General features: G+C 40.8%; 2 protein-coding genes across 2 annotated transcripts; both read left to right on the plus strand.

Moving 5' to 3' along the window:
• Positions 1–1,509: 1,509 nt before the first annotated feature.
• mccc2 (methylcrotonyl-CoA carboxylase subunit 2) lies at positions 1,510–15,989 on the plus strand. The gene is made up of 17 exons (XM_084024576.1): positions 1,510–1,711; positions 2,296–2,362; positions 3,142–3,226; positions 3,337–3,438; positions 3,710–3,837; positions 4,281–4,393; positions 4,690–4,803; positions 5,056–5,120; positions 7,329–7,428; positions 7,511–7,606; positions 8,894–8,966; positions 9,066–9,142; positions 10,813–10,879; positions 11,148–11,304; positions 11,608–11,722; positions 13,939–14,024; positions 15,402–15,989. Exons 1-17 carry the CDS (start codon positions 1,580–1,582, stop codon positions 15,517–15,519), a joined length of 1,695 nt encoding a protein of 564 aa, XP_083880702.1. The 5' UTR covers positions 1,510–1,579; the 3' UTR covers positions 15,520–15,989.
• A 3,641-nt stretch (positions 15,990–19,630) lies between these two features.
• tmem8b (transmembrane protein 8B) lies at positions 19,631–53,684 on the plus strand. The gene is made up of 13 exons (XM_084024078.1): positions 19,631–19,790; positions 24,571–24,760; positions 25,317–25,524; positions 29,597–29,730; positions 30,555–30,823; positions 32,895–33,277; positions 39,428–39,524; positions 39,903–40,026; positions 43,283–43,425; positions 45,148–45,326; positions 45,801–45,947; positions 49,407–49,523; positions 52,554–53,684. Exons 1-13 carry the CDS (start codon positions 19,709–19,711, stop codon positions 52,887–52,889), a joined length of 2,409 nt encoding a protein of 802 aa, XP_083880204.1. The 5' UTR covers positions 19,631–19,708; the 3' UTR covers positions 52,890–53,684.
• The last annotated feature ends 18,405 nt before the right edge of the window (positions 53,685–72,089 follow it).

The raw sequence follows: 72,089 nt of genomic DNA on the forward strand, positions 1-72,089 counted from the left end.
TTGTTGATAGTCGCTGTGGTGAAAAAACGTGGGGATGTAAAATGTTGTCGCAGCTTGTCTGGAAGAGAGCGGACGTAGCTCGGGAGAAGGGCAGCTGGCTAGTTAGCTAACTAGCTCGTCCTCCTAGAGGTGGCGAGGACTGGAGCGGGGGACCATTTAGACTCATCTGACCCACTAGCAACTGGACTGCTGTTTGACTTTCTCTAACCCTCATAGAATTAAAGCATGGTGGAATTAGCAAAACAGCTAACCCCCCAACTGTCCGCTAGTTAGCTAGTTAGCTGAAGCATTAAGGTGCTAAACTTGACTAAGTTACTTTGGGTCTCTATGCCTCGTAACATTACGAGTTGTTACTGCAAAATCTCACTTTCCTATGACGTTTGCAATGTCAACAATAAAATAGTCACTGCTGCTACGATAATTTGAACTTGAACTATTCTATTTCTGTAATCCTGTAACGTGGCCATAGTGGCTTCGACTCATGACCCTTGATGTCCCTGAAATTTACAGCCTAAATGATACGGTTCTTACTTTCTTTCTGCTCCAACCCGTGTGTGCTTTTCAACCACTTACCTGCACTGCATTCCCAGTCATCAACATGTCTTTTTTTTCTACTTTTAAGAGGTGTTTCATGCCTCTATCTATTCTGTCACTTCGCCGTGCTGCGGCAGTGAGAAGGGTTCAAGGGTCACGGCAAAGTAGAGAGCGCTGGATGAGTGAGAGGGGTCAAGTCCACGCAGAGAGTGGAGGATTGTGTATTCCCTAAGAAAACAGGAGCAGCCATTTGAGTGGAGGTCACGGACATTTCTATGCATGCCAACAGAATAGGTGGACGCGTTGGAGGAGAAAGGCCTCTTAAAACTAAATGAACTAAAAGCTCTTGGTTTGAATGCTCTTCAGTCTATACTCTGCCAAAGGTACTCTAGCTCAAATAAAGCACTCGGGTCAGAAGGTGTGTTTTTTGAAGCTTTTAGGCTAACTCTGATTCCCACTTAAATCCAACTTTAGTTCCCATTTCTAAACGAGAGCTTTTTTCTTTCTGTCTGTTTCAGTGTTGCTGTATGTTAGAGTCAAATAGAAATGTTCTTTGATGCTTTTGGGAGACTTGTGATTGAAAATATATTTACTTTAAAAAAAAAAAAGTCACCTGTGGGCATAAAAAGTAAGAGGAATCTCTCTGTCTTATAGATAAAGGTAATATTTACTCGCGCGTATTATGTTGGGGGTGAATTGCTTGAAAAATCCGCATGATGGCAGTAGAGTGAAATGATCTCTCTCTTACATGGCATCTTGGTTTGTACTGCAATTTACAATTGAAAGAAACAATTAACAATTAATTGACTCATATTCAGAAAAGAGAGAAAAGCCATATCTTTGCATTATTAATGTACATTTTGGGTGTAGAGGATGTACAAAACGAAGTGTAATTGATTAGATTGTTGCATTACAGTTGGTGTAAACAGTAGGTGGCGATATGGAGGTTCTCTGCTTACATTAACCACAGAAGAAGATCGCTGCTCGGTTAGCTTGTGAGGTAGCAGTGACAAGTTGCAGGTTTAGATAGACGTGAGCATCAACAATGCTTCTACGGACGGTCAAGCCGTGGCTGCTTCGTTGCAGGAGTCTACCGTTGGCTGGCACAAGGTCTTACTACGCCGATAAAGTAGCTCGACTCGGGTCTCAGCAGGACAAACAGTCTCCTGAATATCAGGTGGGTTATCCTGCTGCTAAAGTCAGCTAGCCGAATTGTAACGTTGTTGTGACCCAACTTGCTGCTAGCTAATGTCAGCTGTCAAACTAACTTACACAACTGACAGACAGATGTAACACCACGCCAAGGTCAGCTACTTTTGATGACCATTACGCCTCTATGTACTGTATTAAACAATTATTGACCTTGTTTATTTAGTTCCTAAACCCTAATTCTAGCTAGTTTACTTGCTGTAAACGGTCAACATTTCGAGCTGGCGTCGCTCAGCAAAGGTTTTAGCATCATCGCACATCAAGTTGGCCCGACAGCTGGATTTTCTACTATTCACCATTCTCCCCGCCTTTCATCAGCATAACCTGATGCTTCATAGTTTTAGGTTGAAGTTATAATTGATTAATTTTAATCACAAGATGCATCGGTATAATTGTTTGTACATATTGTCCACATTCAACAATACATTCATTCTCACTGATGCAACGCCATAAACGTCTCACTGGATGGCAGCAGAGACACATTTGTCTTTATATTTCCAGCTTGGAAAAACATAAGTAATGTCTGTGAATGTACTCTTGTTGTGTTTTCAGGAGAATTATGAGCGAATGCAAGTTCTTGTCGATGAACTGAAAAGCCGGACAGAGAAGGTTAGATTTGGTAGGTGTGACGGATTACACACTACTACACACATTACAACTACACTAAACATAACTACACAACTACACTAAACATGAACTCATCACTTTGTGTTTTCATGCCAACAAATATTATTTTCCAACTTCAGGCCATCTGGGTGATGAAGGTTGTTTGGGTGTTCACAAAACGCCTTTTCGCTTCCTCTATGTTTCAGTAAAACTGCTCAGGGTCCTTCTGTAGATATCAAGGGTTTAAGGGCCTGCTCTCACATGTCAAGGTTTTTTTTTATTATTTTTTTTATACTTACTTTGATTAATAACGGGCAAAAAACCCCCCTCAAAGCTCTTACATAGTGCGTGAAGATTGCCTTTCACGTTTATTTACAGTAGATATTTCAGTGCTGATATGCCTTGAATAGATTACAGTGTATAACTACAGTGACTTTCATGACCGTTGACACAACAGACTCTAAAATGGTAAATGGTAAATGGCCTCATTTATATAGCGCTTTTATCCGAAGCGCTTTACAACAATGACTGACATTCACCCATTCACACACACACATTCACACACTGACGGCGGAGTCAACCACGCAGGGCGACAGCCAGCTCGTCAGGAGCAAATAGTCAAATAGTCTTGCGGTGGCTAAACCCCCCCAAAGTAGTGTGTTCAATGTGTAGGATATAGTTTTGTAGTTTGGGTTTAGGAGGTGCACTTTGACATGTTAAATCAACACGGGAGTCGGGACTGTCCAAAGTGTGCCAAATTGTTGAAAATTCTGGTCATTTCTGTTAATCCAGGTGGGGGAGAAAAAGCCAGAAGACTTCATACCTCTCGTGGGAAACTCTTGCCTAGAGAACGTATAGACAGACTGTTAGATCCGGGGTACAGTATCATCTTCTATCGTTGATTCAAAACATTGAACATCTCAAAAGGTTGAATTGATAGCATATATTTCTTGTTTGTTTGTTTTTTTAAATTTGGTTTTCTTGCAGGACCCCTTTCTTGGAATTCTCTCAGTTTGCAGCCTATGAATTGTATGGAAAAGAGGAAGTCCCAGCAGGCGGTATACTTACTGGGATTGGACGAGTTTCAGGGTAAGCACCATGAACGAGCAGATATTTTCGCTAAAAAACGAACTACAGAATAATGTTGGATTTTAAGACGCTCTCTATGCCTCTTTAAATTCAGATTAAACATTCTTAACCAGATGCAAAATATTAAAAGCTTAACGTCTATGATTATTTTATGTAATGTTAAATTCATCGCTGTGACTTGTAATTAGCTTTTTGGTTCATTTTCAATTAGATTTCTCTTGAGTACTCAAGGTGGCCCACAATTTTAATTGAATATTTTTGTTTCTCATAGGGTTGAGTGTGTTATTGTTGCAAATGATGCTACTGTCAAAGGGGGAACATACTTCCCAGTTACAGTGAAGAAACACCTTCGTGCACAAGAAATAGCCCAGCAGAACCACATGCCATGCATTTACCTGGGTGAGTTTTCAACCCTTTGTTAATAGCCAAAGTCCATCCCATTCTTGTGAACGCAATACCTCAGGAACGCCATGAGGTTATTTCCTCAAATTTGGCACAAAAGTGCACTTGCACTCAAGGTTAACTCAAGAAATTACAAATGACTGAAAAGATAAAATGATGATGAGTGATGACATTTTGGACAGATATGGATGAGAAGTGCAACATGAGTGTTTGGTGGCGGTTTCTGTATTTGAAAGATGCACTTACTTACAAAAGGGGGAAAAGACAGGGTTCTTCTTCCCTATGGGAAAATTATTTATTGTTGGTGTAATGTGGGAACATCCCAGAATACCTTGTTGAGACATTCAGGCTACAGTTTATCCTATTAGGAAGACTGGGTGCCAGAACCCATATGTTAATAATAATCACTGAGTTTACATTTTTCATGTTCTTTACTTTAGTGGACTCGGGAGGGGCCAATCTTCCCAGACAGGCTGATGTCTTTCCAGACAGAGATCACTTTGGACGTATTTTCTACAACCAGGCCAGGCTGTCTTCAGAGGGAATAGCACAGGTATGTTGGTAACACTGTCTTTCACATGGTGATCATAAAATACACACCAGCTAAGACTTGGAAGCATGGTTGACTGTTGTTGGCTTGAATGCTACACTTGGTGAATTTGAAATTTTAGAAGTAGACAGGGGTCGTCTGAAAATTGATATCATAAATAGTGGTGAAAGGTAAATTGAGATGAACTGCATCGCTGTAGGTTATAAGTGAAAAACCAGCCCTTCATTTGATAGCAGGTCTTTCATGTCTTGCTAATCTTGGATGTCCGTTGTTAATAGACTTTTACTTGACTCTTTCAGATTGCTGTCGTGATGGGCTCCTGCACTGCTGGAGGAGCTTATGTACCTGCTATGGCAGATGAGAGCATCATTGTGCGAAAGCAAGGAACCATTTTCCTGGGAGGACCTCCGCTGGTGGGACATACTTTTGTTGTTGGATTATAGAAGACTAGAATGAAAGTTAAAGCATTAGATCGGCTCCCAATCCGGTTAGGGAATTCATGCTTCATATACTGTATACAGGTTTTACCAACTTCACGAATTAAGCACAACAAAAAACTCACTATTGGCATGTTGTAATAATTTCATTTACGCTATACAGTCTAGGCAGCAGACTGCTTACAATACACTGATATTGCGTTTGTGTTTGTTGCTTTTTAATTATAGGTCAAAGCTGCTACCGGGGAAGAAGTTTCTGCTGAGGACCTTGGTGGTGCAGATCTTCACTGCAAGTATGAAATAACAGTATTTTTCATTAAATTGCATGTTGGTGTTTTTGATCTCATGTTTCCTCCTAAAAAAAAGCTGTTCATCAACTACAAACATCATGCTGCTAGGATGTGACTCATCCGTAAAAATAAACCAACATTCTTGGCAAAACATAACGAATGTGGTGCAAATATTTTCCAGCAAATTGTAATCTGGGTTTTGACCGAGAGTAGGTTGTTCTCTCCTTCAAATTGTGTAACGTCCTAAAGTGTAGTTGGGATTTGTTTTTTGTTACTTTAGAAGGAGTGTAATTTAATGCACATATAGATGAAAGGCTGAAAACCAACACTTATGAAAATAGTAATTATGGACCATTTAATTCTGCCGAGGGTTCCTCTTTTTGTTCTTAATCTTCTTTTTCTTTTTCGGAATTCTTCCTCAATTGTTCCTTGACAACCTTGTTCATTAGTTGGAATATTTATTCAGAGTTCTTACTCAGAATTTTTCTCCTGGAATTCTTCCTTAAAATCCTTCTTGGGTATCCTTGTTACTAAATTCTTCTTTGGAATAATTCGTAATTCTTCCTTGGGATAGTTCTTCAGAGTTTTTCTGTTCGATTGTATTGAATTTGGAATTTTACTTGAATTTGTTCCACGCAATCCTTCTTCTGAATTCTTCCTTTGGAATTCTTTTTCATTTTTTTGGAATGCAACTTCAAATACTTAATAATTAGGTCAATATATGCATATGTGTCATCACTGATGACTGATGTACTCCTGGATCTTGGTTGATTCATCCTGCAGAGGGACTCTGACGCTCACTAGTCCAATCTCAGAGTGCTGGACTTGGGGTGAAACCCTCCATGCATGGTGAGGAGCGTTCTTGTCTTGATGTCAATGACCTCTATCTCTATGCATACACAACATTTTGTGAGTGCCTTTAAACGAGAACTTCAAGTTGAAAATCTCTGAACTTTTCATAAAATCGCTGGTGACATCACTGTAGAAAATGGAGGCGAAGCATGTCTGTCAGACAGACACTTTCATAACAAAGACCAATAGCCCATTAGTTGGAGCAGATCAGCCGTGCGGACACTGAATGTTGCTGGTGCTTTTTTTTTAATCACTCAAACGTTTGTGTTTGTCTGTGAAGGATCACCCGGTTGGTGCTCACAGTGGGGAAAAAAACCCCCAATGCCAAACTAATGGATAGTAGTCCAAATAGATAATAAAAGCAAAAGGACTATGCTAATCTATCATACAACAATGGTAAGAATGGTCATATGTTGTCATAGAAACAAGCGCTCAGAGTTCTTTTGATGAAACGCTGGTATGAAACGCTCCTCAGCACCCTGCAGACATTTTTGTAGCAGAAAAGGCCACTATGTGGACAAAGGCCCTGAGATGTAGTGTAGTACGTTTCAGAATTGTATCTCAAAACTGAATTTAAATTAACAAATCATGTTTACTTTGTTGTATATTGACAATGAACCCAAGAGACAGGCTTTATTTTTGGATTTGATTGATAAGCATCACTTGTTTTTCGTTTCTTCCTTTTCAAAAAAGTAGTTTAAATTTTACACTCATGTCAACCATGCATTCAATAAATTAATAAATAGCAAAAAATGTTGTACTTCATGCAGAAAAAATGTTGTCTGCATGAAGTACACAAATTATTTTACTATCTTTAACTGAATTTCTGAATTTTGAAATGTGCTTTCACATGCAACCCTGTTGGTTGCCAGGGCTTTTGAAGCCATCTATGGGTTCTCACTCTGCAGATATCTCAACAAAATCATGACTTTCCTTTTGGTGTTGAAGTTTGTGAATTCAAGCCCCGGGTAAATTTGAATAAACATGCTCATACTCTGGATTTGAGATGCATAACTTCAAGCTTTAATGATGATTTGCATCTTCCTCCTGAAAATGCCCGGCTCAGATTCTCTTCAGGTGAAAATGTTGTTGACATGGGAATACCCGACTGGGATCGAAATGTTAATTTTTTAAATAAATAGTGGTTGGGAGTCAGTGTGCCGGTATTACTCTTTTCACTTTGTTTACCACTGTACATGGATCTCAGTATTTTTATAATGCAATAAAAAAGCCTTTGGAATCAAATTCATTTTTTAAATTTACATTGACGAAACACATCACACATTCTTATCAGTGACTTATGTGCTGTAATAATGTCACAGATTCATTTGTTGTTATTATTTATTACTTATTTTCCAGAAAATCGGGTGTGACGGACCACTATGCTTTAGATGATAACCATGCACTCCATTTAGCAAGAAAGGCAGTGAGAAACCTCAACTACAGGAAAAATATTGAGGTCAGTCCAATGATGCAACTTGCTTATATTCAAGCAAGTTACGTGCTTTCTGTTGACGAGAAGTTGTGTTTTGTTTTTTCAGGTCACCACAGAAGCTACAGAAGCGCCTCTCTTCCCTGCAGATGAACTCTATGGCATAGTTGGAGGGAACTTGAAACGCAACTTTGATGTCAGAGAGGTATTTGTCCAGTTTCCTGTACATTGTCTGAATTTGTAAACTATTTAATAAGCTTATAATGGTAAATTAAAAACATTAATTCCTTAACTTCACTCGGACAGCTTTAGATATTACTTTGCCATGATCCCCTTTGTTCAGTGGGAGCACTTTCATTGATTAAGTTGATTTGTGATAGATGCGCTGTAAACAATATTTTGCTGTCGGGTCTCTCAGTCGATAAGGGACAGCTAACGTCAATCACTTTGATTTTGCTCTCTGGCAGGGCTTGCTGGATGTCCTTATTTGGTTTAAAGCCCGAGCCTTTTGATGCTTGATGTAGACCCAGGAGCAAGAATTACTGCCAACTCTGGAGGTGTCAAACCGTTTGTAGTGTTGAATAGTATCGGCAGCCCATTTAGGATACAAGATCAAGTGGCCGCTCCCTTTTTACAAGTGTTTTTCAACGCGGCAGCCTTAAATCCTTTAAGTTAAATCATTCCGTTTTTACTTGAATGATTCCATCTGCTGAATTTATATATTTTTCTTGTTATTAACAATTGCTATGAAAAGATCCAAACCAACAATGAATTGATCCCACTAACATGTCTTGATATATCTTCTTCCTCTGTGCCACAGAGCTCCTTTGGTGTCCAAAAGCTATTAAAAACACATGAATAAGCCATACTGTTGCACTGGATGACGTGTTCCTACATCACCATAGGCCACAGACACAGGACTTGACAGGCATTGTGATTTATTTTGACTTGAGTGAGCGCACACTTAATAGGGCAGATTAATGCCATTCTGAGATAATAGGCATCAACAAATGCTTCTGCTCACAAAGCAGATTAACAAAACATGTCTGCAGACAAATCGGCAGGCAGCTGAGCCTCCTCAGTGTGGAACGAATTTGGCCAACTGCTGGGCCCTATACAACAAAGCGGGATGTGGGGTTAGCAAGGTAGCTTCAGGTCTAACCCTGGGTTTTCAGGCCTCTTATCGGGGTAGATCGCCATGGTAATTTATGCTGCACACCTAACCTGTTGCAGAGCATGTCATGTTTGAATTAAGAGATCAACTCGGAAAGAAGGGTTGGCCTTCCGACCAATCAAAGCTTGGTACGCGGATTGATAGATATTATTACACGAATACGAAGAAGTTAAAATGATAATCCAGGCGAAAAGCAACACAGTTCAAACTGCTCAATGCAGGACAGCTTGCATTGTACATTATAAGCTTGTTATACAAGTACTGTCTATTTTCTGTGGCCCGTCCTGTGTTTGCCCAACTCTTTTTCTTTGATTGCAGGTCATTGCCAGAGTCGTAGATGGCAGTAAATTTGATGAGTTCAAGGCTTTCTATGGAGACACACTTGTTACAGGTATGGGAAGTGATTTGTTTCCCCATTTCTACAACCAGATCTATTTTTGTTTTTTACTCATTAAAAGTATGAACCATAACATTTGATGTACCTGTTCAGGATTTTCAAGAATATTCGGTTACCCTGTCGGGATCATTGGCAACAATGGAGTCTTGTTTTCCGAGTCTGCGAAAAAGGTAAATATCCTTTTGTACCCAAAGATGACTGAAGCGGTAAAAGCGAGTGTTCTCTATAGAGCAAATATTGATTCCTTAATGCTGCTCACAGTATCTCCACAGTGTTGGTATAAATCCCCAAATTTGCCTCTGGCTTCACGCACCATTCACACTCGAGGCTTGGCTTCGATCCTTTAATATTGCGAACAAACGGTGAACACCTGTAAAGTGTAAAAAGCTAAGCCTTGTGATCGAGTTGAACGTTCAAAAGAGTAAATATTGTACAGGCAATGAGTTTCTGTAAATGTTTTCTCCACAGAGACTCGCTGCCCACAACACTGACTGCCAGTGTTTCTCTCTTGAAGGAGCTTTAGCTGTCGTAGAACTGACCAGTCACAGTGCCGTTTCTCAATAACAATATGCTCTCAATTTGCACTTTTCTGGGCCCCCTCAGGAGTAATCCAACAGATGGCATTGAAATAACAGCATTTAGAAACCACGGACAAGGGACAATCATCATTTTCATTCAATATAATTCACTTAATTAGCAAGGCAGTCTGCCGTGCAGAGCTGAACTTTACACAGGCTTAGGAAAGATGAGGAGGTGAATCCGCGATTATAGACTAATGCTTTTTTGACATTTTGAATTGGATTACAAGCTTGACCTTAAGAAAAAAAAAAATCATTCTTTGATTCCTTTTTTTTTTTTTGTGAGGTCTCAATATGACAGTGTGAGCATTGGTTATCTCATCAGTGTAATTGCTGAGGAAAGGGACTGACGGTGCTTACGAGACACACAGATGTGGAACAGACATGCTCGGAGCATATCCAAGAAAAATCAATACAGCACCTGCATTTCGAGATGCATTTCTGAGACTGTCATCACTTAAGACACGCCTGGGCTTCTGTTATGCTAACTGTTAAATTGTTAAAAGCGTTTCCCCAAGGTGTTCGTGAAAAGGAGCGGTAACGGAGAAAAGATGAGATTTCTGTTGTTGCGGGCACAATCGGGAGCAAACTGATGGATTATTTTTTCACCGAGTGACAGTTTCTAATAAGCGCCGGTCTTTCACGCCGTCTCCTACTTCTGTTTACACTTTGCAACGCGAGACAGGATGCTCCACTAGAAGAAAGCCAGCAGAGGTAACTGCCAAAAATAAAGCAAACACAGCCGGGTAATTCTGCAACACAGAGGAGATGGAAATCGGGTGTCTTTTGTGCTTGATTTCCTGTGCAATAGCTCCTGGCAGCTTTATATTGTCCGGTGAATTTTTCTGGCAAGCCTGAAGGCCATTCAGCTCCTTTTGTATTCATAGTAAAATCTAAAAATCTAGCAAAGTACAAAGTCTGTGTGTGAAGCCAGCTGACCCCCCACCCACTTCAGAATAATCACTTAATGAACAGTTTGATGAACATAAAGCAGTTACTTCAGATGTGATCCACACAGAATGGGGATATAGGCATAGCAACAGAAGCAGTACTGGTTGTTACTCAGGAAGTTCAGCAAGTACACTTCATGTTCATCTCTGTGACATTAGAAACGGCTCTTTCTCTTGGTGCAGTTTATACTGCTGTTAATATCTTAAGGTTTGAGAAAAACAAACGATACCAGGTTGTTGATAGTATACGTCTATGTTTTCTCCTGTGGGCAGAATATACTGGATATGCTGAATATTTGAATTATTTTTCAGGGAACGCATTTCATTGAATTGTGCTGCCAACGAAACATTCCACTCATTTTTCTCCAAAACATAACAGGTCAGTGGGAAATTCTTAATATCGGAGATTTTTGGAATATTGACAACTGGGATTTTGTTTAGCTGTGGTGTTTTTATTTTCTCTTTCTATTAGTGAAAAGGGTATTGATGTAAGCATCTGTATGTCATCATGTATGACATGCTCTTTTTTGCCTGTTGCCCAGTGATAATTAATAAAAAAAAAATGTAGATGCGGTCCCTTGAGATGAAAACGCACAAAGTCAACCCACTTTATATTTTTCCATCTCTCCTCTGCATCTTTATCTTAGGCTTCATGGTGGGTAGAGAGTATGAAGCCGGGGGAATTGCCAAGGATGGAGCAAAGATGGTAACTGCGGTTGCCTGTGCCAATGTACCCAAGATTACTGTTATCATCGGCGGCTCCTACGGTGCAGGAAACTATGGCATGTGCGGCAGAGCCTACAGGTATGAAGCAGTTAATGGAAAAATAGAAAAGACAGCACCGGTAGCATCACAGGATGTGCCCTTTTGTTATCGCAGAAAAGGAGGCTTTCAGATTTGAACCTGCTTAAAAATGCATTTTTTATAATAAAATCATCCATTTTAATTAGAATTTCTGACACTGACTGCTAGACCTTGCCTCATAACATCAGAGTATTTCTAGCGTATTGTATCTTCTTTGTTCTTAGTGAGCCGTCTGTGATTTAGCTGACTATTCTCCTCAGCAAGTGACAAACGAAATGATAATAACTTGTTTTTTTCTCACAGCCCTCGATTCCTGTATATGTGGCCAAATTCGCGAATCTCTGTAATGGGTGGTGAGCAGGCAGCCACCGTCCTAGCCACCATCACCAAGGATCAGAGGGCACGTGAAGGAAAGGAGGTAACAATTCACATTATCATCCCTCCCCTGTGCTTCACTGGAAAGGCTTGAATTGGCTTTTGTGGCTTTTCTGCCAAAAAAAAACACTTTATGTAGACACTTTTCTTTTAGTAATGGTTTGACGTGGCACTTGTACGAGGATAAAATTATATCAGTGTTAAGTGTTACAGTGATGGCTTACCCGGAATAGAACAGTTGTCAAATGGCTGTAATTAAATTGTGTCAGGTGTGCTTTTATGGGTGTATTAAGAGTGCATTAATGGCTTCCGAATGTGTCCTCACATCAATGCTGGATGGCAGGCATTTCAATCAGTGGTGTTTAAGATGGTTTAACATTGTATGGCGTTAAATAGACTGAAAAAGAAACATCACACATTTATTTTATAGATTTTTTTAGGAGTCTCCTTGTATTCACAGTTGATCCATAATAAACAAGCAGTAGGAGCTTTGAGGAGGTTGGCCATCCTTCAAAATAACCAAAATTCATCCCTTTTGTTGACCTGCCATCTGGATCTCCATCCCCCAGTTACAGCGCGAGTGCAGAAGCAGAGTTGAGTTGAATTTGTCAGTCTCGTCTGCCTCTTCCCTTTATCTGACTGAGGCGACGCTGCCTGTGTGAGCAGCGTCGTGTAACCTCTTGATTTTTAATTTGGCATCCATGTTAACAGATTACCTGTGTGAGCAGCGCGGCTCAGCTGCTGCTATGCTGCATCTCTTTTAGAGATTGGAGGCCATCTTTTCTCCCATGTGTCATTAGTGATTCACAGCATAAATGGACAGTGGCGCGAGGCTCCGAAACATCAGCATCCTCCACCTGTCGCAGCTGTGCTGCAACACGGCTGCCTGAGCTGCAGTCGGCACCCCGAGACATTGCTTTGTGATTCCACCGGACGCACCGTGGTGTCTCAGACCGTCTACCACCGTATTGATAAATCCACCGGACTGTCCGTAGTGCTGAAGTAGCAGACGGCTTTATAATCGTTTATAATCTCTGAGATCCAACCCCATGTTATGGAAATTAACAAGTTGCGTACTGAGAACATGTTTTTGTAGATATAGCCAACAGTACCATGAAAAAAAATCTTTCTCGGATTTAAAAAAAATGTAAATTATATGATCTTGTGCTCTCATGCCATAATTTGCCACACCACCTGGCCGGGAGTAGATCCTGAAGCAGTTACTAATTCAAAAATCTATTTTGAATTGTGAATCATTTTGAATCGAAAATCGTTTCTGAATTGAATCATGACCTCAAGAACCGGAATCGAATTGAATCTTGAGGCACCCAACGATTCCCACCCGTAATATATACATTATGTGTAAAGTGTAATACAACAACTACTGAGCCAATTTGGCTGCATAATGAGCACTTTTAATTCAAGACTTGAAAGTGTATTTCCTTGATTATATAATTTTTGCTTTTTAAAATATTCGGCTATCAGCTGCTTAATTTTTAGAACAGTGAAATGGATCCTTTTATATCGTTTTGACGGGGGCTGGAATGAGTCCTTGCAACCCGCTCAATATTTGCTGGTCAAGTTGACTTTTGAGTCTTTGGAGGCGGAGATGGAATAGACAGTGTGATTTGTATGAATACAACGACATGAAATTGTAACTCGCACCCACACAAAAATAGTCCCAGTAGAGCGCCGTGTAGACGACTAATGAAAAATATGGCAGGAAGTTACCGTCGGCCTCCGCCCACGCCTCCCTCATGTGAGATTGGGAGATGTGGACGAGGGAGTAATTCATAACTTAGACCTCAAACTCGCACAAAGGTTTTGGCAACTGCCATGAAACACCCTGACCCTTGATCTCACTCTTGTAGCTACCACGATCCACAAGGCTATTATATACGATTGTCTTTATACGATTTACAGTTGACGCCCCAAAGCTCATTTGATTGCATACATTTATGTGTACAACTTTATTTTACATTTTGTGACCTATGTTTGCCACGGAACAAGAAATACCTGAATGACACACGACTCGAACTTAAATCGGTTTATTTTTTTGATATTTCACAGTGTCTATAACCAACATAAAGTGTGCCAGTTTGTTCTGTCCTTCTGGCTGAAACCAACGCAGTCTGATCAGCAATGAATAAAAACGGATGAAAAGAAAAAGGATTATAGATGACTGTTAACTTTCTCTCCTGAAGTTATCTTTGCCAGACCTACAGAACCAATTATTTTGTTTTAATAATTCATTCACAGTTTACAGCAGAGCAAGAGGCTGCCATGAAGAAACCAATAGTGCAGCGGTTTGAAGAGGAAGGCAGTCCATACTACTCTAGTGCTAGGTGAGCTTTGGTGTGTGTGTGTGTGTGTGTGTGTGTGTGTGTGTGTCTAAATGTGTGAAGTCATAGCATTTAAATTACAAAGGGAATTGCTTTTTGTGCTATGACGAAATTCTGCAGAGGGGGCTACCAACAGTCCGTCAGCATGTGTTTGTAATTTTACTTAAAAATAATTTCAATTCATCATGTTACCCTGCTTTTCCATGTCACGAGAGAGACTGTTCATGCATGAGGAGTGATGCTGTGATGTGTTTAAATTGCATTTCTTCTCCATTAGATGCCCAGTAGTTCGGCTAATGTGAGCCATCTTTGCTTTTCATTTAATCCTGTAGGCTATTTTCACGGCGTATGTGAGCAGCGTACATATCAGATGGTGGCGGTCTTGCAAACAAAATATGCATCATATTGAGGAAATGTATGTGTGTCTATGTAGCAGTTCTGAGAGGCAGTTCAAGTATTAAAGATTAGGCAGATTTTAATATGTTTATTTCAATAAGAAAGAGACTCACTGAGATTCAGCGTTTCAAAACACAGCAAAACAAAGCACAGACTTACAGTGAAGTAAATCAAGATTAGCAAAACACACAGGATCAAATCAAATGGACAAAATGCTAAACTCGGGCATACAAACTTCTTGCCTTTCAGTTGCCAAATTGAATATAGCCGAGGTAACTTGTACTGAAGTAAAGTAACCTTTTCACCCTTGATGAGTTTGCATGTGTGTTAAGCTTTGTCTAATAAGAAACATCTCTGAATAGAGAACAGAATTTACAAAAAAGATAGGAGATACCTTAAGGTCACAGTTTAAAAGTGACCCAATGCATCACCTGGTGATTGAGACAGAAGACTATGGAATTAACTTTATTCCTACAAAGTAGGGGAGATGCATCCAGGCACATTTTGCAGCATGCAAGCTAGCATGCTTGTCTGACCCACAACCCTCTGCACAGTGGAAAATGCATCACAACAGCCTCCACAAGAGCGTAGCCAGAAAACCGCCTTTATAAGAGCAGCTGCAGTATGTGCTAAAAGTAAAAATGCCACTCCACATATTACATTTTCTGAGTCATTGGCAAACAACCCATTTCTGTCGTTCAGTCATGAGGACATGCGTGAGTAAAAAACTATAGGATTTGTGATATTTTTTTTCACAGGAGGTTGGGTTATCGTATACTCACTATTATGAATTTTCAGTACCTTTGACGATATATTTTTTTTCATTAAAGGCTGCGAAATATACTTGAGTGAAAGTGTGTAGCGATTAGTATATGCTAATTGTCACAATTATCATAACTGATGAGAGAGAAAAACATTTCTTACGCCTTGCAAAAAGCATCAGATAAGTGATCTAATACTGTTTTTACTTACTTTTTTTAACAGACTCTGGGATGATGGGATAATCGATCCCGCTGATACTCGTCTGGTTTTGGGACTGAGCCTCAGCGCCGCACTGAATGCACCAACAAAGAAGACACGCTTCGGAGTGTTCAGGATGTAATGCTCACACTTGTACAGGTGTAGACCTCAGACCTAGGTGGTAAAGAGTTGTACTGATGTACTGTATTTAAACTAGTCTTTGTAGTTATACTTGTGAGGTGTCACCAGATTTAAAGCAACAAACAAAAAAATGGCGAAAAATCACACAACCTCAGATCACTTGGGACGTGATTGGATGTTGTGCTGTTGTGGGATATTTCCACTAAAGCTGTGCCTTAACTGTTACTATTCCAGTGTAAATGCAAACTGTCCTTTTGTCCTGTTTCCTTCTCCTCTTTCCCCTCTAACTCCGATTGGACTTTTTATCAACTACTGTAAATGATGAGTTATAAAAATATGAGAACATACATCAACAACAACATCGTCTTTTTAAAAAAAAATGTTTTTATCCAGGACCATTTCTGCTGCTTGGTACCTGATTGAGGAATAACTGAAAAAAAAATCCATCTGCATAAGGGGGCGCTATTTAGCTATAAATATCTGATTGGTCACAGTCTAGAGGGATGGGAGAAGCACACCCTCGATGCCTTTTTAAAGAACACTGGTGTTGTATTGACAGACTGAGGAAAATGATAAAGTTTGGTGCAATTGTCTCTGTGTGAAAACTTGTAACTGAAAATATCGTGTCCAGAGGCGCTCGTGGGTTTATTATATTTTCTGAGCCAGCCTTATGTTTGCTTTAGAAAAGTGTATCATATGCGTCCATAGGATGTAGTCTATAGATCGCCGCCTAGAGTCCGCTGTGTCCCGAAGCTGAGCCACAGAGGAAGACTGCTTAACTTTAACAGCTGGCCACCCCGTCCTTCCCTCGCTTTCTCTCTTTAACTGAACAGCACACAGTTGGTGTGGTCACATATTGGTATACACCAGCTGAGTTTACTTTGGCAACAAGTGCCACATTTCCCCCCCATGGGACGTTTACTGGCCACGGATTAGACGCAGCATTTGGATTTGGAAGTGTCTTCCTGGGAAGCCGGCTGGTTAAAATGCCCATCTTGAAGCCCTCCGTGCTCCTCTTTGCATCGCTACGGCTGATACACTAAAAGCTGTGGAGAGGCTCACCTCGGGGAGAGCAGAAATAACTTGGCCCACGATGCGTGGGTGACATACATCCTCCTACCACCAATTTTTCAAACTGGTTTGCTGTTTACGCTTCATCCTCTTCCACCTAATGTCACTGTGGGATCATTACTAAACAGCATGAACCAGTTTGAAAAGTTTAGATGTTATCGAAGTTAGAAGGACTTGCCAGAATGTTGAGCTCTAATGATGAAAACTCATGTAGTGAAAAATAGTCCTGTAGTATGTAAAAGAAACCAAACATGGAAATGCAGTATGTTTATATTTATATTATATACATGTTTATATTTATGATTTATGACCTCACCTTTCCCTCTGAGCGTACCTGCTGTTAATGGTGGTAATAGTCACTCACTGGGTGGCTTCCAGGTCTCCTTTAACAGAAGGACGAGGTCATTTTCTCTTTGTCAGAATATCTGGCAAGCTTTCCTTTTGATGTTGAGTATTTTTGCCTTTAAAGATACGCGACACTTCACAAACTGGAGGATGACGGCCTTTTCCAGCCTAGTCTGGATTTAAAGGCAATCAGGACAGGTTGCCAGTCGTGCAGTCAGATGCTCTCATTAACAGCAATATGCAGCCGGTGTGTCCAGAATGTCTTAGGACCAACTACATAAATTCCACATTCAAAAGGGTTAAACATGGCACCAACCTTCAGAGGAACACAATATATTTCCCCTCTATTTCCGCAGCAGTGCTTCATGATTATAGGAATGAGTAATGTCTTCAGAGGACATGGTGCTGGTCGCAGTTGAGGTGATTATTGCAGCGTGTAATGGCGAGGCCAGGGTTGCTATGCGTGGGTCGTGGTATCCAGGGCATCTGGCAATCTTTCCACCTTTAGAAGAAACACTTCAGAGTAAACTTTGACTGCAGCTCACTGCATGCCAGTGATCAATGTGTTTTCATAGTGACAACGAGGAATGCTTTATTAGGTGTCCTTGCTGCATGTTTGTCTTACTTTGTCAGGCACTAGGGTGTTTGATTGTGACACGCAAGGTCTGTATGAGACACACTATCTGTTAACACATCCGTGTCATAGTTAGACTCTCAGAGAAAAGCTCCTGGATTGTGATGACGTGGTATAAAGAGCACAAAAAACACCACAGAGAGAGAGAGGAGGAGGATGGGTAACAAACACAGGACTTTCAACCAGGTGACCGGTGTTTGAGACCACTGTTGAATTATTTTAGAAGTGATTTCTTTAGTACCTAGGTTACTCGTTTGTTTTACCTACTTTGTAGTTGGGGTTTGTTGCCTAAAACAAAACGCCAACCACGTCTTTACTACTCTGTTCTCAGGCAGTGACGCCAACGGGTCTGACAAATCGTGAAATGGCGTCAACTCTGCACTCTCCCATTCTATTAAGGCAAAAAATAAATAAATAAATAAAAATACAAACTTAATATTCCTGCAAAGAGTAAAGTGAACCCTTTGTTATATGGTTCATTATGACTGTTGAGATCCAGAGATTAGGTTAATTCATAGCAGGCTATAGTCACTTATTACAGCCGAAGTGAAATGAACTCCAGGCCGATTGGTTGATTTTACTGTAAATAAGTGTTGTGAGTCACCTTTGTTTGAGGTCAGCAAAAAAAAAGGAAAGAAAAAAGCAATCCAGCCTATCATTCTTAACCTCTGAGACATTTGTTCTTAGTTTAGTGCGAAGAGCTCATTTTAATGATTCATTTATGTCACATGGATTATAACAAACCTGATTCAGGAGCTCGTTTGCTCTCTTGACATATCTGCTTGGACAGTTATGACTCATGTTGAAGTCACCCCAGTTTTGTCTAAAAATAATCAGGACTGAGCGTTCGAGTCAGTCCTAATGTCCAGCTGCTGGAGGGAAATGGATTATTGTCTGATGCAAACACTGGAGATTTTTCTTTTTTTCCCCTCCCCACAAAAAGTCTGCATATACCTGCTGGACGTGAGCAAGATGCTTAAAATGAACGTCTCTATCCAGGAGATAAGTATGTGTGTATATATTTAGGAAGCAAAACATATTCATTGTCTTTCAACAAGAATATAGCGTGCACAAAAATGATGCATTTTGATGCTCTCTTATTTTCAGCACATCTATGTTAATATTTCATCTGACCTTATTAAAACCCAATATGTAACCCTTCCCTTTGACACAACCTGGACTTGAATATTTGATGGTCACAAAATTAAGCAAGTAAGCAAATAGTTCATGTTTCATGTTGTATTCTTCTTGTTTTAACAGCAAGTCCTTTATAGACACCATGTATGCTTCCATCAAGTCACTTTACATCACATTTGGGGTGAAATAGACTTCAAACTGTTATAAAATGATAACAGCGTGCACTTATTTGATATTTGAACAGTGAAGCATGTAAAACTCCCTTGTATCTTATCACGTTTTACAGCTGGAGTTCCTGAGACGTCGCATATCAATAGGCCTAACGCAGACAAAACCACAAAGAAGCAATTGCCATTCAATTAAGAAAAAAAATACGTGTAATGAGGTGATGAAACGGTGTTCTTTGGGCTGTTAAACAGGGGGTTGGCATAATGGAAAACGCAAAGAAAAGGCTTAGTGATCGCTGCTTGTTCTCGGTCTGAAAAGCGTGTTTTGTTGCAAATTCAATACACTGCAATGCAGAAGGAGCTGCAACTGTCTACAAGACGACCGGTCGTGTTTCTTGGTCTGTGGGTTCAGAGGGCTGCACAGGAGCGGATCAGGTCAGGTGCTTTATCCCTCCCCTCCCCTTCCCTTCCCTTCCCCAGCTTCGGGTCCCGGCTGCAGCCTCCGGGGGCAGCTGCAGCCTCTTGTGCTCCTCGCTCGGCCCTGCGTGGTGGCCCGGACGCCGATGTGACGAGCCTTGTGGTGCAATGTACGTCTGCTCCGTCCCCAGACTGACGGGGCCGAAGGTCCAATGAAATCGGTCGACATATTGAGCTTGTCAAATCAAAGCCAAAGGGGAGGCGCTGTCCCGTCGTCGTCTGAATTACGTCATGCACAAACAGCTGGTCGTTGGCAAGAAAAAAAAAAAAAAAAAACCCCTGAAAAAATGTAGACCAGCACAGCGACTGAGAACTGCACCCGGGCTGTAGCCCTCCACGAAGTATCTTAGCTTTGAACGATGTGGCAACCGGGGCGTCCGGGCTCAGGATGGAGCCCTCCGAGGCTCGCGCTTGTTTACACCTGTCTGTGCGCTCTTGGAGGTGAGTGTTTCCGTTCCGCGCGCTGCTTTGATTCGCGGGGAGCTGTTCTTTTTGTCGGGGTGCTGAAATCCGTCCAGAGCGGCGGCGGCGGAGGCGGAGGATCCCGCTTTAGGATCTCCTCAACACCCGCAGCTGCTGCTGTTCCGTCTCGGCCACGAAACGAGCCGTTTTCACGAACACAGGCTGGATTCAGTTAGGTGACGCGTGGGGGGAAATAGGCTGCTAATTATGGCACGCAACACACTGACATGCTCCGATAGGTTGAGTGTACGCTACGATGCCGAGGGATGATTGTGGCTGGGCTGGATGCTTTCGTTGTTGTTGCTTTTATTTATATATACTCGTCGTTGCTTCGCTTCGCTTCGCTTCGCTAGAGAAACCAAAGACAAGTTAAGACACGTTGATGCAAAATATATGATGGGATTCCTCGGACAATAAGGCAATATTTAAGTTTAAACCATATCATTTTCTGTTTTTAATGTAAGATGCTGAAAATGAGCAGATTTGATGCCCTTTATCATAAAATGTGACAAACAAGTACAAGATATTATAGTGTCTTTTATTGAAGAAAATCATATAGGCAGACATTAAGAGTACTTTTCTTGTGTTTGTGGTGTCCATTAAAGAAAAAGAAGCTCAGAGCTCTTTGTGAGATAACAATGAATCCGAACCTACAGCACATCTGCACTGGCTGTGCTCCTCGAAGACCTTAAAGATCTGTCTGAGGATGTTGCAGCCCCTGGCAGACTTGTTGCCCCTTCTCTCCATCGGTTTTTGGTAAATCCTTGGAATTGGTTGGAGTCAATAAGATCAACGCCCCCTCCCTTTACCCTCTTTTACCTGGATAACTCAGGTTATTTCTCTTTTCGCAGTGAGGAGGATCATGATGTTTGAGAATCGAATGCAGAATTCAATGCTTTTGTTTGCTCAGCCACTCATTGTCACAGTGATCAGCTGCACGTATGTTTCGAGAATGAATGGGAATCGTTCCTCTTTCTTTCAGATGTTTTTAAGATTTGACAACACTATAAAATCATATTCATAGAGGAGGAATTTGGAGAAGCGACTTTTACTTACACTTTCCCCCCCCAAAAAATTAAGTTTTAAGACTCCCACGCAAAGCATTCAAGGATAAACCCCTAGTTGAGATGACAAAAAGCAGGATTATGTCTGTATTAAGCCTCTAACGGAGTAAAACAGTTGTTGGGAGGCGCTCGTTGAAGATTACTGAGATTACTGAATTCAGAACGGTGCAGTAGGAACGCCTGTAAGCACTCTGCTGCCTTTATCTTTAAATGTCTTTATTTAGCAGGCAAACAAGCATATTTAAACACGTCGGTGTGTTTACAAGTTCACATTGAGTCATGAGACATTTCCTTTGCAGAATCTTTCCTTTTTTCCTCCCCACATACTGGAGGTTTCAAAATCGATATGCAAGTTTATTATTACATTTTTCTCATAATAACTGCAGGTTTCAGTCATGTATTTAATTAGTCACAAAAACCTAAAAGGCTGATATGGTTGAACCGTGTTTTGCCCGTTCGAGTGTAACTGTATGTTTAAGTGTGAAATCTGGTGAACACGGGGTTTTGACAGTTTCCATTAAATGCATTTTTAGAATACTGACCATGAGCAGGGATCACATTGACATCAATAAGATAAAAGCATTTGCCTGAAAATAACCAAATTAATCTGCTTCCAGTACATTAATTAAACAGCTACATTTGGTCAGGCATTATCTCATACAAGAACGTCTCTGTGTCAGTCTTTGGATAATACGGAGCACCGCCTGCTTGCTACTCAAATGTTGTGAGCGGTTCGATCAAAAAGAAACATTGCTGTTGTTTTTTGGAACAACACAAGTCGAGCTCCATTGTATTGGAGAGAAGGCAGACAGATATCTTCAAAACAAGGCAACTGACACCAACAGAAATCTAGACTGATAAATAGCATGACAGGTAAGAGGATACATATGCATTCTGTAAGTATTTAATCATCTCACAGCTCCTTGTTGGGGGTCCGGACCCTCAACCACAGATTTAGAGTGTCTGTGTGTAAGCTTATTCATAATGTAATATTAATGACTTTCTCTTAATTGGGATTACATTGCCTGAAAATCCATACCCTTATCATCTTTATTTAAAGACTGACTTTTGAGTAGTCTTATATGCAGATGTGACTTTTTCCTGCTCAAACATCTGTCCGACAAACAAATAACAACATGTTATCGACTGTTATGTGATCTGTAGCTGAAAGAAGTCTGTTACAATAAACCTTACTGCCGACTTCAGCAGTGCCACACACTTTCTCCTCAGTCTTGGATGTCAATGTAATGAACATGCAAAGAAGACCCTTAATGCAAAGAGGGCTCACACGGCGCTGATAGTGGACCGGAGGAAGGCTGGGACGGGAGCGAAATTAAGGCTGCGAGCGTTGTATGGGATTAAGCTTGAGCTCTTGACAGTGAGATTGCCTCATTCTTCCGAGTTTCTGCTTCTTCAGTATTCAAGGTTGCTTCCATAGGTGAGAGCCAGTGCCAGCTTTGAGATCTGGTAATAGTGTTGGGGGGGGGGGGGGGGGGGGGAGCCATTTTTCTCCTTCTCCTAACACACATAATGTGAACACGCTGCACATCCGAGGAAAGCGTCTCCTCTACACGTCCACACCTCGACGCCTTGTCACTGTCGACTGGGCCACTTGGTTTTTCTTTACTCTCTGTGTCATCGCCAAGGTAAAAGCAGAAGCGATGGCGAACCACATGATAGCATTAGTGCGGGGAGCTCACTTATCTGTGTCACCACATCTCTTAAGTAAATGGGGCTCACGCTGTTTTTAGAGGTCTTTTCTTTACATCCTCAAAATCAGTTTTAGGAGTTGGTTTTTTTAATTCAGAATTTTTTTTACACATTTTTTTTGCAAATTGTAGGTGAGATTAATGAGACACACACACACACAAACCAACGTCGCCACAGGTACACCAGATACAGATGGTGGAAGTGCTTGTTACGCATGAACACAAAGGGAGCTGCAAATGGGAAACGTTCTCCTCCAGTGAAACATCAAGCCTTCACGTTGTTCTAATGAAATACCGCTGCTTTCTTATCTACTTGTGTTTGTATTTACGATAACACTTATCTAAGAAGTTCAGCATGTTCTACAATAGCAATTAACTGACTCACGCTCCATCCCCCTCCACTTTGCCCACCCGTTGATCGCAGCTCGCTGCCTTGTGTATGTAACACGGTGTACACCTGTCGCTCGTTCTGCTGCTTTTATATGCAGAGCCCTCGGTGGATGTAATCCAAGGATTTGACATTATGCGGAACGCTAGTGAGCCTGCATGCATACGTCTCCCTCGGCTGCTTTGAGAGGAGTTAATGTCTGTGATCACATAGTGAGACATCTAGCTCTCCACAGTGTGCCGGGGTTCAAGGAGAAGCTCGCTATTATGGACTTAAGACGAAGAGGCTGCTTATGCGTGTTCTGTTTGCGAGAGCCGTGGTGCTGACAGCTTGGGAAACGTTTGTACTCGGGACTCAATCTTCAGAAATGAAGGTTTCAACTCATTGTCAGCCATGCTAGCGCCGTCTGTCTGTTGGTGGATCAGTCCGGCACTTTCAGTCAGAAATCCGATGAGTTGCCGTGACATTTTGCACAAAAACCGAATGCAACATCGACTAGGCGGCATTGCAAAACAATCCACTCGTTAGGTGCTTTTCAATATGCAAACTTACTCATGACCCCGGGAAATCGTTGCCCCTCCGCCATCATGGATGGTTTTCTAATCCCCTAGATACACCGCCAGGAGACGAGGAGAGAGGAGGCTTGTGGAGGAGCTGAGAGTGAGGAAACATCCTTTGCTGAAAAATGTTTGGCCCCCGTGGCATATAAAAGAGTCATGACACGCAGATGTACCAATCTCAAACCCTGGCAGCACTACAGATGTAATGTTCCTTTTGTATTCATCAGTATATATGTAGTTATTTCAGATGTCGTGTCCCGCCACGGAAGGTGCTGCTCCGTCCGGATTCCTTTGTGACTGAATTCCACCATGATGTTTTTATCCTACAGATCCAATTCAACTGCTAGAGTCGTGACATGATGTGTACAAGTGCAAACAGCTGCTATCCACAAATGATTATGTCAATAAGAACAATCTCTTGCATTCAGCAGTTATGTGTCGTATTTCATGTTGTCATATGGATGGGTTGTAATACATTCATCCAATCGTATCATAAATGTCACTAGTTATTTATACAGTCATGTTCATACAGTTGTAGTGCTTCACACAAGAAATATATGTATATGTGTGTGATCTGAATTAAAAGTAGATACGTTGTCGTGAAAACCGACAGATAATAAAATCAAGGTACCACCAAACAAAGTGCCACACGTCATGTTTAATCGATGTGGCTTTGCAGTGACAACACCAAGACAACGATGTCTCATTTTGTAAGATGCCTTTTGCCTCGACTCCTCTCTCTCTGCGCGTCTCTTCCTTGCCTCCAGCAGCTCCCGTAGGCTGGACGCGAGAAGAGGACTCGAGGAAAAAGGAATCGAGGAGACACCTTGCCATAATGAAAAGCTCCCAGAAGATGAATCCTCATAACGTTGACAATCCACTTACTTTTCACCTAACGCCATCATCTGGTCAAAATTTCAATTAGTCCAATCCTTGAATTAATGACTAAAGTACCAAATGCCATCTGCCAGATCTGAACTTTGTGTTTAGTGTAAATTAGCAAACCCTAATCCTAAACATTGCTCTGGCTCCCCACAGATTGCCTTTTTGTGACAGAATACTTCACCCGTACGCCTCGTAAGCTGAACGCTTTCAACTCCTTCGCCAGTGTGGAACTGTTCCACTTCAATGTGCCTGACGACACCATGATGGCCGTATGGAACCTCATCACCTTCAAGGAGCAAGGGGGCACGTTCGGAGACAGCTGCCCAAACCGCAATGTAACAGTGTAAGGCAATGGCTTCGTCTGGTTCTGGAGTCACTTTTGTTTTTTGCCTCGAGTGTTCCTTTGTTGGAGTTAAGACACTTAGAAGTTGAAATCTGCTCTTCCTCCGGGGGAATAAATAGATAACAATATCATCTTATATAACTTTGGGGGAAAGTGTTATAGCATCCTGAACAGTGTCAGCTATTTCTGGCAGCCTTGATATATGGGGGGAGCTGCTGATAAAACATTAGCCGCATTAACTTTTAATTTCGCCTGTCTATATTGATCATATTAGTAAGTAGTATTTGTCATGAGCGCTGGAACCTCAGGTGACTGCGGTGTCTCTGCGATGCTGTGATTGACGTGGGCACGCTTATCACATTCAACTATCTGAGGGCTGGATATGATTATTAATGTTTTGGATTTGAATTTTTCACAATTTGAATGGAAGACGCCATCTGTGCTCATGCTGTCAGCTGTTCTTATGGATGACTTTTTATATTTGACAGATGCCTCTGCTGTTTGTGGAAAAATATTAGGCCCAACAGCAATTGCATGTTGGCTTTGTGATTGATAGGTACTTCAGGTCCGGGGCTCCTCCAGTAATCAACCCCCTGTACACCCACTTCCCTCGGGATACGGCCGTCCCAGGATCCTTTGCTGTGACTCTTACCTGGACTCTTCCAAACCGTACAACGGGAGCATTCAATGTGACCAGCCCGCTCCCTGGAGACTGGTTCCTCGCCGCACATTTACCCAAAGATGAAGGCAAGATCTCCGTCAAGGTGAGCCTGAACATTTATCAGAAGTAAACATTGTGGCTTCCTGTTAGAATTTCAATCTCTTGAGTTGTGAGTTTTGGTTACCTTGTTCTGTTAATGGTGCTTTTTTTTGTTTATCTCTTCAGACAAATAGTCACTTTTTTAAACCCGGACACTGAATAAGACAATAACCAAAAAGGTTCCAACTGCACACTGAAAAGGTTAAAGTTGTAAGACGTAAACATAAACAACTCCCAGAATGCCGTGGTAGTGACCTGTCAATCACAAGTTACCACGACCTAAAGAATACCTTTATTGTCTATTTGACTCATAATTGGCTAAAAAAGACTTGAAACTAGAGCTTGAGACCATGAACTCATGTTTACAATATTTAATGAGGTAATTAATCAAGTGAGAAAAACGTAATTATCTTGTATACTTCCATGCAATGAGACGTCTTTGCGTTGCCCCCTGATGGCCAGTAGAGATAATGCAAGCTTACGCCACTTCCACATTGGCTTCACTTGACAGAACTGGAGGTTGCTGCCTAGTCTACAGTCATGCTAGATTTGGGAGATTATACATTGGCACAGTGATGCTTTGAGCTAAATGCTAACACAAACATATCATGCTCATAATGTCAATGCTGACATGCAGGTAGATTTTTTATTCCGATATCATGTTTATGGGATGTATGGGTTTATGAGGATGTTGTTAGCTTTGCAGGTCTTCAGCCATTAACCTAAAATTGGACGAATGTAACCTGATAATGAATGTAATAGTTGCTGAGACATTTCACTCTAAACCACAAATCATGTTGGGACCAGTGGAAAGGTCACACACCTATTTCACTGCATTAGTGAACAGTGTTACCTTCTGGTGGTGCTAGATAAAAAGTCAGTGGGATTTATCCTCTAGATACCATGAATGTCTATACCAAATTTCATGGCGATGCATTTAATAGTTGTTGAGGCTGGGGAAAAGGGAATAATCAAAATTGCTGGCATTCATGCTCTTGTGGACATTGAATATATGTTCAAAATGTCATGAGAATCATCCAATTACTGTACATCAGGTACATCAATGGCCGACGGACTGCTAGTGTGAAGGATGAGCTCTTCAAATGAATGAAAAGCTTGAGTCATTGTGTTGTTACACATCATGCACTAATATAGGCCGGTAAAACGAAAGCATATTTGTCTGAAAGTGTTATTTTAAAATAGGATCTTAAATATATTCTTCATGGTTACTTACCTCCCCTTCATGATAGAAAGTAATCTCGTAAAAATGATGTAAGTGTTCCATTGGATTAGTATTCCTGTTTGTGCTGCAGAGCTTAAAGAGGTTTCTGCCTCTTCAGGGTTTTTCTTCATCTCATCGTGTTTTCCTATTTAGCCACATAAAAAAAAAGAAGAAGAAAAACACACCTGCCGATTTCCATTTCAGGCAATTTATTTATTACTGGCATGGTGTTCAGTTGGGCTTCCTTTTGTGGTTTCCACTGGCTGGCACAAGCACACCTGGAACGCACAACATCAAAAAAATATCATCACAGGTTGCTATCAACACTGCACGTACAAAACAATCGGTTTGCCTTTGGGGGCACCGAGAATAGAAGCTGCCGGGGCTCAAATGTGACCAGCCTCCGATGACATGCTGTACGGATGGAAATAACACTTTTTCTGCATTCTGCTTTCTGAAGCAGTTTTTTTCTTTTTTCCTTAGCAACCAAGACGTGATGTTATCAGTTCAAAAAAGAAACACGGGTGGAAGAAATGCAAGCAGGGCCAGGGGAATGCAGGCTGAATTTCTAACCATATCAGTCAAACACTGAACTCCAGCAATCCTGAGCACACGGGATATCAAGGTTGAGCAAACAACAACAAAGGCTGGAGTTACATTTGAGAAAAAAAAGACTAACTCTTATATAATCAATCACAATACCGTAGGGGCTTCTTTTCTCTCATATACTCATTGTTTGAAAAGATCTTAATGTTTTATGATGATCATTAAAATCAGGATTTGACAAGATATATTAGCTTTTTATTAAAAGATGGATATTGGCCAGTCAGCGTCCTCTTTTGTCAGTATTATAGGTGCTGCTTCCCAGACTGCAAATATACAGCTCTGGAAAAAATTAAGAGACCACTGCAAAATTATCACTTTCTCTGGTTTTACAAACCTCGTTTATGAAAGGCTTTTTTCTGGCTTTGCACAACTTCAGTCCGGCCTCCAGGAGCCTGACTCCAACCGTCCTCCTTCAGCCCAGCTTCCATTTCCCATCCTTCTTGTAGGTCACTTGATGTCCTTGATGTTTTATAATGTTCCTTGTTAAATATGATTTGGTTCGGACGATCACCTAATCAGTACCTCATTAACTAGAATGAGGTGTGCCTGTGTTGGAATTCAACAGACACTCAAATTTTATGTCTGCCACTCATGTCGAGATGCTGATATAAGACAAATTGGAGTGTCTCTCAATTTTTTCCAGAGCAGTATATAAACTGTTTCATTTTTTTCATACATTACATACTATTTGTACCAAATACACTAAATGATCTGATAGCTGATAAAGTCTTGTGCCATCTAATATACTGCAATGAATCCTTAATATTATATTGGGAGGTGTTCCTTTCTGTCTGTTTTTAATGGGAGTATTCAAAATACAAGAAACTCAATATAATGCTATTCAGTGAGACAGAGCCACTAAGTACAACCTTTAAAATGACCACAGAGTTTAATAAAGCCATACATAAGCTCGTAACCGTTGCATTAACTGCAGCGCTATTGCTGCGGATTGCATTAGATTGTTCAGGTGTGTCTAATAAAGCAGAAGCTCAGAGTATACACCAGAGTTTTCCCCTAAAATTGCATAGTCTCAGTGGGTCATTCTGACTGAAGGAGCTAAAATAATGCAATTAGTCGGGGTTTCACAGTGGGCTTTAGTGCTCTGTGGCCTGAAAAGGGTTTTAGAGTCTCTAACATCTTGCCAAGACTGAGGTTCTGTGGAAAATAAAGGCTTATGTCTTTTTTATTTGGCATGAGAATGGTCAGATTTCAAGCTATTGATGAGATATTTTGGCATGAAAAATAAGATAAACTCATAAAACTGAGGTTTGGTTATTTTTTGTATGAAACATTAGACTTTTATGTGCATTCCTTTATAAAAATGATCAATAAGAACTGAAATAAATGACTGCTACTATTAATATTTCTACCACTCTACCACTCCAAATGTCAAAAACAAAGAGTGGAGGTTTTCTACAGGAAGTTAAATGACAAATATAAAACAACATTTGCATGCATGGCATGATTTTTCAGTGTTGAATTGTAAATTCAGTGAAGAAAACACAATAACCAATTATTTTTGCACAGGAGTATCCGCACCCAAATGTGAGCAAGTAAAAGAAACACATTCAAAACCAGAAAAATGTTTTGGTGAATGTCAGAGTCTGGAGGTAAACTACTAAAGTGGGTTTTAAGAAGAATTCTTTCCCCTAAGAATGGTTGGCAAATGAGACCCATTGGCATTAAAAAAAAACCCTCTTGTGAGCCTTAATTAAAAGAAAACTTGCTCTACCAGACGCATGTGCAGGTCCAGCTGACAGGCTGTAATAAATCAAAGGGTCACCTCGGCAGCTCCTGGACTAATGACATGCCGTGGTAATTGTGGCTGGAGCAGGCGGGTCAGTGATCGGCTGGCAGGAACGATGGGCCTCATTTGGCATTCACACCTGTCCTTTTGGATCAGGTGTGAATGGTCGCAGACATTTTTTTTTTTTATTACAGCAGATCATGCGTGGAAGCGACACGCGGTTCTGTCTGCTCGGCTCATCTCACACAGTAATACGCACCGAGCGTTAGACGTTCAGGACAACATGAGTGAAATGGTGGGTGCATGTTACATTGCATGGCAGGCAGGAGGAGGACAGAGGGATATTAATCCAGGAGGCTGACAGGCTTTATACAGACAGTCCATTAAGGATTTTCAGCCATGTGTGAATGATATCTAATCTCCCCGATACCAGCTCTTAAGAAAATAGCGGTGACCGCTGAAATACCGTCTAAACCATCTGCTGTGTGTTGTTTTTTAAAGGGTCTGTCTGAGGAGTGCCAGTATCTGTTCCAACCTCAGCTCATTGTCCAGAGGCTAATTGGGATTTCAGTGCTTTATCCTGGATACTTCATTGACCAGATGATCCCCGTGCATAACAGATCTGCACTGTACAAGTAAGTCTTCCAAAAGATGGGTTGGCTTTCAAATGAAGTCCCTAATCATGGACCATCTTAGAGAGAAAAAATCTCTTTATTTTGCACAATCCACTCACCTCAGTCCACTCATCTGCTTCTCTGATCTCAGTCCTCCTCTATGTAAGCTTATCTTGTATTTTCATTTGAAACAGATTTCACACAATTTCCATTTGTGTGCTTATGAACATGCTTTATTAACTTCCTCTCCTCTAAAAGTCACCTCAGTGTCGCGAGCGGGGGGAATATGAGTGTTCAAGATTTATGCTCAGTTGTTCGTGATCTTCTGAAGAGGAACAGTTGACATTGTTTGAGCTCTTCACAAAAAATATGTCAACTGTTTATTCTTTGAGTATTATTTAGATGGTATGTATTTACTTGAAACTGAAGTGATGTATTTTTAGACCTGTGTCTGTTTGCAGTGTGTGAATATGATAGACACTTTTTAATTTAAAGCACCGAATATCAGTATTGTTAATAAAGAGCAGGCAAAATGTCGAAAGGCCATTCATTCAAATGAAACTACTGACATTTTATTCATTATGAAGGTACTGCAGAGGTATGGCTTCACCTAAAAAAAAAAAGCAAATGATGTATCACATTACCATAAAAGACATTCACATAATTTATCGCTGCCTTTAAAAAAAACTGTTTTGTGTCTTATAAACATGAACTTGAATATTTAACATGTGGCGCTGTTCTATGTGTTGCTGTCTGATATTGTACATAGCCCAGGTATTATGGTATTATTACACCCTAAATATGTGTGTGTGTGTGTGTGTGTGTGTGTGTGTGTGTGTGTGCAGAGTGTTCATCCCCAATTATATATCAAAGGTGAAGGTTCAGTTGGTAAACTGCAGCACCAAGAACAAGAGTAGCGACAGTTGTCCCGTGGTGCTGAAGATAAGAGCGCGGGCGCCGCCGGTGCATAACTCAAGTGCCCTCGACTGCAGGGAGTGGAACCCTTGTGAATTAGACACTCGTGTCCCTGCCTGGGAACAATGGTACTACATCCTGGTGGAGAGGTATCCGAGCAACGGCAACGTCTACTTCCGCATCGGGGTCCAGGTCACAGGTGAGATTGTGTTTTACAGGCAAAACGCTATCCATGGTTCATCTTCAGGGTTTTATTTCTGACTTGGGAAAGACTTTACATTAAATAGAGCATTAATTGATGCTTAACTAATGTAAATGTAAAAAAAGTCAAAAGTCAAAACTAATCAAAAGCCAGTCTTAATTACAGACGGAGACATTCATGAGAATCTATAACCTACATCATAGATTAACTCATGTGCCTAAAATGTATTCATACTATTAATTAATTCATGAGTTACAATAACTGAAAACTGTGAATTTAAAGTCCCATATCAGCAACCTCAATTCCACTGTACTGTATGAACTGGTATCTGTTTATAAACGTATCTAAAGTCCTGTTTTTATGGATGTGAAAATAACTTAAGCTGTGTTTTATTTGTCCCATCTGTGTTTGTCTAGACCGTTTGGTAAATGAGAGCTTTTTTTTTACCAATTTTGCCAATGAACCAACATTATTTAATCGATTTATGAGCGGCAATGTGTCATAATTTCAAAATGAATTGTGCAATCTGTGAGCTGTCTGCTTCCAGCGCGGGTTGTAATTTAAATTCCTGCTGCTTTTGATGTGCAAATCATTATGATGTGTTTGTTTTTTTTATGAACCTGAAACCTCTTAAGTTAGACCAAATCAAAGCTGAAAGTAGATCCACTTTGTCCTCGAATCAAAGCAAAAATCTCTCAATGTCTTTTCAAGCGTGGCCGAGACGCTCATAGGCACATGGGGCACACGTTGGATATGAATCTGTTTTGATGGGGAAAGGGAGGTCAGCAGAAATAGGACCATTAACAGGCGTGTTCGAGTAAAGACTGCGTTCCAAACAGAACGGGATTCATGTGGGATCATGAGACGAGCGATGCTGCGCCCGAGTGCTCCATGCTGTTTTCAGGGCTGTGCAGAGCTGAGGTGTATTTTATGCTCACTCCACAGGGATGGCTCACAAATCTGTGGGAAGTCCTCTCCCAATGTAGCCATCCCCTCCCTCTGTTGGACACTGTACTGTGCACTTTGTCACCATGGCAACACAGACACTAATTATTCACACTCCCCCTCCGCCCGCCAGGCGGATCTTACTTGACCTTTTGTGGATTTAAATTGAAGAACACCTCAGGTTCAGCGGAAAATACCATCTGGAGTCACTCACCTCCGCATGCTTCTCTCTTTCTTTTATTGTTGCTACGAGCCGTCTGCAGGAAAAGGAAATGTACCCTTATGCGAAGCCAATTTACAGACATCAGAGTTGGCGGCTAGACAGGAAACGGTGAAACTAGGTTGCACTTTATTATTTATTATTGTTGTTTATACAGTATTGTCGCTGCAGGTTGGCCACCCAAGAGAGTTCACGTGTTTTGCCGTGTATGAAAGCAAAACCAAGCCCCGTTCTTTGGATTGTGAATTTTATGAATCACAGCCCGTCCGCTCCCGCCCACACACATGCAACCTACACTGTATATCTGCGTCTTTTCTTATATTTACACCTCTTTTCGTATTTCCACCATAGCTACATTTGCCTTGAGCCAGCAGTTTTTGGTATTTCAGTATTTTTTTAAGGAGTGTTCAGCTGCTTGAAACATCAAAATACTTCAAACCCTTTCAGAGACAACAGTATGCAAACGAGGCTGAGCGAGAAAAGCCTTTGAAATCCTCTCCCCTTGGGGAATTGGCGGTCTGCGATGATGGTACTTTGCCAGTTGCCATCAATGACCATTTTGCAGGGTTGCTTTGTGTTGATTGAAAGCATACTGTTTGCAATTACAGTGAATCTTTGTCTCATTAAAAAGTAGTGAACAGCGCTGAACCTCACTGTTTACAAAATGGAAGCCAGCCGAAGGGGATCTTTTCAAACATTTGCAAAGGCATCGGTTGCTTAGTTAGCCTGCGTGATAATGGAAGTACAATTATTGACTTTGTTATTGCCGGTGTTTGACTTCATTATATTAAAGGTTGTTGCGAAGTACATTTTTAAAACCTTCTGCAACTAGCCAATCCATCATGCCGGAATCAGTTTGATTTGATGTCCTTTGTGAATTTGATATCTCTCTCCAATGTCTAGATTGTTCCAAGTCCACTTCGTCGAAGGACCAGGCACAGCCCAGCTCCTCTATGAACATGCCTCAGTCTTTTGGATCAGCGATGGGTTTCTCCCTGTCCGAGACGCTGTCGGTGGCCTCGCTGCCCAGCCTGTCGCCGAACGTCAGTCGCCTGCACACCTTGGAGGACAGCATAGTTTACCTTGCCCCCACGGCGGACACTAACAAGTGCTGGCCCATCCGCCCGACTCTGCGCAATGAGCTGGACACCTTCTCTGTGCACTTCTACGTCTTCTTTGGTCCAAATATATCGATCCCGCCGGACAGGGCTGCTGTGTTCGCCATCAACCTGATGCCTGTTTTAGACAGCGGAGGAGTCCTCAACATGGAGCTCAAGCTCAACATGGTGAGTTGCTCTGATGACACGACTGCTGCTCGTTTGTCACATATATAACAGTACTGTTAATAGTTATTTGCATTTTTATTCAATAAATATAAAATGTGGTTTTCATTCATGATCAGTTGACAAACGCAATAAGGTTATTTTTAAATGTACCTTTTATTCGGTATGGCTTCGCTTATATGTAAAAAAAAATATGAAAGATTGGCCAAGATTGAGTGTTTTATTTAATATCTAGTGTAGTAGTCAAAACTAGTCAAAACTAGAAATACTGCCTCAGGCCTCTGTGAACCAGTCGAGTTGTAGCTCACATCCATGTCTGTCCAAAATGTCCTCACTTCATAATTTTATCCTATCAGACATTTGTGTGAAATTGGCATTATAAGCCTACAAATTCTTGAGTTATGGCCACACATGTGATATATGACATCAAGGCGACCTTTGGCCACCTAATACTAATGAGTTCAACCTTGAGTGCAAGCAGACGTGCGTGCCAAATTTGCAGAAATTCCCTCAAGGCGTTCCTGAGGCATTGCATCGCCGGTGCAGAATCATAAAAAATGGTTCCTAGACACCTGGAGGATACTTAAATACGACATTTTGATTCAAGATGTTGGACAGGGCTCCGTTGCCACCCTCACCCTTCACATGCTGTATGTTCTACTGCTGCAAAGGATCAGATTGTAATCAGCAAAGTAAATATGCACAAACTGGGAAACGTGTCTGGCAGAGCCAGCCTGCTAAATATGGAACCTCATATAGACACGGACTCTGCAATGCAAGCTGAAAAGGTTCACAACGAAACGGGCGCCAGTGTTTGGGCTGGTGACATATGTCCTCTAATTAAGAGCGAACAAAATGCAAATATCAGCCAGCAGGATTTGACATGTCTTTGTTAAGCTGCCCTTCAGATAGTAATGGCATTAGGGATACACCTTATCCACGGGGAGACATGAACTGGAGAGCTGCAGGCTGGCAGATGGACTTTTGAATAGTTGACTCGTAGGAGAGAGCAACGCAGCCACTGTTGCAGCAATTTGAGGATGAAGTGTAAAACAAATGCTTTGATTGTTCACTTCAACGGAATAACCTGACATTTTTTGCCGTCTTCCCGGGAGTCTGATTTATATCAGTTTCATCTCTTTTCATTCAGCAATGATATTATTCAAGGATATTCTTAGCCTGAAGTGCGTGTAGCTTAGCACAAAAGGCAGAGGCAGCAGGATTCAGAAGCCCCTCCAACAACTGGAAAATGGACAAAACCATCTCGCCGCCCACAAGGTCCATTCAGTAGCTGTTCTCGTGCTTTTGATATCACATAATCTTGCAGACACTCAGCAGATGGATTTGCCCAGTTGTCATGGAATCGCACATTACTTTCTTCAGGGCATTGAAAGTATACATTTGTATGCCAATCATTGAGTTTTGTTTGGAATTTGGAAAAGGCTCAGGTATAAGAAAACCCCCCAAACACTGCAGTCCTCTAACTACATATTAATGTATGAAATGTAAAACTGAATTAATTAGTCAAGAAAGAAAATGAATCGGAAACACTTTTGTAAAAAAATAAGTCACAGTATGTCGTTTTTACGAGGATCTAGTGGCAGATATGGTATGTAATATTAATAGGTATATTTTTGTTTAGTTGTGTGTATTGCCTTCGAATGAGTCATTTGTATCTACGTTCTTCACAGAGCCAGCCGCCATCTTTCTACAGGAGCCCAGCACAGACAAACCAAACACTGGCTAGTTACTACGCCTTTAAGCAAAAATGCCCAAAAAAAATCCACTGGTTCTTTTTTCTATTTTCTACCTTTCTTTACTACTACTACTTTACTACTTCTATAAACATTCATTAAATAGTCATCTATTTATTATTTGATCAAGGAAGTAATGTGAAAATATTCGTAGGTTGCAGCCAGAAACGTAAAAAGGACAGATTTGGAGTTTGAAGCCCCTCCCTTCCAGACTAGGCTTAACACATCTTTCATCTCCGTGGAACATACAGAGATGAAATTGATAATCGATCTTCTCATCTAACCATTGGCAAGAAAGCAAGCAGTGTAATTTTTCCAAAATGTCGGAGAAAAGCAGCAAATACTAGACTTTAAAAGGAAATGGAAGTAATTGGCTATAATGAGCCTGATGGTGTATTGATTGGGTGCTTGGCTGATGTGGCGACATGGTTGGTTAGTGGCTGCTGTCACCTCAAAAAAGATCATCTTGGGTGTGAAAGGCGAGTTTTCCTCACGTCTATGTGAGCTTCATCTTGTAGTTGTCAGGACAACCCCTGCATTAATCTTGTAATAGCGATATCCTGGGTATCCCTGACCCCTTCCAGTTCGCTCCCCCATAAGTGTGTATAGTTGATTTTAATTTAGAGAAAGCCACGGAGGCAGTACAGTGTGAGGAAACCTGGTTGCTGTTGCTGCATGAGCACAAGATGTATTCTTCAGAGAGACTGTCATGCTATATTATTCTATGGACAGATTTCTCCCCCCTCGGCGAAGATCTGTCACTTGCTTGTCACGAGGGCAGAATCCAGTCAGCCGCTGCCAGTGGGGTACTCTGGCAGATTTGCAGGCCTTTAGGAGACAATAGCTGGAGCTGCTTGTCTGCCTTGCATCGCTCCCTGTGAAAGAGTGTGAAAAGGAATGCATATGGCTTTTATTTCCGCTGATAAATCAACTGGTGGTGATTCAATTTTCATTTTTTCCAAAGTTGTCTCCAGGTAGGGCTTGGGCAGAGGAAGGAATCTGGAAGCACTTCAATCAGTTTTAATGAGACTGCATCAATGTATGGCTTTTTAGCTTTAAAAAGAAAATTCACAGTAATAAACGCTCTAATTACCTGAGGATCGGGGGCTCGAATAAGAGAATCGTGAAATAAATTAATTAGTTTAGATTAAATAAATTAGTGAATTGCAATGTATAAATAAATTAATACAATACAAAAATATAATATATTTTATTCATACCCATTAATCTATATTTCTTCTTCTTTTTTTTGCCAAATGATGATTCATGCACAATTATTCATAAATGTATTCATTTATCTGCTGTCACTTTTGAGTCCCAGTTTCTTGTTAAAATGTTTTTTAATATGATTTGAAAAAAACAAAGATGGCAATGTTTGCCGTTGCTATGCATCATTAGTATGTTCAGGGGGGAGTTGCTCACAAAAAAAAATAATCATAATGTCCAATATGAGTCAAAACCAAAGAGAGCTAAATATTTTCCTGAGCAAAATCAAAACTCATCATTGAGTTTATTTTAATTACTTTGGGCAGTGGGATGTGCAGTGTATAGTGCTCTTGCCAGCTTCATCTATTTTCTCGCATTCTGGCACATGTCAACAGCACAAGTCCTGGGAAATGTAGCAAAGCAAAAGCCACATGAGTACACAAAATAAATGAACTGGCATTCATCAAACTTTTTTAATGAGAGTTGAAGTCAAAAATATGTCCTGTTATTTAGATTATTAAGGGATTTTTACTCTATTTAGTTTTCTAGTTTTCCTATAAGCTTGAATCGGTAACCTTGAGTATCGCACTGAATCATTGCATCGAAGGCAGCACACCTGACTGAATTATGCCTCTGCAACTCAAGTTCCACAATCCTAACTAACAGCTGCATAATGGACCGGGCATATAAATCACAATATTAAACATGATTAATGTTGTAATGTTCACAACAAAGTTACCAAGTGCTTTACAAGTAACGGCAATAAATTAAAAACCCCAAACAAAATTAACATTTCAAATTCCAGTCATGAATTTGAAATGGGGCACACAGAAGAACGACCACACACGAGCACAATAAGAAATGAACATAAATTAAGAACGATGTCTTTTTCAAATCACTGCTTACCAGACTGCAGAGATGCCGGGTGCAGGGTCAGCATCCAGCGGGAGGGGACGTCAAATGAGGAGCTGGAAGACGGGGGCTGAACTTTAAATTAACAATTTAACCTGAACTACATTATATCACTGAGTGGAGGTGGAATACAGGGAAATAAACTCTTGAAAGTGGCAGCAGTCTGGCTTCTTCTTAGCCACCTAATTGATGTTCAGTATGAGGGGGCCCAGATTGCATCCTGTTGAATTCTCACTTATGAACTATGCATCATTTGAAAGCACAAAGACTAACGTTTTCATTAGTGTAAACAATTTTATGATCCTAATATCAATGCCACAACAGTTGCTTATTTTGTAACAAGGATTGAAAGGATGAAAAGAAGAAAAGACTGTGAATCAAAAGAGTTCAAGACCATAAGATTTGGATTATAGGTTGTTAATTACTGACACTAATTTGGGGGAATTTAGCTACAAATTGAAATCGATATGTTTCCAGGATATAATGATCATGGTGATTTTAGGAATAATTGATGTCCAATTTTTAACATTTAAAAGAATAGGTACGGAGATTTTATGTAGAAACCGAGCATATCTGTTAAAGCAATAGGAGGTGTTATTTATTCCTGTGTCTTTATTTTATTTGCTAAAGGCAGAGGAAAGCAAAATGCATAAACCTGTTTTATTCTTGGCTGAATTCTTCCTGTCTCAACACTTAAGAAGTATTGAAGAAAACACTTTTCCTTTTCTTTTTCTTTGAGTTAGTTCTCAAATACGGTGCTGCAGGGTTGACATGTTTTTTTGTAGGCAGTTAGTATGTCACTGTTTCTTTGAGAAAGGCCATTTTCCATTAGATTTTGGGCTATTACAGAAAATAGGACAAATACAACTTTAAACGTTTTGTTCAGCAAGATAATCTTCACGAATGAGCGCTGCTTTTCTGATCTTTGAGGCATGAATGCCATCGCGAGAAGTGAAAAACTAAGGCCTCATGCCTTACTAACTTTATGACTAATGTTCACGTAACCAGTGTAGCATTAAAGCAGGGTGGAATGCTAATTCTGCCAAGCTAATGCTACACTGGTTACTGAAAATGAGCCAAACAAATGATGGGTGAAGCATTAAGTTGTTACAGTACTTTTTGAATGGGAATGTCCATTCTACTTATTCTATCTCTCTGGGATCACTAAAATCATCAGAATTGTCAGTTATTTAACTAACTGTTGTTAATGTGTAGCAATCGGCCCAATAGTTGTTCAGATCTTTTCATCTGGGCAAATTGGTTCGGCAGACCAGTTGACATTGCCATGCCACTTCCATGAATAAAATCATGTTTTGAATGAGCTCTTTGACTTAAAGGCACTTAATATAAAGAGTCTGGCTTTAAGGGCCTCCCGTTCCCTCGCGCTCAATTTGGTGCAGCCGGTAATCCATCGATAAGTGTTGCTCGCTCAATTCTTCATCTTCACACTGTAGGGCAGAGTCGCGAGGAAAGGGGGGAGGAGGGGGGAGGACTATCTTGAAATGCCAGTGGGCGTGATTGAGACTACCAGGAGAGTAAAGTCCAGATGGCGGGTTTAGGAAGCCTGAAATCTCAGCACCTGGCAAAGTGTTTGTTGAGTCATTGCATTAATCAACAACTTTGCCAACTCCCTGCATGTGCATTATGCCCATGATAAAAATCGTATTTATTCAAGAAATAATTGCCTAAAGTTATCCCTACCACGAAGTGCATTTCCCTCCAGACATGTGGCAAATGAAATATAATGTGTTGTATCTTGTTCTGCAAAGGTTTTTTATTTTGTTATTATCTGAAAACGACTTTTGCATTGTGAATGAATTAGCGAAAATTTTGAAAGTGTCAAATCTGATGTCTGAGCACACATTGATACACATGCGGTAATTTATTGCTGTTAATTTTACTCCCGTTGTCCTTTGACTGATTCACCTAATTGGACTGTGGTCTCTGTTCACCTCTCTGCGGAATGAGCCAATTTAAACAAGCATATGCAGCTCCCAACGCTTGAATAATTCTCCAGGATTTCTTCTCTTGCATGAGTGTGTTAATGTATAATTGATGCTTTTAGGAGATAAACTGCCAACATCTTCATTGAGGTGCCTCAGGCAGACAGAGGGACAGCAGCTTCACTTGATGTGTTAAAGTTTGTGTTTAAACTTCACACTCTCACGGCTGAACTGAGACTGGAAGTAATACTGAACGGTGTTAGCTCACCTGCATGATGGCAGCAGATGGTTTATGGTTGGATGGGTGAACGGCATGTGCCTGTGTTTTCCTCCCGCAGTCAACCCTGAAAGGAGCCAACGTCACAGTGTTTGGCTGCCTGAACCACGGGACGCCTCTGTTCTTAAGGGAAAACTCCTCATTGAAATGTGAATCAGGTATGTCAAATTTAGTAAATCCCCCAAATTAATAAATCATTTATTGTTCAATAAGAATTTCGAAATAATGAATGTTCTTTTCCCTATGAAAGCAACCATCCACACCAAGAAACTATAACTTTATCCTTATAAAAATCGTTCTAATGACAGTGGGAGTCCACACCACAACTATAATGATAACGAATGCTAAAAACACGTGACAGCCAATCAAAATCCATCTGAAATGACAGGGTGTCAGGTTCAACACGTCAAATTGAACATGAATTTGTTTGCAACTTTAATTGTTCAAAATGAACTGAAAAATTTCAGAAGCGAGTAAATGTGCTCTGGAAGATATAATCTTTTCTTGGTTCTAATGAGTGTTTTCTTCTGTTGCAGAATCGCTGGCCGGGTTTTTCCTTTCTGTGAACGCCTCTGCGAATATCACCAAATTGAGGATTCCTTACCCACAAACAGGCACCTGGTACCTCAGCCTGCGCTCTCTATGTGCCACCGAACATGGGTAATACAGGCAGCGCTGCTTCGGCATTTCTAGATATTTGTTTTATCCTGTATGCTTACGCTCCGCTTCACTGGAGCACTTCACTCCACTATATGTAGATTCACGAACACAGAAATGTTGCCGTCTGAAATGACATTACATTTTGCTTATTCACTCTCTTGACGCGATTCTGAAGTACAATACCACTATTATGGCTGTACGCTAACGATGAAGCTTCTGCGAGCAGCCAGCTTTCCATAGCTTAGCCTAAAGCCTGGAAACGGGGAAACTGCTAGCCAGGCAAGTGTTAAAATGACAATCCGATAGATTTATGAGTCTGTAACTTATTGGAGTTTCCACTGGTTTCCTGGCAAAGTGTAAACATATTACATCCCCACTTTATGGATTAAACAGACTCTATAGAAACTGTTAATTAATGAGCTTTAGAGCAGTAGGTGGATTTAACCTTTGGACAGATGTGAGAGAGGTATCATCTTCTCATTTAAAGGCCCAGATACACTTAAATGACATCAAGGGACTAGCAGCAGCACTTGAACTGAATTTCCCAAGAAGATGAACTTATTTCTTTGTATGAAAATGTATGAATTGTGTGCCCTGGTGGAAAGCCTCCAAAACTTAATTTAACAACAGAAATTCACTGAGACTGTTACTCAAGAATATTTTGACAGTCACATAATCAAGTGCCCCAAAGCAACCTTTGCGAGACAATATTTGCTGTCAATTACAGGGAGACAAATGCAAAATGGGACATTCAGTTTTTCTTAAAAAATCTTTGTATAACAATCACAAGTTTATTTACCAAAATGAATAATTCAGTGCCCTAACGAAGATGCCATACTCACTGTTTAAACGCCGCTGCCTCCCTCAATCAGCCACATTCTCTCCCATCTGTCACCCAGCAGATTAATTTTGGATTGGCTTCAAAAGATATGGCTCTAGTGCACACCTAGCATATGTCATAGAAGAGGGTTAGATGTTGAGGTTTAAAAAGCAGATTTTTCAGATTTCCCACACTCACTCCGCCACTATGCTACCCCTGTTTTTGAACTGTGGGATATCTATCAGAGCTCCCCAACGGATAACACTCCCATCTGAAAGTTATTTTCTGGATCATATTAATATTCAAATGGGAGTTTGCGAAAGACAATATTTTGGATAGGTTGCTCTCACTTATGTTGCATAAGTCACAGCATAGAGTAGCATGTGCAGGTTGCATTGTGCAGGTTGGATGGCATTATATAACGTCGCTTTCATCCAATTTGTTTTAAACAGTTAATGTGAAGTTGGTTAGTGTTGAGTTTAGTTGGTGAAGTTGACATGCTTGCTCGCTGTTTTTGGCTGCAAAGGTTGAGGGTTTAACCTCTGGCTAGGAGCAATGTTTCAAATGTGTGTTGTTGAGAACGTTGGATAATAAACAAAGGGATGCCAGGATAAAAACTTTTTTTACTTTGCTTGCATTGTCCCCTCAAACAGAATGCTGCATTAGTAAGGTAAACTGGACCACAAGTTTTGTAGCGGTAACTCACAGTGGGGCTAATTTGTTCGTTCATTTTATAAGTTATCGTCACACACTGAACACCCTTTAAATCAGACTACCACAGAGAGGAACACATTAGTGTAACCGTCTGTTACATCAGCTACATCATCACTGAAAAAGTACTGGAAAAAAGAGAACACTGACTAAGCAGACCACAATGCATTTCACCTACAAGGGAGATGGGGGAGGGGGAGGGGGATTTATAAAGGGCACATCCTTTATCTTTTCACGACGTGAAGATATTTAGTTATCTCGATTGTTCTCACCACCTTTATCTACAGTTTAATTCAGATAAGTGCAGTAAAGACACGTTCTTTCTCTGAGGGTTCTTTGAAGTCATTATGAGGAATGTTCCAAAGAGAGGGGCATTTTTCCATTAAATTGTCCAATGCAACGTTTTTTTAATACGAGTTCTTAAGAATTTGCTATTCAGCAGATTGAGCTGTTTTGCCGCACCCTTAATGGCCCAAAAATGTGAACAGAATGAAATTAAGCAGATTTTTGTTTTCACCGGCCACTTGAGAGTTTCCAATTGAATTTGAATAACAAATAATAGCAGATGGTGCGGGACATGGTCTCATCTTCACACGAGAGCCTTGCTGAGGTATGAAAATGTGGAAAATGTTCACCTGGCGTCACAATGTGTTAGGTTTCCAGAAATGTACACATGCTAAATAAATCATGAGAGTGAATGATAGGTGCTCTTCAAGGCTACAATTAAGTTGAGTGATATAACTTAATGATTAAGAAGCGAGCAGCTGTGCCAATTAAAAAATGGGTTCTGGGAAAAGGCAAAGAAATCCATTTGTTACCTCCTGGAGTTTCATTCTCTGAGACTGATTTCATACGCTGGCAATTAGAAACAATCAATGCAAACACATATTTGCGAGTTTTTTTTTATTATCAGTAGTGGAATCATTTGTAGATGAACATAATTATATAAATCGCTACAGTTAGCTGTATAACCACAACCTTTATCAGGGCATTAAATTCCTAAACAGTGTTACCTTTTGTGTACGAGGATTTAGCGAAAGGCCAATTGAGATTCTTTGAGAAGTTAAACTATCACTATCATGTTGTCTGATTCTAACACTAAAACACTAAACGCTAAAATGACCTTTTATTCTCTGACATTGTGCTGGAGCACGTACAACAACAAAACACTGAGTCTTAGCGCAACCCAGGCTGACTCTGTGAGGCCATGCTGACAGTGAGGATGCTGATATTTAGCAGGCATTATGTTTACCATGTTAACATATTCATTTTAAGGTTTCCACACATCCTGGAAAATCTTAAAAAAACGGCATTGAAAACACATGGGAAATGACAGAAAAAGCCAAATGTCCTGGAAAAACTTGTGTTGTCCTGGCAAATGAGTTGCAACATTGCTCTATTTTCCGTGGTCTATTTTTCTGGTAGTCCATCTATCATTGACATCTGAAAGGGTCCACGATCGTAGTAACGTACAAATGAGGAGGTCATGAGTGTGTGCACCAAACTGAATCACAATTTATTCCATAGTTGTTGAATTCTCAAACAAAAATCTGTGTCATTGTCTGGGAACCATGAATGTCAACGTGCCATGGCAACCAGTACCTGTTCAAATATTTCAGTCTAGACAACAGAATCCATGAAATTTGTTTGCACGTTTCTATGTTTATGTTTGTTTTCCTCAAGCTCACGTCCATCTAACGCTCTGCCCGTCCGTGACTTTTCCAGATTTGAGGCGTGCGCCAATGTCACCGCCGAGGTGTACATGCGTGCCTACCTGACTCCGTGCATCAACGACTGTGGGACGTACGGACAGTGCAAGCTTCTGCGCACCAACAACTACCTTTATGCTGCCTGCGAATGCAAAGCAGGTAACAAGTGATTTACAGAATCTATCGCGATGCGTCGCGTTGTCAGTGTGTTTTTTAAGAGAGCTCTTTCCCTCTTTGTTCATTTGAATTTGTGCCCAATTTGAATGTGAACTAAATTCCGATTTGGTGATCTATTCTTGTCTTCTTTTGATTCTGTTTTAAAGTCCCAGTTTTTTTGATCATATTCACTGAAGCCAACACTATGCTCCAATAGAACAACATAAATAAACCGGTTTTAGAAAGAAAAAAAAAGAAAAAAGAAAAAAACTGCGTCTCTACGTACAAGTAGAGCCTGTTCAACAGCGCCCGGATCATCCTGTCCAATAAGCACGCAGGGCTGTGTTTGTGCACACACAGAGCCCCTCCCCCCTCGGGTCGTTCCACTATCACAGGGGGGAGGCGGAGGGAAGTAGCAACACGCTTCCAATTCCTCAGTTAAAAACCAAAACTAGGAGGTCCGTGATAAAGTCAACATCGGACCCGCGTTTCAAAGGTGGCGTGATCTAAGGGATTTCAAAGGGCACGGAGTCGAGGGGAAGGAGCTGGGTGGTCGTGGGGGAGGAGCATGAGAGTTGTAAACATTCAAAATCTGACAGAGTGCCCTCGATCCGCCAGACTTGCCGACTGGGACTTTAATGACGGCTATATTTTGAAATTGCATTCGCATCCACTTAGCCCAGTTATCAACAAAGCCAAGCAAGCGGTTTGGAATTATTGTATAAATACAGCGTATGCTCAACAATGCCTTAAATTATTAATCACTAATTAATAATTAGCAAATAAGCGTGACCATGAAATAATAATTGGAAGTGATTTTCAGCAGGCAAAAGCATACAAGATAAGACGCAACTTTCTGCGAGGAAATTGGGTCGTCACTTCCACAAAGAATTTCTAATTTGTGGGGATATAAATCATGCAGAGTGACAAGAACATGGAGGAGAGCAAGGTGCGATGGCACGGGTTGCTTTAACGGAATTGAACTGGCCGTGCAGCGATTAAATTGTATGTGCCGCTGTCCAATGAGTCACACAGCAGCCCGGTATTAATCTTCTAATACTACACTATTAATTATGAACATCGTTTTCAATAAAAGATGAGCTTATGAAACTAAACAAAGCTTGTCCTCTGAGGCTTTTTAAAGACATTTTTAAATCCTGCCTTTGATCTTCTTTTTATCAGAGCTGCTTTCTCTTCAGTTAAATCCATTGTCATACTTCATATGTGTGACTGCTTCCTGGCAGGCGCTTTGCATTCAGCGCTTGCCCTTGGCCCCACCTCACACTGCAAACCCCCCGTTCAACAGCGCTCAGGAATATTTAATTTGCGGCGTCTTATCCAATTCACCACTCGATAAGGATCCAAAACTAATGGCGAAAGCAGAGTTGCTTCGACATTGGAGGGAGTTCGCATCAGGAGGCTCTGCTGTTTACGGGATAAACAACTAAGAAAGGGCCGATTAAGCATTAGTCGTTTTGATAGATATTTAACCAGTTTTAAGAGATACTGTAAATTCTAAAGGGGGTGAGCTTTTGGAATAAACTGATTCATCCACAGTCAAATTCCTTCTCAGCAATTCAGCCGAAACATTAAAGAAGACCTTCCTAAAGTTTATTTCAAGTTTCAGAAAGTAAATCCTGCAAAAAGCTCTCTGCTCTCTTGGATCTGTACTTTCTTAGATCTTCAAACAGTACAGTACTGACTGTGTGTGTGTGTGTGTGTTAGGCTGGGACGGCTGGGGATGCACCGACAACTCAGAGGCCTACTCCTACAGTTTCCAGCTCCTCTCCACTCTGCTGCTCTGTCTCAGTAACCTGATGTTCGTCCCGCCGGTGGCCATCGCCATCCGAAGCCACTACCTGCTGGAGGCCTCGGTCTACATCTTCACCATGTTCTTCTCCACTGTGAGTCCACTGTGAGCCGCGCAAACGAGATGATTCATGTTCTATCCTCCGTAAAAGAAAGAGTTGACCAATACATGTGTTTGGGGTCTGAAACCAGCACAAATGATTGGAACACTGCATTACAGTCCGCAAGCTAGCAAACATTGGTGAAAACATTGGTCCATTTAAAATACTCAAACGAATTGGCTTTGCAAATGTTTAACAAGAAAGAAATGTAAGAAATGATTCATCAGAGTGACTAAAACCAGAAGACCAATTCTGGGGTACATTTAGACCAAACCAAGCCTCGGCTAAGCCAACAGTCACAGCGTAGCATTCGGCTCGTCAAACAATAGCGTGCATGTTAGCTGTTATCGGAAAAAAAGCTCAACGGAAATATCATTTTACTGAAGCAATTTTAATGGTTTGAAGTTTTGCCTGATGCATCTGCCCGTTGGTTTAACCCCTTGCTGCCTCACTCCTCTCCTCTGACAGTTCTACCATGCATGCGATCAGCCGGGTATTGTGGTCTTTTGCATAATGGAGTACGACGTCCTGCAGTTCTGCGACTTCCTTGGGTCGCTAATGTCGGTGTGGGTCACTGTCATTGCTATGGCCAGGCTAAAGTCCATCATCAAACAGGTAATTCTACCTAATTATCCTTGGAAAACAGTCAAGTGGTATAGTGGAATGGTAAAATGACTATTTTAATTGAACTGTAGTTTGTCACAGTTGTCTTGATACTTTATGAAACCGATCATTTGATATGGATCATTTTGGTACTATTTAACGAGTGGCGCGTGGAGGGGAATCTAAATGTCACCGCCTTTAGACCCAGCCATAAGATGCTCCAATTGGCTCTGTTGTGTCTCTATAAATGGAGAGCAGCCATTCACGAGAGCAACTCAGCTGTTTGATTTGCATGACAAAAATAGTAGGTGTGGGCATTGATTCGGACGCCAAACGATGTCATCTGTTGCAGTCTGGAGACGCCTAGACTTAGAGCTCCAATTTGAGATAAAACCTGAATGCCAAAAGGGAGTAGAGGACTGTTACGTAGAGCTGAAAAGCTGTGAGAGCGAGAAATTAAGGGGTACCACATATGCCACCATCTTCAGTTAATAATCAAAAGATGTGTTCCCTGGGTGTTGTCATAATGTGGTGGATAACAGTGAACACTAACAGGTGCACCTTCGCCCTCGGTCACTCCCTGGCTGCACACCAAGATGGAGCGGTCACAGGGAAAGTGTGTGTGTGTGTGTGTGTGTCCATGTCCATAAATGAGACAGAGAGGGAGGAGGGGAGGAGGGGTGTAATAGAGGGAGGGAGAGTATACGAACATCTGCTGTCCTCTAGAGTTTTCATTTTTGCTGAGCGCTGCAGTACGCAGTCACTAATCAAATCGCACATGTCGGGACTGGCAAGTGGAGCTGTGTGTGCGTTTTTGTACTAGAGAGTGGGTGTGTGTGGGTGTGTGTGTGTGTGTTTGTTGGTTTGTTTGTTTGTGCATGTTTGTTTGTTAGAATCCACGACCGCAGCAGCAGTAGAGCATGAAGGACCCGGGGGCACCTGATAGTGTGGGTGCTTCAAAGGTCCAAAAGTCCTCACAATATGTCGGCAGTATATATTGCAAGGACATTTATTCATTTATTTATTTTTGTTAATCTCAATTTGTTGAAGGTTACTTGGATCAGATGAATCAGTTCAGATGATAATTACGTCTTATTACACTTGGATCTCATCTTTGAAGTGTTGGCGCTCTTTTATTGAACGGTTATGAAAAACATTGTTCTCACAAAAGGTTTGCTGAGATCTGAACAATTAGCCAGATTCATGTCACCACTTTGGAGGTTAAAACCGAAAGTGACCACAGCTGGAATGTCTGATGCACACACAAAAAAGAACCAGGCCGTTGATCTGTAACGGATCTGTACTTATCATTCTCTCTCAAATAAGCACATTCATAAATTGTTTCCCTGTTAATGCATTGCGTAAAGGCCTGCATCCAATAGACCCTTTTACGCTAACATGATAAAGTACTTTTGTGGGCCGAGTGTAGGTGGATGCAGAACAATCCTCTGAACATTTTGTTGGCTAACAGGTTTTGTTGGCTTCTTTTTATTTCTAATGACTGAAGAATTTTAAGTTTATCCCGATATTTACAGTCACTCTCAAGGATCGCAAGTGTTGCCAATGTGACTGTTATTATTATATGAGCCGACCCCTAAGCTGCTGGCAGACCAGCAGGAGAGCTGACGAGAGAATCACTGGCTAGTTAGCAAGCTAGCTGTCCCATCTCCAGAGCTGGGTAGTTAGTTAGCCTGCTCTCTGTTTCTGCAACCGCTGTAGCATGACAGCATGGTAGCTTTGTATCAGCGTTAATCACCTCCAATGGATGCAATATCAATTCTGGCACCCAACAACACAGCAACGTGACTTTTATATGTGTCCAAACTGCTCTATACTGTCCTCTGAGGTGATTTGTGTTCGCCTCCATCCTGTCCTTTTTATTTTCCTTCAGCCAACACATGACGATGGAGGTAAAAGGGTCTATAAATGTATACATTCATGTTTGAGCACCCCTGTGTGATACAGCGGTGCATGACCGCTGTGTGACTGATGAGGGTTATTGCACAGATTCCTCGGGCTACGCCACGCTGTTCCTCTCCTCCATGGCCGGTGCCAATTAGTCCTGTTCTCCTGCAGCACGGTCTTCCCTTAGCCGCTCGAAAAAATCCCAAACTTCTTCCAGACAGAAGAATGCAGACCCCAGGCTTCCTGGCGAGGCTTAGGTTCTCCTGAAGCATGTGTAGCACAGCTTATTGATTTTTCCCCTCTCACTTTATTTCTTTTATATCCCGTGGCTTTATGTCAAATGAGCTAAAAAAAAAAAAAAAAAAGGAAAGTTAAACTGATATTATTTATAGCGTGGGCCTCTATTGTCGGTGTTTAGTTTTCTTTGTTATATTGTGGGTCCCAGCACATAGGAAATTAATTTGGTGCATTATTCTGTGAGCACTTCAACAGAACTCAGTACACATTATATATTATTTCGTGTACCTTGTTCCCTCACCGATTCCCTTAATCAAAAGCATGTTGACATGAGGTTCTTGTAGTAGCTGTTGACATTACAGGATATGGTTGGCATATCAATCTCCTAAAATACTGCAGTGCAGCTTTGTCTTACTTAAACAGGAGGAAATAGTGCATCAGGACTATTTTCATTGGTGAGTTAATACACATTTGGTGCCTATTTACAGCTCCACATTGTAAATGGGATTCAAATAATCTTGTTGTGTGTGTGTGTGTGTGTGTGTGTGTGTGTGTGTGTGTGTGTGTGTGTGTGTGTGTGTGTGTGTGTGTGTGTGTGTGTGTTATTGTAATGATGGAACATATCAACTACTGTAACAGTGGCTCATCAATGTGTTTTTATTAGTTTTGGGACAACAATTGAGCTCTATGACAGATAAATTTGTTAGATCAGGGTTTGAATACACAGACTAACTGGTGTCATTTCATTGTATGTTTTGCTAATAAGAAAAATAACAATAAGAATTCATAAGAAAAAGTATTTCTTCAGTCCCAACTGTTGATAGAATGTAGTTTTCCAAATAAGCCAGCTGGCTAGTTGACATCACTAAGCCAAGGACAAGCACTTTCTAAGAGTTTAAAGAGGATTACCATAGTGACTTTTATCCAGTGATGACCATGAAGCTATTTCAGTTCTCCTTCTACTATACAGTTTTCTTAACCTTATTGAACTTGCGCCCACTCAATCCTAATTGTTCCTGCCTGCGGTACATTCAACGTTTTTCATTTGAAGCCACACTATACTTAACTAGACCTCCATGAAGAAAAAGTAGCAATCTCACAAAAAAACAGGACACAGGTGCAGAGAGAATGAAAATGTGGCTCCACATACCAATGAATACTGAATGAAAATTGTCTTCTGTATTTTAGTAACCATTAATCATTACCAGAACACTCCTTTTTTTCTTTCATTTTTCTCCCCAAAACCAGGGATATATCCTACAGAGGTAATAGTGCTAACAGTGTTTACAGAGGGCTGATATTGATCCGCTGGGTTTTGTTTTTTTTCAGGTGCTGTATCTACTGGGGGCGATGTCTCTATCCATGGCTTTGCAGCTAGACCGTCACGGTCTGTGGAACCTGCTGGGACCCAGCCTGTTTGCTCTGGGCATCATGGCTGTGGCATGGGTGAGGACAACAATATATTAACCGCACAGTAGACCAGAAGCCGACAGCTCATTTGGCTTTATTCCTTGACTTTACTTACATTTTCGAACAGTAGCAGTTTTGCATGATTAGTCCACTGGTCAATTAAACGTCGCATTGCTGATCAGTACTAGTTTTCTGATACACATTTTTAAATGGCATATTGACACATGCTGTGGAGATCTCTGATCTGGTCAGCCGCTCCTGACTCATATCCACCCTGTCACATTCTTCATGAGTTCATGGAGTGCAGCTTCAGCAGGAGAGGATTTCGGGGACATTCTGATTCCCAGCTGCATTTAAAATACAGTTCGGTTCAATATTTTTTTTTTGGACAATTGTTAAATTGACTGTTTTTAATGACTTTTTAGGCTATTTGACTAAGTTTGAAACTAGGTTTAAACGTTATGCAAATTACCATTCCAAGTTAAAACAGTTTATGGCAATATAGCTAAAAACAAGGCATTTAATAAAGTTATCGCATTTGTAACACACAGGTTCTTGTTTGACACAATTCTAACAATATTAGCTTATGTATCTTAAGATGTATCTTATGTATTCTTAAGAAAGAAACCTGTTAGTGTGCGAATAACTAGTCTACATGGGGTTTTTTTTACACAGGGATAAAGGAAGGCTCATTTGAATACATAATGTGGGTTTGACATTAATAGACAAGCTTGTTCAAACACGCAGATGAAATGTGTCGGCACAGTCCCTCTATTGTTCCTCATGCTAGTAAGTGTAAAAGGATTAAATCCATCATTTCAGTTTAGGGCTGGAACATGCACATGGCTAAAAAAAACAGTGGATTTTTGCCCAATGAAGCTATTTTACATTAGCATGGAAGGGGCTTTAAAAGTTTTTTGCAGCCTGTGGGTATTAGTCATGGGTTGTAGTTCCATTATAAGTCAGCTTGTACTTCCACTGACTCTTCTCCGAGTCATAATGTGCTCCCTGAACTGAGAAGATAAAAAATAATAGTCTTTCAGGCAGGGTTCTTGGGAGAGAGAGAAAAAAAAGAGCCTTTAACACCAAACCTCCGACATGAGTTTGAAAACAAGGTTTGTGGTTTCCTTGGAGAAAGCTTGCTTTGAATAAAGTGTGGGAGTTGTAGCTCTGAGAGTTATCAGTCTCTGAGCTCAAGGATCCTACAGAAACTGCGGAAGATGAAATGCCGTTCCTCCACGTAAACCAGTTTCAGCACTGCGTGCAGGAGATGGTATATTTTACCGTAGAAGATTCTTCTGCTCTGAGATGAACAACAACGAATGCATGTGTCTGTATCCTGCAAGTTTGAGTGTATTTAGAGACTTACATGATGCCATTGGCTCCCACTTTGACTGGTTTTGATGAGGGTCAGGGTTTTGATCTGACAGATCTGTAATTCAATTATGGCTTGTTGACATGCGTTATTTGACAGATATAAAATATGGCCTGCTGTACTGTGGCGATATCTACAGACAGGAAATATACACAGATTTTGTGTCTGAAACAGACAGATGAAATCTTGGATCTCACACTAATGTTGCAGTTTTTTTCAAACCTGTGCTCCTGCTTTGATTACTCGACGCGTCATAATTTAACAGCGGTTCAATAGCGTATGTCTGCATTCCCGCACTCCCTCCTCGGTGCCGCGCCTCTGAGTGTTGGCGCGTCGCACATTTTCTACAAGAGCCCTTTCATTTCAGCTTGTCATGTTTCTGCAAAGCCTGGCACTCCGAATGTTCCCAGACACAACGGAATTAGATCAGTCAAGTGAAGGGCACGGAGTGTCTGCTGCTTTGCAGGGGTGTCAAGAGCAGTGAGAAGAAGGGGAGAAGTTCAAATCCGTCAATGCCAAATATCCCTGACCCTCCGAACTAAACGAGGTCTCTGATTATTGCATACAAAGACCATTCAGGGCTGAAATTGTTTGTCGTAACCAGAAAAACATAACAAAAACTTGCAGCTCTAGTCACCAGAGCAGTAACTTATAATTCATGTTTTTCTTCATTCCGCTTCACATAGATTATTATTATTATTCTTTAACCTAAAATGCATATGTCATAATAACACCATCAGAGCCATTTGATTACTGTCAGAATACATGTCGGCTTACAGTGTTGGGATTCTTTATGGAAATAGGAGGGGGGGGGGGGGGGGGGGGGGGGAGATCTAATGAAAGCAATCATTGTTTATGAAGCCATGAAAATAGAGATGGAATTCAATGATGAAGCACTCTGTGAACGCTGTTAAGAGAGAAATTAAGTGTCCAAGCCACTCTGTGCCGCACATTCAACAAAGAATATAATATGATATGGTATCATATACGGTTAGTGCCTAACAGTACACAAACGTCAATAACAAAATAGCCAAAGCGGTGACTAGCCAATCATCGATGGCCAATTTAAAACGTGGTCAGCTCATTATGATCTTTATGATGCTGCAGCAGTCATGCAGGCATGGATTTCAGATAATAAAAACAATAGACATTAATGAAGAATTCCATCTCTCTCTCTCTCTCTCTCTCTCTCTCTCTCTCTCTCTCTCTCTCTCTCTCTCTCTCTTACTGCCTGCTCCTCCATCACTCACTTTCTCGAAGGCTGCTCCCTGTGCGATCTCTCCCTTCAATATCCTGTTTATACGTGAAATGTCTTCATTAAATTAAGGAGAGAAGATCATTAATCATGGCAGCCTTTGAGATCAACTGTAAAATACATAAACTATAAAATAGTACGGGTCCTTCAGTGTCCCGTTATGTCGTAACACCGTGTTTCATTTTTAACCAGTAACAAAAATGTTCCAGTTTCTAGCATTATTAACACGGTATCTTAAACTAGAATTATGCTTTTCATGCACTACTTTTTCTCTTGCATGCTACTCCCACAATGATCTTAGCAGAGCGCAGGAAACCACATTTCTCTTCGGTGTCGAGCAAGCTTTTTAGCATACAATCCAAAATAATTCCTGGAAATTCATCTTGGTCACGGTTTGATTGGTGAGGTTTGAAACGCTGTTTTATGTGTGTGTCAGACGGTGCGCACCATCCGCCGGCGGCGCTGCTACCCGCCCACCTGGAAGCGCTGGGTGTTCTTCCTCTTCCCGGGCACCATGATCGCCACATCCGCCGTGGCCCTCTACGCTTTCGTGGAGACGGAGGAGAACTACTTCTACATCCACAGCATCTGGCACATGCTGATCGCAGGGAGCGTGGGCTTCCTCCTGCCGCCTCGCGCCAAGCCCGACGCCAAGGTGACCCCGCTGAAGCGTAGGCGGGGCTGCGGCTATCAGCTGTGCGTTAACGAGCACGAGGAGCTGGGCCTGGTGGACCCCGCCATCATCTCCATCAACAGCATCTGTACCAGCTGATAAACTCCCCACGCCCCCAGGCCTTTTACCTTAGAGACACTTCATTGCCTTCTTTTACTTGGGAAATTCACACACGGGAAATTAAGCCAGAGAACTTGAAAAAGCAATGTAAATACTTTAACGCAGACGTGACACATTGGATTTTTTTGTTTTTCTTTTGGGTGTTTTTGTTGTTGTTGTTGTTGTTATTGTCATGGTAACTACTATCAATACAACTGTAATTATTATTATCTATAGTTAAAGTTGTTCTGATTAATTGTGGGTGTACAGTGACACACTGTTGTTGTGAATATGTATTTAAAGTCAAAGCTGAAACACTGCTGCTATCTGACGGTGACTGTAAAACTGCTTCTGTTGGTTATTTATTGGTGGTCTTGTGAACAGGCCCATTATTTCACTGTTAGGGCACAGATATGGGGGAGACGCGGGGAGGGAGGGGAGGGGAGGGGACATTTATCAAGGGCACGGCTTTTCTGAAATTCTTTTCGAATATATCTTTTGCACTGAGACACAAAAAAACGTTATTCTGTACATTTTTATAACTATAAACTACAGTGGGCATCACAAATGTAAAAACCTAGTTGTCATGTGGAATGTTAGACTGTCTTTTGCAATCACAATGTATCGCTTTTACACGAATGTGCAGGTTGTTCTTGACGGGGAACAATTCCAAAGTCCAGCTGCCCGTCGAGAAGAAGGGAGGCGGGATTATTTCAGAGACCTCAAACCAAGACCTCAGCCTCCTTGTTCTTCTCTGACTGGATCTGTGCGACGCCACATTCAAAAACAATAAATGTTTTTCTTTCTTGCCTCGGTATCACTTCTGCTTTCGAAGCTTTTAAATATAGTGCAACTGGTGAACATCATATTGCAATTCCTGCCCTAATGGAAGCCGGTAGTACTCAGACAGTGAGATGAGACGCTGTCAACAACACCCTCCCAGGAATAGAGCGAGAGATAAATAATTCTCGTGCAGAGCAGACGAATGAGGGCAGCTTCAGAACACACTGTCGATATGTAGCCTCTCTCTTATTTAACCAGAGAGAGTTATATGTCTCTTTGTTTTATGCCTTATATCATCAGCAGCTCCTCAGTATTCATCACACTGTTTGCTCGCCGGGTCCTTTTCGGCAGACAGATACAAGAATACATTCGTTTTCTCTATTTTTATTAGCTGAGTTTGGAGGATGTACCTTGCGATCACAACGATAATACTAGTTGATGTGAAGCTGGTATCATTTCTTTTACTATGTCCATCTTAGTTTGATGTGTCATATGCTAATATTTGCTAATTGCTGCATATCACGAACTGGGGATGATGATGTGATTTCGTTTTGCAGGTGTTTTGTCAAAAGGTCAGGGGATTACAGTTCATCCATCAAGGGGACTATTATGTTTGCAGGTATTTGGTCATGAACCAATGTATTAAAAAAATATTATTTTGACCAGAAGACAATAGGATTTTATGGCTAATATTATAGGCTTTTGAGGTGTGGGTAGGTGGGTTTTTTAATCTTTGGACAGAGTCAGGTTAGCTGTTCCCCTGTGTTGTCAGTCTTTGTTCTTAGCTAACCATCTCTCAGCAGACAGGCATAGAAGATGTAGGCGGATCTTATCATCTCACTCTGGGCAAGAAAGCATATTTTAAGGTGTAGTGAAACTGTATTTAATTCCTTGAAGCTTAGTGATGCAAAGTAAACGTGCACACACACACACACACACACACACACACACACACACACACACACACACACACACACACACACACACACACACACACACACACACACACGTACACAACTAACCCTCACTGCAGTGACCTAATCACCATTTTCCCATTGAAGTTTTGCAAGCGAGACAATTATTTACTGAGCGAGATAGAGGATAAAAAAATAAAAAAAGAAGAATTCTTCATTTTTACCAGAGCTGCCATTGCTGTAGCTAATTATGCATCAATTCTTTACTCAAAGAGTTTCTGTTGAGCTTTGAAAATGTGATGGAATGAGGCCATTGGGGCATTCAAATCCTTTACTTTAACTTTTCTCAAAAGGGGAAAAAAAGGACAAGAAAGAAAGATGTCAAGTGGTGTTTCTAAATAAGAAAACAGGAACATTATGACCAACACACAGTGGAATTGCTATATCCTTTTCTTATATTACAGGCCGTGTATTGAACTGAACAATTTACAACTCGGAGAACATTGAAAACAGTCTTTGTAGCTCTCATCGCCTCATCGAAAAGCAATACCAATTGGCCCCTTCTTCCTTTTTCTAGTTCCAACATATAATCTAGGCTTCAGTTGATATTGAAAGGAGAATATAACGTACCATTGAAATGCAAAATGAAACACTGGTTAAATCAACACAAAAATGTGTGAAGTTGTATACATTTCAGGACATTTCTCTATCACTCTCCCACCACTTCAATGAAAACCCAAGTAATGGAAATCTGTGTGATAAGAGACTGAATGTTCCAGCTGGAGAGTGCACACCTCTGTGGGAAAAAAAAGCCTGTGACTGTACTTGATGAGTAGAATTACACCAAAATGACAAGGTCTTAGATATTGAAATTTCAAACAGTGGATATTGCTGCACTTCCAGCACACATGAAATCAAAGAAAGTACCTTCTTTGTATTCATGGATTCTTGGGTAACATATCTAACAGGATTATTATTCTGACACACCGTAACCTGCAGCACTAGAGCAATCGCAGCTCGGCTTATTAGCATGGCTGTTTTTCTGTCGGTGATTCAGTGCGAGTTCAGAGCGACAGTACTGGGCTGAAATATGATGAGGTGCACGGCACCAAGATATGACTTTTGCTACTTATTTTATAAGGCTCTTGGTACATTATGTATTGCTGGTGCACCTTGTTCTTCAACGGCTGCAGCAATGTGAGTATAGATCTATGAGGCTGCATGGGCACAATGATGGTTTGAGCTCAATGCTAACATCAGCGTGATATTATCCAAGCATGTTAGCATTTTAGCATTTTATCCAAACCGGTTAATTTTAAAAATGTGGTTCTGATGAATGCGCTGTAGGGGAAGTGAGGAAATATTTCAGTCTGGATCCGGGAGGACAGAACTTAGTTACCATTCCTAGAGCCACATTGCTAAAGTCGCTCAACAACTGCACAATTCTAACAGACAGACGTCAATATTCCCAAGCAACGACCCAGATTGTTTTACAAAATCTTTCAGAGCACTGGTTTCCATCTAACTAGGAGTTTTTTCAGGATATGTGATAATTAAAGTCAATAGGAAAATGTTTTACATGTTTTGTGAGTCTAAAACACATTCATTATATGTCAAATGACTATTACAGATTGTTTATAGCATGCTCATGAATATCAGGAATCACAGGTGTGCCTGCTTTGCGGTGTTTTTTTGTTTTCTTTAGGCCTGCAGAACGGTGGGAAACAGATGTTAAAAAAACAAGATTTGTAACAATAGATTAATCCGCTTCACTTCAACAAATACTGCTGATGTTCCAAAGTACAACAAGCAGAGAAAATGCTGAAAAAGGGAAATTAAATGAACTAAAGCATGTCATATTTATCTGAATACTTATAAGCGTTACACGGTAGCATTGAACTGATCAACCACTGAATGACTGATAAAGTTAGCACAAACCATGAACTGTACATTGCCTAATAATTAAAATTACAGTTAAATGGTTTGGTGAAGTCATATAGCTCCGGGAATCCCTCAAAAGATTATTTTTTTCCAAGGCACTCAGGGCAGTCCTGCAAACAATGCTTCACTCCCATTGAAAACAAGAACAAAAAGGCTGCTTGAATGCATTCCGTGTAATCAGGGCCAAACAAAGAGGAACAATAGACGGTACTAAAGTTTGCAGACGGATCTGTCAGAAAGATGTAGAGCCATTGAATGCTGTATAGAACAAAAATGAAAACAACTTTTCCCAAACATGGACGAACTGCGTCAGCAAGAAAACTTCAGTTTGGCCTCCAAATGTATTCAGTTTAGAATTTCATTTTAATTCAGGCGTCAACAAAACTGCACATAAAGCAGTCTAAACGTGCAATGAAGGCTCCTGCTTTGTGTTTAACAAAGTAAATGTTGAATCAGGGGCTGCACAGTAGAGCTTAGTTCGGGCCCAGAAAATCAAGCCCGACCCTACCCGAGGCCGTGCACATTCTGTCGGCCCGATTTCAACCCGACAATTACTTTTAATGCATGCATAGGCTGTTGTATGTGCATATCCGTGGGAAGTGGGGGTGCGGCTGCACCACTACTCAGCCACAAAAATATAAAAATAATTTTATAGGCTACGTTAGTGCTCCCGCGATTAGGATTGGACTGGACAAAGCCGACACATATGTTATCGCCTCCTCGGCTCCCACTACTCACATGAAATTATCCCATACTTCGGACTTTCCTGATGACTTGCTCAACGTTAATTGTCCTGTTTTTAATTAATCCTTTATGTCTCTCAGCTGGGATCTGCCCCCGCAACCCTGAATACAAGATAAAGCGTTAGTCGATGGACGATGGATGTTGAATCAGACCTGCTTACATGTGGAATATATCAACAGAGAAGAAAAGGGAACACATACATAAAACATAATAAATAAGGTCTTATGATTCTTAATAACAGATGTTCTAATCAGAAATAGGTGTGGTTTTAAAAGTGAATGTGGTCTATAATGCAACCGACTCTTCACCTTTATAATTATTTGCTACATACAATCAATTATAGGCAGACTCAGCGGTTTTCAAAGGGGGGTCCGGGGACCCCAAGTAGCCCTTGACTACATTATTTTCACTATAATTCCATCACAATGTCAAAATATATGACTATTTTGGTGATGGGTTTCATACACTTTGAGTAATAAAACTTCTAAAGTCAAAAATCATATCTGAAGGAACCCTGGGACAACATTTTTATCAAAACATTAAAACAGTTATTGGCTTCCATCCTAAATAGAGCTGCAAAGATTGATCAATTAGTTGTATTACTGTTAAATCAATCGGCAACTATTTTGATAATCGATTTGAGTAACTTTTATTACATAGTTCTCTGATTCCAGCTTCTTAAATGTGAATATTGAACTCTTCAGTGACAGTAAACTGAATGTATATTTTAATATATAGCATATTCAAAAAATAATGGACAGATGAACAGAAACGCAGTTTTTGCTCCAAGGTCAACACAGAGAGATGCTTGATGATGAGTCATCCTTCAGCCTCTTTTCATCCGGAAGGATCTGAATTTGAAGAAAGACAAAAAATATGCATTTAACTTACATTATTGTTTAACATGTTGGTCATCCATCTGGTAAGAGTCATCTAGTCCAATGTTTGCTCTGCTCAATTGCATAGCAACCAGGAAAGATGAGGCCATTTTATAGGACCAGATTCAATCAGGGATGCCAACACTGGTCCATAATGATGATCGGTTAGTTTGAGTTGAGTTAATCAATCAAATCGGAGGGTGGACCAATTTAATTACAGGAAATAAACAAATAGTTGTTCATTTCTATGTTTTCATCAAGACATTAACTGCCACTCCATCATGCCATCACTCAGTTAAATTGAGCTTGAAACGGTAACAGGCGAAGTTGTGAGGTTAATATAAATGAGAGATTAGTGGATGTCTGTAGGGGAGATAAAAGTTTAGAGGGAGAACAACATTAGCAATGAAGTTGTTAGACCTGCTGTCGCACTAGAGCAGGCAGAGAAGCTCTTCTTTAGCTGCAACAGCAAACAGTTCGGAGACTGAGGGGAAAGTGGAGACTCTTGAGTTTTATCTCAGCTACTGAACTCGGGGCTGCAGGTTAAATACTGTAGGCTGCTGGGGAGCTAGCAATGAACATACAATAGTAAAGTGAGGAGGATGTTTACTTTGGGCGGGAAGGGAAGTAAAGTCAAAGAATGGGAAATCTAAATCTAAAGAGAACATATCTTGGACACTTTCCTGTCTAGTTATCCCTAATGGCAACCGGCTCACACTGTACATCCAGTACCTGCAGGTCAGATCCCAAAGCGGCTCTCAGTGTGCAGCCAATCGATATCAGATATAGAAATCCCTCGGCAAAATCCTACACTGTTGTCTCTCAGGAATCCATATTGCTGCTGCATTAAATTGTAGTTTGTTGTGTACTTACAACAGTGATATTGTTTTTACTTGTAAGTGTTTTGCTTGTTGCCTTTTTGATTGACTTTTTAGCCATGATCACTGCCTGGCTAAAGGAATGGGGACACTGGTCTGTCTCTCTGTTTTTCTCCCACATTGATTCAGACTGAAACATCTAAACAGCTACTGGATGGATATTCAATTCAATTTGGTTCAGATATTCATGGTGCCCAGAGGATGAATCCTACTCACTACCTGACTTTTTGCTCAAATGCTACCATGAGGTCGACCTTTGTGGTTTTGAGTGAAAAAGTGCTGCAACTGTCCCCAAATTTGCATCGCTGTGAATCATTTTGATGTGAAATGTTCACAGCAGAGCATTTCGCAGTTTCGGATCGTTCATTCATGAATGCTGTTTGTCCAACTTCCTGGTCCCATGAGCACCCTGGTCCTGTTATCCTGAGATAGAAATGTACGTGGTATTCCAAAATTATTGCTGGCAACTCAGAGAACTGTATCTGACTAGTTCTTATAGGTGAAAGCATTGGGATTCAAATATTCTCCCTGCCAACACATTCTGAAAAACTTTGTGAACCACAATTGTTGTGGTTTTTCCCAGCTCTCTTGGGTTCTAGATCAAACATTTAGAATATAAAAGGGTTATTGGAAGACCCTCGTCGTTGGGTGGAAAACACCCCTTAGATTGTTTCTTGTTAGCACCTTTAGAAGGTGGAAAGGTTCTGCATAGGACCTCCAGAGAGGGTTTTGGGTAGAACCAATGCAACATGGAAGGGTTTTCTGTAGAACCTCGTATAAGGGTTCTGAGTGGAACCTTTTACAGATCGTATTGTCTAGGTAGAGCCCTCTGAAAGGGTTCCAGATGGAGCCTTTATAACAGTTTCTATTAGGAACAGAATTAGGAGGAGCCAAAGAACCCTTCATTTCTAGTAAGCACCTTGATTTCTAAGAGCATACTGATCATCACACGGAATTTAAGCTGAGGCGGCTTTTAAATGAGTTCCAAACAGAAAGGTATGAAAGGGTGAAAACTCTGTCAAAACAGGAGATCTAAATAAGGAAGCTGCACATCTCCTATTCGGCCACGCTCTGCTCCTCCTCCAAAATCCTGTCAGCACATGCTGGACCCAAACACATCAAGCAGACAGCCTGGCCGTCTGATGGGACCAGGAAGGTCATGCTACATTTCAGATGCTGTGTAGAGGGGGATCAGCTGAATGTCGGCGCTTGGGGATTTAACAAAGTCTGTTGTGGGTATATACCATCGCTGTGTGTAGCCCCACATGGACGTCTGTCACACAGGACTAAATGGTGGCTGGCTTCTTGAAAGTGTGAAAAGCCTTGGGGTTTTGTAGAGTGCTAAAGACGCTCAGTTTTAATAATTTCTTTGTGGCCTCAAAATGAAGGGTCCTTGTCCTTGTTGTTCAGTCTCAGATTTGACTGCTGCTGGTCGGAGGGACTGGGGCTTTAATTATCACTGCTCAATGTCAACACTCTGTCGTGAGCACAGAGATGCCAAATCTTTATTATAAAGTTTTCCACAGTCGGTTTCATGCAGTCAGAGCCTTCATAAAAACAGCATGCATGCTTTTTGAGTAGGAATTATGCAGCTTTGTAGCCCTATAGCGTCAGATTTGCATGTCACTCATGGTACATCAATGTACGCTCATTACATGCATAGTGTGCTACAAAACCACAAATTCAACTGACTAACAACTCTCATGACTCGGGACACGTGTTGCAAAATGCTGGTAAAATAGAATTTCCCCCGCTGATTTCATTTCTCCCTTTAAAAGCATGTTGCTGTTATATTAAGCTTCCTACTTGAAAAAAGAAAGGCCAGAGAGCCAAACCCATTGTCCCTGGTCTTTGTGAGTTATTTATTATGGGACACATCTGGCCCCACTGTTGCCTTCAGGGACTTATGTATTATGCTAAACGTATCAGCACTAGGCCTACAGGATTTTCCAGCTGCTAAGTATGATAAAATTGTGAAAATGACCTGAAATGATATGATTAATTACAACAAACTGCTGAGGCTGTCCTAATAAAAGTAGCCGGCCCGGATACACTAGTGTAGATACCATGTGCTTACAGTCTATGTGACACAACACGAAGCCCTGCAGGTTGAACATTTCTTCAACAAAAAGGAGAAAGAGTGGACAGTGAGTGTCGGATTTGGCAAGAAAAGTGTACCAGTTCCGAAAAATGCAAGAACTTGCAAGGACAACTGACAACAGAGAAGATAAATTCATTCTTGGCAGGTTTGAGGAAAAAGGAAACAGTCTGTTTTTAGTTGCAGCCGAGAGGACAGCGAGGCAGGTGTGAAAGCTACCGTATTACAAATTTCATTTTCAGATCACTTACCTTCGCAAACACCATTATTCTGTGATGAACATCGATAAAACAAAACCGTGTTTAAGGCTCGTTCACAAGCACTTAAATGACATTGTAAATTTGGCAATCGCTCAGGATTTGACTCCTTGTGAAGGCGGCGAGGTGCCAGGTTTCAGGGGCAAGTTAAACTGTGAGCAGTTTACTTCATTTAAAATGCTGCTTCAGGGACTTTTTTAACGGACCAAAATACAGTTCTCTGAAAGAAAGAACAATGAATACTTATTATGATCATATTTAAAGATATTGCACATTGGCCAAAATATTGTCAATCAGCAGCTTCAAATAAGACTTTAGTTCTAAAACACGTGTGACTAGCATTTTGTGTTTTTGTAGATCCATTGTGATCTGTAGATTGTAATGCACATGTAATGACAGTGAAGACTATTACTAGTGAAAGTCATGCATTAAGAAGTATACTTAAGTAAATGTACATCATGTATTAAGTATTATTTCTCCCCGTACCTGATCTCAATAAACTGAAGCTCTACTGCGCTTGATGACGTGGTTATTGATGAGATGGTTATTGATAACGTGGTTATTAATGACGTGGTTATTGATGACGTGGTTATTGACAACGTGTTGCAACTAAGATTGTGTGACCACATTGATTTAAGTTATTTGATAAAATTCGGCATGAAATTCAAGTATAAATAATTTTGCAGTTGTATGTTTTTTCGTTTATATTTAATAATGTTAACATTTTACAGAATAATAGGAACAGTTTAAAATGTGGCAGTGGGGTGGAACGTTTGTGTCACTCCAGTTGTTGCGGGACTGTACACAACGCGAGACTTGCTCCGTCTCGTCAGAAGCAATCTGGAGACGACCGAGACGAACCGTGTGCTCATTTGCTGTCTCTTACCTGCTTTCCATACAGGTAAGTAAACTGTCTTAAACCCATAAATATTCACTGATGATGCTGAATATGTTTATGTGAATGTTTTCTGTAATGGTTCGAGTGTTAAAGTTGTTGTTGAGTTGTTTAATAACGTGGGGACGCCATTTTGTGCACCTGTGCACAGCTTTAATTGGGACCACGTGAGAGAGAATTGTTACAGTTCAGGAATCTTTTGCACTTTATCGAGATTTTAAGGTCGAAATAAGCTCATCATAATATAATTGATTACTGGTTGTTAAGGTCTTTATTTTGTGTTGGAGAATATTATAACATGTAACATAAGCATGTTTCTTGAAGTAATTCCATAACCTGTAATAATTGTAGAAACTGTTGTGATGATTTTGGCATTTTAAAGGGGCCAATTGTCAACTTTTTGCATGTTTCTGAAAATGCACAGTAAAGGTTAATTAGGTACCTGACATTTTTGTTGATGTCTATAATCAGAATATAAGTGTGTAAAGCATATAAAGTTTTATTAAGCATAAGAGAAAAGTGATTGTGTGTTAAACTGGATTAGATGATTGAGAGAAATTGGATGACTGAAATTATTATAAGAGTAATATGTGTGACATGATTATTGAATATTGAATAAAACAACCAGAGAAGCAATCTGGAGACGAATGAGACGCACCATGTCCTTATTTGCTTTCCATAGAGGTTATTTATCTGTCTTACAGTGCCCATTCCACGCAGCATAAACATATTTACAAGTTTTGTGGATAGTGAAATACGTGTGACTCATGGTACATATTTGTTAATTGTATTCTGTGCTTTACAACATTGTTGTGCTTTTACAGATATTAATGTCCAATGAAAACATCTATAATTACCTCCCCGAACCTTCCAAACCGATAAAGTGAAACCAAATACAAGGAAACGCAACGAAGGAGCGGAAGTACAATAGCTGGCATCAAAGAGAAAAATGGGCCATCGGATGCCGATCAAATCAGAATGAGACCTCTTCTGATCATCTTTCATACAATAGGAGGAGTCGCCAACTTAAGGTACTATGATGAACTACAGGATGTTTGACTGTGATATTATGTATACTTTCCACTCAGTGCTTTCTAATGGTGGAGAGACAGGTGGTGATTTGAGTGACTGTGCTGGATGTCTGGTGTGTGCCTGTGTGCGGCTGCTCCCATGATGCTGCAAGTAACTATGCTTTAACAAGCTCCACAGCCAGCATGCAGTTCCACTCCTGTGGAGAGGGAGACATCCTGATTGGCTCAGGCTTGCTATAAGACCACAGCCTTCCCAATTAGGGGCTCGGGGTATTGAGGTGAGGGACAGGAAGCGCAGCAAGTTGGTTCACTCACTGGGTCGAGTCAGGCCAGCTTTGAACAGCTTGTTGGCGTATTCCATGGCGGAGATGGCGTGTCGTTGTTAAACTGGAAATGTACAGTGTTTTGTGAAGCAAATTTCTTCTTGGTTTTTTTGACAGTTCGGGATGCGCCGCTATCCTTGAAATCGTGGAGCCGACACACAGTTGCAAGTTGAGAAAAGTTGTAAATGTGCCAGCACTGAGCCGGTAACAACATTTGCTTAATTTGAAATAACAAGTGCTTTTGGCATTAAAATAGCAATATAGAAAAGAATTGGGTCAATTCAACATTATCATTCCATGCAGGTCTTGATCTTCTGGTTCACCTATTCTGCTCACAGCGGCGTTCAGGAAGTTCATGGCAGAGACGTTTGCTGTGGGGGTGGCATCGTACATTAACAGCCACTCACATGCTCCTCTTTTTAAGCTGCAGGTGACAGACTGGGGGGGGGGATTATGGGGAATGGGGAATTATTTACAGGTATTTGTTAGCCAGTATGCACACTTTGCTTCTTTATTTTGTTGCAAACCTGTCAACCTACAAACTTTGCATTCATTTTAGGAAAACTTTCAGAGTATAAAACACATACCACTCAAACCTGAGTTTAAAAAGTTAACTTTTTTAGGCATTTCTTACAAACGGTAGAATGCAAATGCTTGCATTTGTAGGAGGAACAACTGGTGTCCGGGTGCATTATTCTGTTGGCTCTTCAACGCACCATCCTAAAAGTAGGTCAACTCTTCCCAGGACCAACCTCCTAATTGGTTTGAGGGTATTTAAAGCACCTGTGGCAGCATGGCCACCTTTTCCTCCTCTCCGCCTGGTTGCCTCATGGGCTGCTCTGTGACTGTGGTAAGCCAGTTATGGTGTACGGTACGATGTAACAAGGCTCTATTGTATCACCATATTACAGAAGCTTTCATATTCTCACTGAGGCGAGCTGCATATATTTGCAAATGAAATGTAGTATTGACTGAGCTATTTTGGTTGCAATTGTTGAGGTTGATGATGACTTCAGTGTGTCAACTTGTTATTCCCGAGTGAGTTGATGGGCATCCACTCGTTTCACGTTTGCTGTTCATTTAGCTCAACATCAAAAGCGCTCTCATATTTGTTGTGTTGAACACAACACAATGGACAACTAGCTGTCTTTCCATGTTTTACTTGCATTTTAAGGTATTGCATTAGAAAAACTAGTGACCATTTTTATTTTCCTGAAAGGTTTTTACACACTTGTGGACTTTTGTCAAAGAAGAGTTGATGCGCTAAATGGATTACGGAAAGGCCTAAATCAAATATATTGCAAATATTTAACATGACTCATCAGCTGTTGGCATCTTCTTGGTATACCCTAAATGAATGCTCGTCTTTGTCTCCAGCTGCATGAAACATGGGAAATACTAGCTGACATGAGCAATTCAAACTTACCCAATTGAAAAAAAACCCTGAAGGCTTCACTCTATTTTTCTCTTGTAGATGACTTAGACAGTAGAGCTGTCAATTTTCCTTAGTATTTGAATTTCATTGCATATTTGTTTCAATATTCAAATTATATTTGAATATTTAATGCTCAATTCAGCCTATTATTTACTACACTACACAGGCTTATACATTGCCAATCATCAGCAATGTGGTTGTTTTACCTCCTGTCCACTAGAGGGCGTTCCAAAAACATTACCAATAAATATGTTGAATTAACAACAGGTGACCGCTTTCTAGATAGGTAATAATTAAGAAAGTGAAACAACCACATTGCCATTCTCCTGGGGACGCCGTTTCCCCGTTGCCATGGCTACGCCCTCCTTGTCTCACTGTCCACTCTACTTTCACTTTCTTACGTACATCCTGCTGCGGGTCAATCTACCTAGCAGTAAGCAGCATGAATGCATCTTAGTCATGATGCATCGCTTTAGACGTCCGTCGATATCTTTGTTTCCATTTCACCGACTATGTAGCCGTAGTTGGCTATTTCTGATAGTGAGATTGTGATTTAGAAAACGTTATTGTTCATCAGACTTCATGTGTCAAAAGCATCCGTTTATGCGGCAAAGGCGAGGAGGGCGAGATTTCGGCATTCGAATAGTACTGATTTTTTACTATTCTAATAATATATTTGATTCCCGAAGTTCATTCCAACAGCCCTGTTAGGCAGCCAAGCTTGTTTAGTTCTCAGTCGAGAAACCTCTATGTGTTCTACAGTGTTTACTAGCAGAGTAGAGCCATGCAAAGCCCCAAACAACAACATCTGACCACAAACACTTTTTCAGGGAATTTGTCAAATTCGCATTTCTTTTTTTGCAACATTTCAAAAGTTATCTTAAATTTCACTTGACAATTGAATGGAACCACTGCTACTATCTGCCATGAATCATTGTATGTAAATTGTTAATTAAAAATCAATACACTGTCACAAAAATGTTTTTTTTTTCCACCTTTTTTCCACCTCTTGGTTAAATCCGAAGGATCATGTTTAAAATATACATTGACCGTTAACACTGAATACAGCAGCTCCTTATGGTGAAGTTGCAGGAATTAAGACAAATTAACATTTTTATGTATCAGCAGCGGTTTTCCTTCAGTCGTATGCCTTCAATATACAAAAGCTCTTCAGATTCATCTTATTTTACCTCAGTTTTAAGAACATCACACCATGGATATTTCCTAAAGCGAGTGAGGACTTGAACATCTGCTAAAGAGGCCGTCTGAATTAATATATGTACAAAAAGGAGACAAAAAAATTCTCACTGTGCCAGTCAGGTAAGACAGAAAACTGTGTCAATGAGTCGCAGGGTGGCAGTGATATAAAAGCATACATAATTCCATCAGCATTATTAAACACGATGATTAATCTTATCGTCTTGTCGAGCTGAAAAAAACATCCTGTTACACAACCTTTTTTTTAAGCAATTCTGCAGCATATTTAACCATTATCTCAGCAATAAAAAATAGATGGTACATTTATAAATGTATTTTACTTCAGGGGTTGAAAACAATGTACCTGTTTCTGTTTGAAAATGTAGTTAGAAAATGTGTTTATCCAGTGTGGAGCACTACGACCAAAAATGTCTCGATGAATATAAATGGAGTATCGGTAATATTTCAGTGTTTCACTTTGAGTTACTTCTTGCAGATGCACACATCAGCATTATGTTAAAACTGCCTTCTTCCGAGCATCTTTCTCCCACTCACAAAGTGAGAGTCTCTAAAAGGTCACACATGCTCAACAAAGATTCCTCTAATTAATCTCCATCATCCCCCAGCGTGTGCATTACAAACCAACCAGTACATCACATGCAGACATTCTGTTAACCTGGATTTCAGTCTTTTTTTAGTGTGTGTGTGTGTGTGTGTGTGTGTGTGTGTGTGTGTGTGTGTGTGTGTGTGTGTGTGCGCGGGGGTGCGGGGGTGAGCAGTGAGAATAGGTAATTTCACTTCATCTGCAAAGGTAATGAACACAGGTGCACCCGAGAGGTGCATCCTCAGTTCACTTCTATATTCACTCATGACTGCATCGCAAAATATGATCGGGGACGCATCATTAAATTAGCAAGCGGCAAAACAGGCAGAGTGAATTCAGAATAATGACTCCCTTCACAGATAGGAGTTTGTGCGACTCACAGAGTGGTGAAGTGAAAATAAAGTTGATTTAAATGCCACCAAGATGAAGGAAATCATTCCTGACATTAAAGGTAAACAACAGAAAAGCACACTCCAATATATATATTTATATATATATAGTGTAAAGACAGGCATTGTCAAACAGGCTTCCCAAGTACCGTTTAAAGGAGCAATAAATGGCATTCAGAGCAATAATATAGCAGCAAACAGCTTTTTGCTGTGTTAAAATATAGTGGAGCAATACCTGAGCAGATAATAAAGGTGTGTGTGATCAGCTTTACCTTGCTTTTTTGAGACAGCCAAGCATGTTGTGCTTTTAGTGCACGTTTGTACACATGCACACGCACTGCTCTCATACTGCAGTTGCTGCTGATTACACCTATACCGTTGTCATGGTAGCATAACGCCAGCCCTCCCTTTCCCATGTTTAGAGCCATTGAGAGGCAAATGAAATGCTCCTGATCTCATGGTATGCACCTTTTAAAAAAAACAACCACGAAAAACAGTCAAGATTTCCTACAGTCCCGTAAGGAAACTGCACTGATGAGGGGGAGGATTATAGACAAGGTTGTAATAAGGAGCCCATTAAACAGCTCTGGACACAGTTGCCATCTGTGGATGTCATTTGGGTGCTGCGTTGGGGAGATACACAGATGCAAAATCAACAGGGCGACAGACTGATACAGAAATGCAGAGTGCTTTGTACCAACAGTTAACTCTCCCTCTGTCAAGCATTTCAATTTGTTCAGCCACTTCAGTTATGCACAAGCTGTTGAACTTAATGGTTCAATTATTTTTTTACATTTGCTTCATTAACCGCTTATCTTGTTATGCTTTCTTAGAGATTTTGGATGCACCTTCAAAAATGAGATGATTTGCTCCTTTTCTGTTTTTTTATTGTAAGAAAAAACAGATATAAAGTACAAATGCATCAATTAAGTAGTATATTTATCTATTTTTCCAGTAATTGTATGTCACTTCTAGGATCGGACACTCGCTAACAGTACGTCGTTTATTGATAGTTGTATTGATTGTTTTTTTTTTATACTCGAATGTCCCATCCAGAGAGACAACAGCGTTAATTTGTTAAAAACAGAAACGTGTTTACACAGGATGATTTATTTGTGGAATTAATGCGTGTATTCATCACGGCGGATTTAGGCTGCATATATACACTCAACAAAAATATAAACGCAACACTTTTGTTTTTGCTCCCATTTTTCATGAGATGGACTTAAAGATCTAAAATTCATTCCAGATACACAATATTACCATTTCTCTCAAACATTGTTCACAAATCAGTCTAAATGTGTGATAGTGAGCACTTCTGCTTTGCTGAGATAATCCATCCCACCTCACAGGTGTGCCACATCAAGATGCTGATCTGACATCATGATTAGTGCACAGGTGTGCCTTAGACTGTCCACAATAAAAGGCCACCCTGAAATGTGCATTTTTTTGCTTTATTGGGGGTCTGGGGACTCAGAACCAGTCAGTATCTGGTGTGACCACCATTTGCCTCATGCAGTGCAACACATCTTCTTCGCATAGAGTTTATCAGATTGTCAATTGTGGCCTGTGGAATGTTGGTCCACTCCTCTTCAATGGCTGTGCGAATTTGCTGGATATTAGTGGGAACTGGTACACGCTGTCGTATACGCCGGTCAAGCACATCCCAAACATGCTCAATGGGTGACATGTCCGGTGAGTATGCTGGCCATGCAAGAACTGGGACATTTTCAGCTTCCAAGAATTGTGTACAGATCCTTGCAACATGGGGCCGTGCATTATCTTGCTGAAACATGAGGTGATGTTCATGGATGTATGGCACAACAATGGGCCTCAGGATCTCATCACGGTATCTCTGTGCATTCAAAATGCCATCAATAAAATGCACCTGTGTTCTTCGTCCATAACAGATGCCTGCCCATACCATAACCCCACCACCACCATGGGCCACTCGATCCACAACATTGACATCAGCAAAGCGCTCACCCACACGACGCCACACACGCTGTCTGCCATCTGCCCTGAACAATGTAAACCGAGATTCATCCGTGAAGAGAACACCTCTCCAACGTGCCAGACGCCATCGAATGTGAGCATTTGCCCACTCAAGTCTGTTACGGCGACGAGCTGGAGTCAGGTCAAGACCCCGATGAGGACGACGAGCATGCAGTTGAGCTTCCCTGAGACGGTTTCTGACAGTTTGTGCAGAAATTGTTTGGTTATGCAAACCAATTGTTTCAGCAGCTGTCTGAGTGGCTGGTCTCAGACGATCTTGGAGGTGAACCTGCTGGATGTGGAGGTCCTGGGCTGGTGTGGTTACACGTGGTCTGCGGTTGTGAGGCCAGTTGGATGTACTGCCATATTCTCTGAAACGCCTTTGGAGACGGCTTATGGTGGAGAAATGAACATTCAATGCACGAGCAACAGATCTGGTTGACATTCCTGCTGTCAGCATGCCAATTGCATGCTCCCTCAATGCTTGTGGCATCTGTGGCATTTTGCTGTGAGACAAAACTGCACATTTCAGAGTGGCCTTTTATTGTGGGCAGTATAAGGTACACCTGTGCACTAATCATGATGTCAGATCAGCATCTTGATGTGGCACACCTGGGAGGTGGGATGGATTATCTCAGCAAAGCAGAAGTGCTCACTATCACACATTTATCAAACATTTGTGAACAATGTTTGAGAGAAATGGTAATATTGTGTATCTGGAATGAATTTTAGATCTTTAAGTCCATCTCATGAAAAATGGGAGCAAAAACAAAAGTGTTGCGTTTATATTTTTGTTGAGTGTATATATACAGTATATATATATATATACACACATACATATACACACACACTATGAACATAATTGTGTTTATAATTAACTTGCAATTGTTTGTTTATGATATTACAGGAGAGAAACATTCAACACTAGATTAAAAAAGGAGTCAGAGCCGCCACTAGCTCATTAGCGATCACTTTTGCTGAGCGAATGGATCCTAGTTGCTGTTTGAGCAGATTTTTTACGTGCTTCTTGCCTCAGGTGCCGGGTTGATTGTAAAACCTGGTCAGCCTCGTTCATGCAGTACTCCATGCTGTCAGTTCTTGTACTGAGTAGTCTCCTCTGCCTCTGCAACCCTGCACAGAACAGGCAGCTGCAGATAATGGACAAATCCTAAAATGAGAATCAGTTCGCAGCACTAGATATCTGCAACGAAGCAATATGATCAATAATGTCAAAGTCTGTGCTTGTGCATAGAAGCATTGCATCGACGTGACCGGTCCCAAAGCAGCAGATCCATCCATGGTGTTATGTATGCAGCACTTTTATCTTGCATTTGTTAGATAACCTCATCCCAAATTTATTTCTGAGTCACAGAGGATTTTCAGTTCAGAGACCAGCATATATTGCTGTTATGAAAAAGAGAAAACAATGCACTAGGGGGATGGCATTACATAAGCTTGATTGTGTTAACTCACACTATTGTGGCTCTGCAGCCTGTAAACAAATCGGTATAAGTCGACTGTCTTCTTCAGGAAACCGTCTTGGAAATTGTTGCTCCAAAACCCGACGACTGAACCAGCACTTTTTAACCAGCATGCTTGAAAAATTAAAAGAACACTCGAATGGCAGCTTAATTACAAGCATTTCCATCCAATATGACAGCTTAACCAATCCTGAGTTTGATATTCGCTGCATTACTTCTATTTATGTCAGAGGATGAGATAAAATGTATCATATATCATTTATAAACATAACCAATGATTGGTACCGGTTTTCATAAAAATATGGCGCTTTCTTTAGTCATTTAGAAAATTTATTTTCCATTCCATTCTCCTCTAATCTGTCATTTGGCACTTGCTAGATTATTTTGGGTTTAGTGCATTATTTCTGAACATTCTGATGACCAGTTTGATTAAAAGAATAGAAATACTAATCATATTTCTATGAGAATTCGTGATGTTATGCATTCGGAGAGGCTGAGAAAAGCTGACGTCTTTTATGTTGCTGGAATCCATCTAATTTGGTTGCTTATCAATTAATGCATGAAGTAACAGTCCTCCATTTAGGATGTATTAGCCTGAAGTAATCGCATATCGGTTCATGGTAAGCAACAGGAATTCAAATACATCCTGCATTAATTCATGCATTAAATCATCATGAGTCATGCATTCGTTGAGCATTACTTGCTTTTTACCCTTATCATCATTATTATTGTAATTGTCTCCGCCTGGAGGATCATGCGACCGGTCGTGTGTGCGTCTGTGAGTGAGTGTGCACCTTTGTGTCTGTCTGTCCAGCGCTGGTCTGGTGTTCTGCTGTATCAGCCTACATAATAATTTAGGTGGCCAGTTATGGCTGCATTCCCAAGGACCTCTCATGGTTTGGGCGACTCACACTTTTATCTAAACACCTTTTTATTGTCGGTTGTATTCCACCATTGACTGCCTGCTGACTCTTGACTCACTACTCTTAAGCAGCCCGTGGCAAGTAATAACACAGCTGAGCGCGCTCGCTTTTGGAGTTTTTTGGACAGTGTGTTTGGCTCACAGCTAACAGCTAACGAAGCTAAATTCGATCTAAAACACGTATATCTTTTCAATTTAGAGCCTGAAGCAGTCACGGTAATCCATGACATCTCTGGTGTTTATTACCCTTGTGAAAGTCTTGAGGGGATAAAAGTAGTGGATTTTTTTTAAACTAAGTTAGGGTACTTGTGGACTGTATAGGACCTTCTTCCTCTGAGCATAACTGAGTTTTTAAACGAGAGGCACTGTTTCAAACCGTCTCAGGGCGGAAAGAAGCGTGTGTACGAGTGGCACTGGACGGACTTTCTAGGTCAA

Source organism: Eutrigla gurnardus (genome assembly GCF_963514095.1).
Source record: "Eutrigla gurnardus genome assembly, chromosome: 13".
NCBI classification, from domain to species: Eukaryota; Metazoa; Chordata; class Actinopteri; order Perciformes; family Triglidae; genus Eutrigla; species Eutrigla gurnardus.

Coding starts and splice junctions, on each gene's coding strand:
- mccc2 (XM_084024576.1), top strand. CDS start 1,580: ATGCTTCTACGGACGGTCAAGCCGTGGCTGCTTCGTTGCAGGAGTCTA. Junction 9,143..10,812: donor TTTCCGAGTCTGCGAAAAAG/GTAAATATCCTT, acceptor ATTATTTTTCAG/GGAACGCATTTCATTGAATT. Junction 11,305..11,607: donor ATGTGCGGCAGAGCCTACAG/GTATGAAGCAGT, acceptor TTTTTCTCACAG/CCCTCGATTCCTGTATATGT.
- tmem8b (XM_084024078.1), top strand. CDS start 19,709: ATGTGGCAACCGGGGCGTCCGGGCTCAGGATGGAGCCCTCCGAGGCTC. Junction 24,761..25,316: donor CCAAACCGCAATGTAACAGT/GTAAGGCAATGG, acceptor TGTGATTGATAG/GTACTTCAGGTCCGGGGCTC. Junction 49,524..52,553: donor GCATCATGGCTGTGGCATGG/GTGAGGACAACA, acceptor TGTGTGTGTCAG/ACGGTGCGCACCATCCGCCG.